Source organism: Anser anser (genome assembly GCF_964211835.1).
Source record: "Anser anser genome assembly, chromosome: Z".
In the NCBI taxonomy this organism is placed as follows: domain Eukaryota; kingdom Metazoa; phylum Chordata; class Aves; order Anseriformes; family Anatidae; genus Anser; species Anser anser.
In genome coordinates this window covers 17,634,332-17,706,420 of record NC_139723.1, presented here as the reverse complement: position 1 = coordinate 17,706,420, position 72,089 = coordinate 17,634,332, and the positions used below count along the sequence as shown (strand labels likewise).

The 72,089-nt window shown below is 40.3% G+C and overlaps 1 protein-coding gene and 1 long non-coding RNA gene across 2 annotated transcripts in view; both read left to right on the top strand.

The window, feature by feature from the left end:
- The window catches only part of LOC310889151, a 10,229-nt gene extending 3,139 nt beyond the window's left edge, over positions 1–7,090 (top strand). Inside the window, exons 1-2 of the long non-coding RNA XR_014576404.1 lie at positions 1–961; positions 2,406–7,090. The exon at positions 1–961 is cut by the window's left edge and continues 3,139 nt beyond it. This is a non-coding gene — a long non-coding RNA (uncharacterized lncRNA). The remainder of the gene's footprint in view (positions 962–2,405) is intronic.
- Positions 7,091–19,749: 12,659 nt separating this feature from the next.
- On the top strand, positions 19,750–68,869 carry LOC310888990 (uncharacterized protein; the record flags this gene model as incomplete). The annotated part of the gene is made up of 5 exons (XM_083815943.1): positions 19,750–19,827; positions 46,815–57,868; positions 62,703–62,773; positions 67,485–67,522; positions 68,125–68,869. 2 exons carry the CDS (start codon positions 19,750–19,752, stop codon positions 47,838–47,840), a joined length of 1,104 nt encoding a protein of 367 aa, XP_083672069.1. The 3' UTR covers positions 47,841–57,868; positions 62,703–62,773; positions 67,485–67,522; positions 68,125–68,869.
- Between the last annotated feature and the right edge of the window lie 3,220 nt (positions 68,870–72,089).

Genomic DNA, 72,089 nt, shown 5'->3' with positions numbered 1-72,089 from the left:
TTCAATGAGGCCCTGAGCAACCTGATCTACTGGGTGGCATCCCTGCCTACGGCAGTGGCATTGGAACTAGATAATCTTTGAGGTTACTTCCAACCCAAGCCATTCTACGATTCTATGATTCAACGTGAGGCTCAAAGTTTTGAGATAACAACAGATCTCACCACAGCATGCTAAAACAATATCCTTACAAGATTTGGATCAGTTTAATAGTTGCTAATCACAATGTTGATTCTTTGATCTCAGGTCTGCTCTCCGTTTTCCAAATTGTATTATATAGCACATTACTTATTTTATGTCTTCCCTGTTGTGCTGTTTATCCTTTCCACGGGCTGGTTTAAGGTTATTAATTTGATGTACAGTGTAAGACTGGCTTATGACACAATAAAATTATTAGTCATGAGACTAATTTGGTGTTTGTACTCAGCATTGACATCACCTTCATACTTCAGAAACTATATATCGGAAACTATTAATAATTCCACTTTTTAACTTTTCTCCTCAGGGAGCCAACTTATGGGAGGGACAAGTGGAAATACTTTTCCCCACTTCTTCACTCTCCCTATCTCCTTCACCTCCCCCTTCTCTTCAAGGCTAGGTATGATAGTTCTTCTAAATTAGAATATCCTTGGGATGTTCAAACCAGCATGTTCCTATTGCTATGTCTCCTGAATGAGTTTCAGGATTTGTTTGAGGTTAAATTACTACTTAGGAATGCCATCCAGAGGTCTCTCCTGAGGCAGGATGGTTAGGAATTAGCAGGGAGTGTGGGAGGGTATGGGCAAGCACCTCCAGCAGGGGGCACCTCTGGAGCCGGCAAAACTGGCCCTTATCTAACAAGGGCAACCGATTTATTTGGGCAAGTTCTGGAAAAAAATTTGGAGTAATTCCAACCTCCAGAGAAGGAGGTTGGAACAACCTCAAGAAGGAGGAGAGATTGCTGTTATAAATTCAGAATAGGGGAGTCTGGCAAGAATTAGAACAATGTAGAAGAGATATTGAGTTATTGATAAGATACTGCCCTCATTCTCCAAGACCTGTCAAAGATGATAGAGAGTAGTTTGGTGATCACCTCTGCTAACTCCCTCAGCACATGTAGATGCATCCCATCAAGGCCCATGGATTTCTGTGCATTGATCCCACTCAGACACTCCCGAACCATGCCCTCCTCAACCAGAGCAGAGTTCTCCATTTCCCAGACTCTTTCTCCTCCCTTCAGGGTCCAGGAGTCCCAGGCGGGAATTTTTGAAGCAAAGATCGAAGCAAAGAAGGCATTCAGTATCTCCACCTTCTCAGCATCCCCTGTGACCAGGACAACCGCCTCTTTCAGCAGGGGACCCACATTATCCCTAGTCTTCCTTTTATTGTTTACATACTTTAAAAAACCTTTCTTATTATCCTTTATAGCAGAGGAGACAGGGACTGCAATTGACGCTGTCTCTGGAGAAGGAGCACACTCGAGGCTCTGGAAAGAATTAGAACAATGTAGAAGAGATATTGAGAATTTCGCCTTCCCTTGATACTAACAGTACTAACACTACCTGTGTATCCTCTTAGGGAGGTTCCAGTGGGACAAGGACAAATAAGTTATGTGAAATCCCCCCCATTACCAGCAGAGAGGTTAGGAGTTTTAAGAAGTGTTTTTTTTCTCTTTTTTTTTTTTTTTTTAAGAAACAAAGTCTTTAACTGAGGACCCTATAGGACTAGCAGAACAGTCAAATCCATTTCTAAGGCCTAATTTGTATTCCTAGGGGGGAAATGTTAATCTTGAGGATGTTATTCACTGGAGAATGTTTAGGAGGAGAATGATCTGGCAGGCAGCTATACAAAAATGGGAAAGAACTAACTCCCTCCCGGACTGAGAGTAATTCCGATAGAACAGAAATATCTGCTTATCCTACTGGGATAGTAACAACCCACAACACAGAAATAATATGAGAGACTCGGGGTCAGAATTAGAAGGTACTCAGGGATGAATCCTGAGGACCCGGTAGCCCAAAGGTTCTTGAAAGTTCATTTTGTGATTAAAGCCTGTCAAGATACACAGAAAAAGCTCCAGAACGTGGGAGGATGGACTGAACAGTGTAGGTAGTATGAAGGTGTATGTCAGGAGGGGATATGAGAAGGAAAAGCAGAGAGCGAAACTAACGGTGTTCACAGCATACTGGGTAGTGAGGCAGAGGGTTGGAGATAGAGCGACTTTTGGGAGGCATCGGGCCCAGGAAGGAAAGGAGAGGAAGAGAGATGAAGGAATGGCAGGAGAGGAAAGCTACCTGTGTTGCAGCCTAAATCCTAGCAGGGACAAGCTTTGAGAAGATGTTTTAAGTGTGGCCAGGCCAGCCACTTCAAATAGAAGTATCTGGAGGGTACAAGAAGGAGGAGAGATTGCTGTTATAAATTCAGAATAGGGGAGTCGGGGCTTCTCAGAAAGCTAGTTCCCTGATAAATGAAAAAGTGTACCTCAAGGGCTCCTCAAGTGTACCTCAATGGGGATCACCCTACAATTACTGTTGTGGGCAAAACAGACTTAGCATAGGAAGATTAATAAAATGTATTACCTGTTGCTGACGGGCTGGAGTGGTGAGAAGCACAGAAAAAAGCTGGGGGCACCTTCTCCCATCCACTCTCTTCCACCTCTTCCCTGCCCTGAGTGGCACGGAGGGGGCAGGAGTGGGGTTGCGGTCAGTCCGTGGTGCTTCGTTTCCACTGCTCCTTCAAGGTCACTCCCTCCCCTGCCCTGGTGCGGGGTCCCTCCCGCGGGGTGCCGTCCTTCCTGGGCTGGTTCTGTGTGGGTTTTTCCATGGGCAGTGGCTCTTTGGGAGGTTCTTCAGGTGTGGGTCTGTGCTGTGAGGTCTATTCGTCAGGAGCAGGTTGGTCTGGCTTGGGACCCCCTGGGGACACACACACACACACTCCACCTCTGTCCCCCATCACCTGTTCCTGCATGGGCTCCTCTCACCGGCTGCAGTGCGGAGATGTGCTCCGCTGTGGTACACCATGGGCTGCGGCGGGGAGGGAGGGTCAGCCTGCTCCACCATGGGCCTCTCTGTGGGCCGTGGGGGGCGCTTTGGCTCCGGCACCTGGAGCGCCTCCTCCCCCATCCTCTGCAACGACCTTGGTGTCTGCAGGGAGGTTTCTCACTCCCCACTCTCCCAGCTGCTGTTGTGCAGCAGTTTTTTTTTCCTTTTCTTGGATGTGCTTTCACAGAGGCACAAACTGCATTGCTCATGGCTTGTCTCTGGGCAGCAGTAGGCCCCTTTGGAGCCGGTTGACACTGGCTCTTATTCTCACAGGGGCTACCACTGCAGCCCCCCTGCTACCAGAACCTTGCCACATAAACTCAATACACTGAGGCAGCTAGGCCATTACTGGCCTGTAGAGTATCAGGGCTTAAATTAACTAATTAAACCCTAAATGTGATGGGGGTAGAAGGGGCTGGGATAACAGTACTACCCAAGCTGAGACTAGGGATAGAATGGTCACTGGGCAATTATTGTATGTACCCGAGGCACGGACTAACTTGGTGGGAAAGGATTTGATAATGAAATTGGGCATTCAAATAATAACTTGTTAGACTGGAAATATGGTGTTATTAATGAGGTGCTCTCAGACCCTGGGAGCAAAGATATATTTGTCTTTGAGTGGAAAGACCCTGAAATGGGGCGGAAGCAACAATGCAGACGGACAATTTTACCTTAAGGGTTTACAGGGCCACCGATTTATTTGGGCAAGTTCTAGAAAAAAATTTGGAGTAATTCCAACCTCCAGAGGAGGTGTTACTGTTACAATATGTGGATGATCTTTTATTGTCAGGACAGGAGAAAACAGCTGTGAAGGAAGCCACTAACAAGCGATTCGACTTTCTGGGAAAACAGGGCTTGAAAGTATTGGAAAACAAATTACAATACGTAGAATGAGAAGTCAAGTACTTAGGGCATCTAGTGTCTGAGGGAGAACAGAGAATAAATCCAGAGAGGATTCTGGAATTGTTGAGCTACCCCTACCCAAAACTAAAAAGAACTAAAAAGTTTTAAGAGAAAGAGGTTTTTAAGGAATTAGGAGTCACAAAGTCCAACGGAAAACGGATACTCCCTGGTGGGAGAGAAATGCTGAATAAAGTACTAATGAGGCAAATATTAACTGTTTTACATCAAGAGGGTCATTGGGGAATTCAAGCAATGTGTGACGCTGTGCTATGGAAATATGCATGTGTAGGAATACATATACTCTGGCTGAACAAGTATGCAGGAGTTGTGTAGTATGACAAAAGGTAAATAGGAAAATTATCCCCAGTCAGCCCAAAGGGGGGCGAGAACCAGGATTTCAATGCTTCCAAAATGTATAGGTAGATTTTACAGAACTCCTAAGAGTAGGCAGATTTAAATACTTATTAGTCTTGGTCGATCATTTGTCAGGGTGGGTGGAAGCTTTCCCTTCAGTATCTGCTACTGTGAACATAGTAACTAAAGTAATTCTAGAATAAATAATTCCCAGGTATGGAATTGTTGAAAATATTGACTCTGACTAAGGAAATCACTTTATGTCAGAAATATTGCAAGGGCTAATGTGGACTCTAGGAATTAAGTGGAAATTTCACACTCCTTGGCATCCTTCCTCATCTGGAAGGGTGGAGCGGATCAGACAGTAAAGAAGCAATTGACTAAGTTCTGGAAACTGGGCTTCCCCAAACCTAGTGCTTACCTTTGGCACTTCTCTGAATTCAAACTGCACCAAGAAAAGATGTGGGAGTTTCACCACATGAAATATTATTTGGATTGCTGTACCTGGACAAGGGGAATGAATTACCTCAATTTGAGACAAAAGATGCTTTTCTTAAGAAATATATAGTCGGGCTGTCGTTCTCCGTCATCTCTCAGGACCTGTGGATCATTAGCTCAAACCCCACCCTTGGAAGTCCTGATCCATCCATTCCGAGCAGGAGATTGTGTTTTGATGTGAATATGGAGAGAATCAAAGCTGCAACCTGAGTGGGATGGACTGTTCCAAGTGCTCCCAACTACTGAGACAGCAGGAAGAACGGCTGAGAAAGGGAGCACTCATACCTGGGTAAAAGCATCAGTTAACCCTGATACCTGAGAGACTGCATTAAGAAAGACTGTTAAGGTTAAAACTGTTGAAACTATCTATTGTAAACCTTTAACTTCTCTTTAGAAGAATTCTTAATGAATTAATGAGTAAAAGGGATTGGATTGCACAGAATTAGAGTGTTTGCAGGGAACACTCCCTGGAAGTGGGAGAAAGGGGGGTATTTAATCCCCACCAGAAGAATCCTTATTAGTTTGTGATTTTTATTGTCTTTCTTAATTATTACAGGGGTGTATATATACATAGACATGATGTATTTTAAGTTTATCTTAGTAATACCTATTCTTAATGGATTAGTGATAGGATGGAGGGAAAAATCAGCATTTCCAATTAATCCAGAACACCTCTCGAATTCTATCTCAAAATAATTGTTGGATTTGCACCCAGATGCCTAGAAAGACTGAAGGGACCTTGTCCCTGATTGCTGTTTCCAGCAGCAACTGTGTCTGGATTCTCTAGATTTCTAAAAATGACAGATCATACTCAGTCCTGGGAAGGAATAGATTTTGAAGTTGAGCTCCCTACACACAGTCCTGGCTACAACATAGCGTGTTATCAAAGATGCCTTTTAAACAACATTGATAGAAACTCAAGGGGCAATAGTACTGACCTGGGTGTGGAAATATCCATGAAGTAGAGAATAATCCATACTGTACCGAATATGGTAGCCACAGGAATGCAATATACATAATGCACACCAGATACAACATGAGAATCCTGTAACCAGATGGCCTGTCCCGAATGGCAAGGGCTGGTACTGGCTATGTGGCCATAAAGCCAGGAAGGTGTTGCCCCTAGGATGGAAGGGAGCTTGCACCCTTGGGCAATGATTCCAAAAGTAACTATTACTGAAGACCCACAAAGCTGAAGCCCCCTTGAGACCACACGTAAAATTAAGTGGACTCCAGATAATTCTCTAGTTCATGCCCTCTCTAGAGCATTTCACAGTTTTGGAAGGTGGGTTTTACTTTAGTTAGGGGTGAGTGAATTAAAAAAAAAAAAAACCACCTATTGTAAATATATCAGCTATCTTTGAAAAACTAGAAAATAACACTCTGGATGCAGTCCAGGAACTACAAAAGGAGTTAAGAAGTTTGCAAAAATAGTACTCCAGAATCGAATAGTATTAGATTCATTACTAAGCTCACAAGGAGGAGCATGCACCATAATTAATGCTACTTGCTGTATGTATGTAGATCATATGGGACGAATTTGACTGATCTCAAAAATATTTGGGAAAAAAACAAGATCCTACATAGAGCGGCTCAAGATGAAAATTCCTGGGGATTTAGAAACATTTGGGAGAAACTAACTTTGTGGTTACCTGAATGGAATTGGCTCAAACAACTATTTGTTGGTATTATAATAATAATGGCATTGTGTATCTGTCATCCCCTGTGACATCCGAAACAGAAGATTGCACCTTAATATTGGAAAAACTCAAGAGTGCAGTATGTGAAGAAGTGCAAAAACAACAATAGGAATAAGAAAAGAAGATGGGGTAATTGTGAGGAAACAAGATGTGTTTTTGCAATAGAAGGTGTTTTTGCAGTGGAAAATTCCACTAACCTTCCATATTCAAAAGTGATTGTGCGGCATAGCAGTGGGGAATATGTTAAACAGATAAGGGGAAGTTACCACTATCCCAAAATAAGCAGGATAGTTAAGAAAAACAAGGTGAGCAGTACAATATCAGTAAAAACAAAAATCACAGGCCTTCTAGTCATGAGAGAAGAAGGAAAAAAAAAAAAAAAAACCACAAAAAAAAAGGAAAATGAGAAATCAACGTTTGGTCAAATTAAATTGTACATATATGTTATAAAAGTGTGTCGAGTAGGTTGTGAACCTGTAGTACTCAGCCAATGAGGAAAAAAGGGAGAAATCAGGTGTCAGGTAATAGGGAGTATAGGGTTATGATAAACTTTTACTGTGCACTCCTGCTTGTGGGATGCCTGCCATTGCAATCTCAAATAAAACAGTTTCACAGAAGATCCTGTCTGAAGAAAATTATTGAGATTTTTCTCACACGATGACAATTAAACATTGAAAACATATTTCTCTGTCCTGAATCTAAGACTAGTGGGTTGTTTAAAGGACCCCCTTGCCCAGGATGGAGTAATGTATGATGGACAGCCACTTCTAAAGGGTGGATGTGTACACGCAGTCCAAGTAATATCTTAAAGGGTTTAAAGAGCCAAATTAGCATATTTAAAGGAACTGTTCAGTCCAACCGTCATCTTCTACAATGTAGTCTCAACTATAACAATTAATAAGGCTGATGACCTTATTAACTGTACTTTTGGTTTCAGAGCAAATGTGACTGGGAAAGGCCCAGCAGCCAGATTTAGGATAGCTGTATGGGAACCAACCTCTAATGTCACCAAAAACAGGGATAGACTCAAGAAGGAAGCAGGAGGCCCTCTTCAAAATCTAGCAGTTGTCACAGTTAAAGAAATAAAATATCTCAGGCAAACATTTGAGATTGAAACAGGTTATGGGGATGTGAATGCCTGGATAGAATGGGTCAAATACACAGTCCAAAGTCTCAACCATAACAATTGCTATGCTTGTGCCTCAGGGCGACTGATTGCCCAGACAATGCCCTTCCAATTGGGGTGAAGCAAGGATTCCCAGGGGATGCAATGTATGATTGCATTGTACCAAGAAAAGACTGCCTGGGGAAATGAGGCCTGTAAGTCTCTCTCTTTGTTATTCCCTTCCTTGTGCGGCAGGGATATCAGGGTTCCCCCCGTATTCTCCACAGCTGTAGGTAACCATACAGCTTGCCTCTCATGACATGGCATGAATGTTACCCGGCATCTGGGAGAATTTGCCTTGTGCACTGGGACCCTGAATGCACTGGGACCCTGAATGTTACCAAGGACTTGATGGGAAACTACTCAAGACTTGAGATCCCCAGGGCAGATCTCTGGTGGTACTGTGGAGGGAAGATCTTACGGTCCACCCTACCATCTAACTGGGGAGGCATCTGTGCACTTATTCAATTAGCTATACCCTTCACCCTGGCATTTGAAAGAGAAACATCACGTGAATCCAGAAGAAGTAGAAGAAGCTTAGGAATATCATTTGATGAAGGAGTATACATAGATTCTATTGGTGCCTAGAGGAGTTCCCAATGAACACAAAGCTAGAAATCAAACTGCTGCAGGTTTGAGTCATCACTGTTCTGGTGGGTAATAATCAACATGAATGTGGATTGGATTAATTACATTTATTAAAATCAAGAGATTCATAAGTTATACAAGGGATGCAATAAGAGGAATTGCTGAACAACTAGATGCCACCAGTGGAGTGGCTTGGGAAAACAGAATAGCATTAGATATGATGCTTGCAGAGAAGGCAGGTGTGTGTGTAACACTGGGCAACCGTTGTTGCACTTCTATCCCCAACACTGCCCCAGATGGCATAGTAACTAGAGCATTGCAAGGGCTTACCATCTTTGCCGATGAATTTTCGGAAAGCTCGTGGACACTTCCATCACAGGATGGTTGGAATCTTGATTTGGTATATGGAAAGTGATGGTAGTGTCCATATTTACATCCTTGATCATAGTAGTAGGAGTTCTGACAGCCATCGGTTGTTACATTATCCCCTGCGTGAGATGACTGGTCCAGCGGTTAATTGAAACAGCACTATTGAAACAAACGACCACCACCCTACTCAGATAAGATAATATTAGAGGAGATGGAAATTGAAGGAAGTGAAGAAGAGGAAGATATCTACCAAATTACACCTTAGAGAGAGTTTTGCAAAAATCAACAAATTATAAAAGAAGGAAAGGGGGGAACTGTGAGAACAAAAAGGTTGTTTTTCACAGAATCACAGAATCATTAAGGTTGGAAGAGACCTGCAAGATCATCCAGTCCAACCATCCCCCTTCTACCAATATCACCCATTAAACCACGTCCCTAAGCACCATGCCCAACCTTTCCTTGAACACCCCCAGGGACAGTGACTCCAACACTTCCCTGGGCAACCCTTCAATGTCAAAGCAGTCAATGCCTGACTGCTCTTTCTGAGAAGAAATGTCTCCTAATTTCCAGCCTGAACCTCTCCTGGCGCAACTTGAGGACATTCCCCCTAGTCCTATCACTAGTTACCTGTGAGAAGAGGCTGACTCCCAGCTTCCCACACCTTCCTTTCAGGTAGTTGTAGAGCAATAAGGTCTCCCCTGAGCCTCCTCTTCTCCAGACTAAAATTAAAACCTCATTCATCATGTGTAGGAAACTGAAGTACACAAGCTCCATAGATAGCCCTAAAATTGGCATTTTCCAGCTTTTCACTACAGTACACAGGGAACATGGCAGCAGTTGTGCCAATCAGAGCTGCCCACAGAACACCCCAGCAGAGGGGCATGAGAAGTACATGTAGGAAGCTAATGAGAAACACAACAGGGCATGCAACAGAGCACTTATGGCAAGACTTGAGAAAAGAAGAAAGCCTTCAGTTGCAGAAGTTGCAGGGGAAAAAAAATAAAAAATGTAAAGCAAATATATACACTTACTTTAAAAGTGTGATACGCTTGAGTTAGTGAGAACTCAGAGAGTTCATGATGGCAGCTAAGATGGCAGGATTTCTGAAAGGGAACATCAGGAGTCAGTTTTTTGAGAAGAGCAAGTGAGTTGTCAAGTGGAGAGGTTCCAACATGATGTTTCAATGTATTTTTCAATGCATTTGTTGAAATTCGTGCTAAGCCTATTTTGCACCAGAATTGGCAACATAAGCACAGGAAGTACCAGGCATACTAGGTGTGCTGCTTCATGGGAATGAACAATGTAAAGACAAGCTGCTTCCTGGATTTGCATAATGAAATGGGGGGTGAGGGTGTGGGGGGGGTGTGTGGGGAGACAGAAGTCAAGTACTAGATTGATATTCAACAGAAAAGCATTGATTAGGATGTATGTGACCAGATGTGAGAAAGAGTGTTTTTGCAAAGAGATGTTACCTTGTTTAGGAGGAAGGAATGTGGAGTTGAGATATGCTTGCAGTGATAAGGAAGCTTACCAGACAACCTTGTAAAATGCAGACAATAACCAAACACCTTAGTGCAATTAGGTGAAAATCAAGGTGTCAAGTCAAGTCAAGTCAGATAAGGGAAGAAATATTACCACCTCACAGAGTAAAAAAACAGTTACAAGAAACTTGAGAAATAACAGGATGGCAACTGAAAGCCATGTATTATTTGTGAAGCGTTGGATAGGTTGTGAACCTGGACTATCCAGTCAATGGGGAAACAAGGGAGGGTCACGGTTGTCGAGAGATAAAGTGTATAAACTCTGCTATGTAACTAGTAGGTGCGCTCCTGCTTGTGGGATGCCCACCATTGCAATCGCAAATAAAATAGCTTCACAGAAAATCCTGTCTGAAGAAAATTATTGAGATTTTTCTCACAGACCCACAGAAGTATAAGGTTTTAGTAGACACCAGTGCACATTGTATTGTAATGCCATCAAGCTACGAAGGCCATCTGTATTTCTGGAGTGACAACTGGAATCCCGACGGCTAACTGTATTGGAGGCCAAAGTGAGTCTTGTGATAAATTAGCGGGTGTTTGTTCATTGTCTTTAAAAGGAATTCAGAGAATCTGCTGAGAAGATAAGGTTTTGCAATTTACGACCTTGTTAAGGGGGAAGACTAAGCAAGTAGATAGTGGGGAGGGGGTGTTGGATAAACATCCTTGGTAAAACAAAGACTCTGTGAAATACTGTTTGCCGCTTCACTACCCTCCCCCTTGAACACGAGCACAATGCATGATCATTGAAAGAGAAACAACGACCCCCAACAACAAACTGCGCAGCTTCAGAAGGTTCAACAAGTCCTGACAAGCCGAAACTTGGATGCTATAAAATGGCGACACTGAAAAGGGAAAGTTGCGTGCTGTGGTGGAGCGGAGACTCCCCAGCCGCCCAGCGCTGTTTTGCTTGTACCTGCTTACTTAATTAATAAATTATGTTCGACCAGAAAATTGTGTGGTCTCGCTTATAACAAATTTGGTGCCGTGACTCAGATGAAGGCGGATTGACTGGGAATCCCTCTAGGGGAGACGCCCCGCCGATTTCGGCGGCCCCGGGAACAGGAAATCCCGCTCGAGCCCTTCATCGAAGAACCCAAAATTAGGCACAAGCAAATAAAACCGGTAACCCCAAGCAATCTTTGTACACGAAGACCGAACGAAGACCCACGGGGTGGGTAAGTATAGGCCAGTGATCCGTTCGGTTGGGGTTGGTGATCCGGGAGTGCATCTGTGTGAGACGTCCAATTGCGGACGAAGTGAGTGCGGACCCCTCAGTAGTGCGGTTCCCACATCCCGCGAGGGGCTGGGCCACGACCAGGGGGAAGCGGCTGTGTGTGTGTGTGAAGGCACTCCGGAAGATGGGACAGAAGAAGAGTAAGCCTTCTGGTCCCATGGGTGGGGTAATGCCTAGTGCTAGGTTGCCCCCTATTACCCCAGATAGTCCACTGGGGTTAATGATTAAGAATTGGAGTGATTCCCCTTCTAGGCGGGGAAAGGATAAAGTAAAAATGATTCATTATTGTGTTGAAGTTTGGGGAGGTAGGCAAATTATTGGCCAATATTTGGGTCGTTTGAAGACTGGGTTTGCCAAGCCTTAAACATTTATGTAAATGCAAAGGAACCTTTTTGTTTAGAGGAGAGCGAATATGTGAGCCTTTGGATTGGCTCAGAGAATCGAGTAAATCTGTACCCTCTGTACCCTTTAAAAGAAAAAGGAGGGGCAAAATTACAAATTGTGGAGCAAGAGATAAAGTACCTGGGTCACCAGTTAAGTAAGGGGACTAAGAAGTAAGACCCGGGCAGAATCAGTGGAATATTGGCTTTAGCGTCCCCGCGAACTAAAAGGCAGGTACGGCAACTGTTAGGGTTGACCAGATACTGTAGACAATGGATAGAAGATTACAGTAGAAAGGTTAAATTTTTATATAACAAGCTGAATAAGGATGGATTACTCAAATGGACAAAAGAAGATGAGGAACGACTGAACAAGTTAAAGGAGGAACTAGTACGTCCCCCAGTGTTAAGCTTACCAGATTTAAGGAGGCCGTTTTGTTTTTTTTTATGAACAGCGCAGAAGGCACGGCATACGGAGTGCTGGCCCAAGAATAGGCAGGGAGTAAAAAACCTGTGGCCTATTTGTCTAAATTATTGAATCCGGTTAGCTGGGGGTTGGCCATACTGTTTGCAGGTAGTGGTAGCTGCTGCCTTGTTAGTGGAAGAAGCACAGAAGATCACTTTTGGGGGGGAAATCAAAGTAATATCTCTACACAATATATGCGGGGTACTGCAACAGAAGGCAGAGAAATGGATCACTGACACCAGATTATTAAAATATGAAGGAATTTTGATTTCCTCTCCAAAATTAACATTAGGAACAACCTCCCTACAGAACCCTGCTCAATTTCTTTATGGGGAACCAAATGAGTCCTTAGGACATGATTGCCTCCGAAATATAGAAGAGCAAACGAAATTGAGACCTGATCTAGAGGAGGTGGAATTACCCATCGGTGAACAGATATATGTGGATGGTTCCTCGAGAGTAGTCGAGGGAAAGCAAAAATCAGGATACGCGTTAGTAAACGGGAAAACATTTGAGATAGTGGAATCTGGACCTTTGAGCCCTAGCTGGTCCACCCAAGCTTGCGAGCTATATGCCATATTGCGGGCCCTAAAATTGTTGAAAAATAAAAGCGGTACAATATATACAGATTCAAAATATGCTTATGGGGTAGTACATACATTTGGTAAAATATGGGAAGAAAGGGGGCTCATCAATTCAGAAGGAAAGGGTTTAATACATCAGGAATTGATTACCCAGGTTTTACAAGCTATCAGAGAGCCCAAAGAAATTGCCGTAGTACATATAAAAGGGCATCAAAAAGGCCTCACCGCTCAGGTTAGGGGTAATAATCTAGCAGATCAGGAGGCAAAAAAGGCAGCATTAATGAGTATAAGAATTATAAGAACGAGGGAAGATTGCCCAGACTGTGGGAAATACTTAATACTTATACTTAATACTTATACTTAATACTTAATATATAATAATTAATATAATAATTAATAATATAATAATATATAAATAATATATAATAATGCTTAATATAATACTTAATACTTAATACTGTGGGAAAGACTTAAAGGAATTTCCATGTTATGATTGCTGGAGTGAATGGGGAGTTGATGGGATTGAATGCAATTGTTCTGAGGAAGAAAGCCCGCCTTATAAAAACTGCTACAAGTGCAGGCTGGCTAACTCCCTGTGGTCGAATGGACCCATTCCCCTCCCCTTACTCTGTTTCACTATTACAGAAGAAGACAAGATGACACAAATGGGGGTTCGAAAAAATGATAAAGGGAAATGGGTACTGCCTGATGGACGGGAAGTGTTACCAAAATCAGTAGCTATGAGGGTGCTACGGAGATTTCATGAACAGATTCACTGGGGTACTCAGGCATTGGTGGATCAATTTGCCACAAATTATATGTGTATAGGGATTTATAATATAGCAAAGAGGATCGTAAATGATTGTATAACTTGTCGGAGGGTAAATGCTCAACATATGAGAAAAAGGGTCCCGGGAGGACGAGAATTGGCACATCGACCTTTTGCAAAGATTCAATTAGATTTTACTGAACTTCCAAAAACGGGGCGATATAGATACTTGTTAGTTATTGTAGACCACCTCACAAACTTTGTTGAAGCATTCCCTACGGCAAGGGCCACAGCTCAAACCGTAGTAAAGATATTATTAGAAAGCATCATACCCAGATACAGGGTAATAGAAGCAATTGACTCTGATCGAGGCCCACACTTTGTGTCAAAGGTATCCCGAGACACGATGAAGGCTCTGGGAATTAAATGGGAATATCACGCTCCCTGGCATCCTCAGAGTTCGGGAAAGGTAGAACGAATGAATGGTGAAATTAAAAAGCAACTAACAAAGCTTATGATAGAGACAAAAACCTCCTGGGTGAAATGTTTACCGCTTGCACTATTGAATATCCCGACACAGCCCCGAGCCGATGTCGGAATCTCACCTTTTGAAAGGCTGTACAGTATGCCTTATGATTTAGAGATGCCATCTGATCACCCCCAGGTACAGGATATCCAATTAAAACCTTATTTAATACAGCTTATGAACCAACGGAGGGAGTTGCAAGCGAAAGGCTTGGTGGCTAGATATAGCAATCCATAGGATACAACCTGGAGATAGGGTTCTAATTAAGACATGGAAAGAAACGTCTTTAACACCACGGTGGGGAGGCCCCTATGTTGTTTTACTTATCACAGAGACGGCTATCCGGACGGCTGAGAAGGGGTGAACGCATGCCAGTCGCGTGAAAGGACCGATCCAGAAAAGCGAATGGGAAGCGGTCGCAGGCCCTGATGACTTAAAGCTCACGTTGAAACGAACTCGATAAGTATGGTCTAACTGTCTATGTATCGTAAAAAAAGGAGGAGAGGGGACCCTGTTTGATCAGAAAAAGGTCGCGGTTACCCGAGAAACTCCCCTGAAGAACACTGCTGCTGCCGAGAAGAACCTGCACCTTGTAGTTCGCTGCAACCAAACTGACAAGCGAGGCAGAGAGTGAAACGGTGGGGAATTACGTGGCCAGGTAAAGAACTCTGGAAAATGGGCCCTAGCCATTTTTTTTTTTGCGATACATAGTAATGGGTACGATTGTTTACACTGTTCCTGGGTCTGCACACCCTCACAAACCTTTTAAATGGAGCCTGATTAGATGGGAAGATCACCATGTTGTTCAGCAGATAACTACTGCTGGGGGACTGATAGGGGAGGCATCATCTATATAAAGAAGGAAGAGACTAAGAGTCCCCAATGGGTGGGACCAAATCAGAAACTGTTGGGCAGTGTTTTGAGGATTCAGCCTACACAAGCTTTTAGAATGCTAACTCCTAATAGCCCTAAACCACTGGAGGTTGCTAATAAATCAGTAAACCCGGAGTATGGGATTAGAAATGAAGGGGTGACCGGGAATAACATATGGAGAATCATGAATGCTAGTTATCAGTTGTTGAACCAAACAAATCCAGACGTGCCTAGACCTTGCTGGTTATGTCTTTATATAAGGCCCCCATATTACGACGCCATTGGGGATCTGGGAGAGACCACCCGTTCAAACGAAACCGATCCCCCACAATGCAATTGGGGAAGGGATGTAGGAATAACGTTAACGGAAGTAACTGGGAATGGCAGGTGCGTAGGCACAGTCCCTGGTGAGAAGTTCCATCTATGCAATATTACAGAAAATGTTACACAATTAGACAAAGAAAAATGGTTAATACCAGCAGATAACACCAGATGGGTATGTTCGTCTCTGGGGGTAACTCCATGCTTATCTTTGAAATTGTTCAACTCGTCTCATGATTTTTGTGTACAGGTAGTAATTATACCTAGGATTCTTTACCATTCTGAGGAGTATATGTACATCCAACATGCTATGGCAAAAAAACCACTTAAGGAAGAGAGAACCTATTACGGCTGTTACTTTAGCCACTCTGATGATTCTAGGGGCTGCAGGAGCCAGAACTGGAATTACCTCTCCGGTAAAACAAAGCCAAGAATTTACCTCTCTAAGCATTGCTGTAGATGAGGATTTGGCCCGTATCGAGCGATCTATATCAGCTTTAGAGAAATCTGTGCGATCCTTATCTGAAGTAGTACTACAAAATCGTAGGGGATTAGATCTGATTTTTCTACAACAAGGAGGATTGTGTGCAGCCCTACGAGAGGAGTGTTGTGTATATGCTGATCATACTGGAGTGGTAAGGGATACAATGACTAAATTGAGAGAAGGGCTAGAAAAATGAAAAAGGGAGAATGAAGCCCACCAAAACTGGTACGAATCCTGGTTTAATTACTCGCCTTGGCTCACTACCTTGCTATCAACCATAGCAGGACCTTTACTGTTATTTATATTAGCACTTTACTGTTATTTATATTAGCATTGGCTTTTGGACCATGTATATTCAATCGAGTAATCGCGATTGTAAAAAAACCGATTAGAGGCAGCTCACCTTATGCTTGTGCGTGCGAAATATGAATCTCTTGAACAGGAGGAGGATGACGCAGAAACTTTAATATTGAGCAAACAAGTGCTTCAAAAATTCATCAATGAACAAAATATGTTAGAAAAAGAAAAAGGAGGGATTGTGATAAATTAGCAGGTGTTTATTCATTGTCTTTAAAAGGAATTCAGAGAATCTGCTGAGAAGATAAGGTTTTGCAATTTACGACCTTGTTAAGGGGGAAGACTAAGCAAGTAGATAGTGGGGAGGGGGTGTTGGATAAACATCCTTGGTAAAACAAAGACTCTGTGAAATACTGTTTGCCGCTTCACTACCCTCCCCCTTGAACACGAGCACAATGCATGATCATTGAAAGAAAAACAACGACCCCCAACAACAAACAGAAGGTTCAACAAGTCCTGACAAGCCGAAACTTGGATGCTATAAAATGGCGACACTGAAAAGGGAAAGTTGCGTGCTGTGGTGGAGCGGAGACTCCCCAGCCGCCCAGCGCTGTTTTGCTTGTACCTGCTTACTTAATTAATAAATTATGTTCGACCAGAAAATTGTGTGGTCTCACTTATAACAAGTCTAACTGGGAATGAGTGTAAAAAGCACCTCATTGCTGCAGGCCTGGAGGCTTCATGCATCCCTGGCATAAACTACCTCAGGAGAGAATACTTCCTGGACCCAAATGGATACGTGTGGGCTTTTGCCATAGGTGCCTTGGAGACAGAGGACATTAAACATCTGCCTACCTTGCCGAGTCTCTGAGAGGACCCTTCTGTGGGACTGCTGAGGGTTGAAGAGCAGTTGGTGCCAATCGCTACCACAGCAGTGCACCAGCGGCAATATCACACCAACCAAGACTCCCTGATTCCCATATATGAGCTGATTCATTGACTGGAGAGCCAAGGAGTGATCAGCAAGATTCACTTACCCTTTAATACTCCCATATGGCCAATGTGAAAGTCTAATGGAGAGAGGAGACTAACAGTGGACTATCGTGAAGCTGCGAAAGTGTGGGTTAGAGGAGTGGACAGTAAGGTGAGTTGAGAATTGGCTGACTGGCTGAGCTCAGAGGGTGGTGATCGGTGGTGCAGAGTCCATCTGGAGATCTGTGACTAGCGGTGTTCCCCAGAGGTTGGTGCTGGGAACAGTCTTGTTCAACGTCTTCATCGACGACTTTGACAAGGGAATAATGTCCACCCTCAGCAAGTATCCCGATGATACAAAGCTGGGAGAAGTTGCCAACACACCAGAAGGCTGTGCTGCCATTCAGCGAGATCTGGACAGGCTGGAGAGATGGGAAGGAAGAAACCAAATGAGGTTTAACAAGAGCAAGGGTAGAGTCCTGCACCTGGGAAGGAACAACCACATGTATCAGTACAGGCTGGGGGATGACCTGCTGGAGAGGAGGTCTGTGGAGAAGGACCTGGGGGTCCTGGTGGACGACAGGTTGACCATGAGCCAGCAGTGTGCTCTGGTGGCCAAGAGGGCCAATGGGATCCTGGCGTGCACTAAATCGAGTGTGGCCAGCAGGTCAAGGGAGGTGATCCTCCCCCTCTACTCTGCCCTGGTCTGGCCTCCCCTGGAGTACTGTGTCCAGTTCTGGGCTCCCCAGTAGGGATCTCCTGGAAAGAGTCCAGTGGAGGGCCACAAAGATGATATGGGGCCTGGAGCATCTTCCCTGTGAGGAAAGGCTGAGAGACCTGGTTCAGCCTTGAGAAGACTGAGAGGGGATCTTATCAATGTTTATAAATACCTGAAGTGTGGGAGACGGAGGGATTTAGCCAACCTCTTTTTAGTTGTTTGTGGGGATAGGACAAGGGGTAATGGTCAAAAAATGGAGCACAGGAAGTTCCGCACTAACATGTGAAAGAACTTCACGGTGAGGGTGACGGGGCACCGAAACAGGCTGCCCAGGGAGGTTGTGGAGTCTCCTTCTCAGGAGATATTCAAGGCCCATCTGTATGCCTACCTGGGCAAGCTGCTCTAGGGAACCTGCTTTGGCAGGGGGGTTAGACCCAATGATCTCTTGAGGTCCCTTCCAACCCCTACAATTCTGTGATTCTGTGATTCTGTGGCCTGAATGAAGTCACACCACCACTGATGGCTGCAGTGCCAGACATGCTAGAACTCCAATATGAACTGGAGTCAAAGGCAGTCAAGTAAAATCCTCTTTTAAAAAAAGAGGATACCTTTTGGTGTACCTTTAAAAAAAGGATAAAGGATCTGCACAGGAGCCACATTTTTTTAGGAATTAAATGGCAAGGTTGACTTCATCACATCCCAGTGGATGTGATGAACAAAGTAACAGCTATGTGTCCACTAACTAGCAAAAAAGAAACACAAACTTTCTAATGTGTCTTGGGTTTTTGGAGAATGCACATTCCTAATTGCAGTCTCATTGTAACCTCACTCAGGTAACCTCTAAGAAGAATGATTTCAAATGGGGCTGCAGGCAATGACATACGTTTGAACAAATTAAATGGGAGATAGTTCATGCAGTAGCCCTTGGACCAGTGAAGCAGGACAAGATGTAAAAAATGTGCTGTACACCACCGCTGGGGAGAATGGCCCCACCTGCAACCTGGCAGAAAGAACCCAAAGATTCAGTGTCAACCCCTAGCAATTCTGGAGTCGGGGATCCGAGGCCTGCTACGTGCCAACCAAATAAGACATATTGGTATATGAAGGAGTTGGAGCTGCTTCAGAAGTGGTTGGTACTGACGCACAGCTCCTCCTGGCACCCTGACTGCTGGTGCTGGGCTGGATGTTCCATGGGAGGCTCCCCTATACACATCATGCAAGTGATGCTACAGGGAGTAAGTGGGTTTCACTGATCACACAGTGGGTGCCTGTAGGAAACCCCAGTTGCCCAGGAATCTTGGAAGTGGTCATAGACTTGCCAACTTGCCAGAATGCTAATATTTTGGTATATCACCGTAGGAGGAGGAGAAGCATGCTGAAGAAACCTCACTGTGTAACCAGCTACCTGAAAATGAGAAGCAATATGCCCTGTTCACTGATGGGTCCTGTTGTATTGTGGGAAAGCATTGGAGGTGGAAGGCTGCTGTACGGAGTTCTACAAAACAAGTTGCAGAAACTGCTGAAGAAGCTGAATCCAGCCAATTCGGAGAAGGCCATCCAGAGGGCTTTAGATATTGCTGAATGAGAACAGTAGACAGTGCTTTATCTCTATACTGACTCGTGGATGGTAGAAAGTGACCAGTGGGGGTGATTACAGCAATGGAAGCACAGCAACTGGCAGCACATGGGCAAATCCATCTGGACTGCTACATTTTGGCAAGATATTGCCACCCAGGTAGAGAACCTGATTGTAAAAGTACACCACACAGATGCTCATGTACCCACGAATCAGACCACTGTAGAGCACCAAGACAACCAGCAGGTGGATCAGGCTGCTAAGATTGAAGTGGCTGAGGTGGACTGGCAGGATCTGGACTGGCAACAGAAGGATGAATTATTTATAGATCCGTGGGTCCATGACACCTCACGCCATCAAGGAAGAGATGAAACATATAGGTGGGCTTGTGACTGAGCGGTGGTCCTGACCATGGACACTATTGCACAAGTTATTCATGATTTCGAAACGTGCTGCAGTCAAGCAAGCCAAATGGTTAAAGCCTCTCAGGTATGGAGGACGACAGCTGAAATATAAATATGGGGAGGTCTGGCAGATTGATTATATCACACTCCCTCAAATCCACAACGGCAAATGCCATGTACTTACAATGGTGAAGCAACCACCAGATGGCTGGAAACATATCCTGTGCCCAATGCCACTGCCCAGAACACTTGAAAAGCAAGTCCTATGGTGACATGGCACCCCGAGAAGAATTGAGTGGGACTCATTTCTAAATGGGAATCATTTCTGAATGGGAATCATTTCTGAAACAATGGGACTCATTTCTGAAACAACCTCATAGGCACCTGTGTCAAAGAGTGCAGAATTGAGTGGGTATATCACATCCCCTATCATGCACCAGCCTCCGGGAAAAGCGAGCTTATAATGGTCTGTTAAAGAGCGCACTGAACATAGAGGGAGCTGGGACATTCAAAAATTGGGATACACATGTGGCAAAGGCCACCTGGTTAGTCAACACAAGGGGTTCTGCCAACCAAGGCAGACCTGCCCAATCAAACATGTTACTTACTGTAGAAGGGAATAAAGTCCCTGTAGTGCACATAAAAAGCATTCAGGGTCAGACAGTCTGGGCTATTCCCGGCTCAGGCAAAGGCAAGCCCATCCATGGGACTGCTTTTGCTCAAGGACCTGGGTGCACTTGGTGGGTAGTGTGGAAGGATCGGGAAGTCAGATTATAAATCCCTAAAAGGGATTTAATGTTGGGTGAGAATAGCCCATGACTAGAATTGCATGATGTTAATTACTATATAATACCATGTGCCATCACTACTATAATTGCTATATGTCATGTTAATGGTATTACAATAACAGTCACCCAGATAATGATGAAAGAATTTTGATAAAACTGGACAAGCACAGCGGTGTGATGGAATTAGAACTGGATTCAGCGTGCAACAATCCAACACCACACACCATCTCTTCTGTGCTGGAAGACTGTTCTGAAAGATGGAGCCCAAAGACATTCATGGACTAAACAAATCAGTGGACATTTCATATACATATATGAAAAGCGGTGATTAATTGGAAAGTACTGGAAAGTGTGGGACCTGTTCATGACACAAACAGTATGGAACAAGGAGTGGATATTGTCCTAGTTTCAGCTAGGATAGAGTTAATTTTCCTCCTAGTAGCTGGTAGTGTGCTGTGTTTTGGATTTAGGATGAAAATTATGCTGATAACTTGCTAATGTTTTAATTGTTGTAGAGCAGTGCTTGCAGAAAGCCAAGGACTTTTCAGCTTCTCACACTGCCCTGCCAGCAGGCAGGCTAGGGTTGCATGAGGAACTGGGAGGGAACAGACCAAGACAGCTGACCCAGCCTGTCCAAAGGGATGTCCTGTACCATGTGGCATATGCTGAGCAATTATATGGGGTAGAATTGCTGCTCAGGGCTGGGCTTTTGTCATCGGGTGGCGAGCAATTGCATTGTGCATCACTTGTTTTTTACATATTTTTATTCTTGCTGTTATCATTATTAAGACTACTATTACTCTTTCTCTTTTTTTGTCCCATTAACTGTCTTTATCTTAACCCACAAGCTTTTACTTTTTTCTCCAATTCACTCCCCCATCCCACTGTGGGGGAAGGGTGAGTGAACAGCTGTGTGGTGCTGATCTGCTGGGTTAAACCACAACACTACCTCAGAAAAAGGTACTTGCAGGACCCAGACGGGTACGGGTGGGCTTTTGCCATAGACGCCTTGGAGACAGAGGACATTAAACAGCTGTCTACCTTGCCCAGTCTCTGGGAAGACCCTTCTGCTGTGGGACTGCTGAGGGTTGAAGAACTGCAGGTTCCAATCATTACCACAGCAGTGCACCAGCAGCAATAGCGCACCAACCAAGACTCCCTGATTCCCATCCATGAGCTGATTCCTCAACTGGAGAACCAAGAAGTGATCGCCAAGACTCACTCTTTAATACTCCCATACGTTCAGTGTGAAAGTCTAATGCAGAGTGGAGACTAACAGTGGACTGTTGTGGCCTGAACAAAATCATGACAGTGCTGAGTGCTGCAGTGCCAGACATGTTAGAAGCCCAATATGAACTGGAGTCAAAGGCAGCCAAGTGGTATACCACAATTGATATCACTAATGCATTTTTCACCGTCTCTTTAGCAGCAGAGTGCAGGCCAAATTTTGCTTTCTGTTGGAGGGAAGTCCAATTGTCCAGTGCACCTGGAATGGACTGCCCCAGGGGTGGAAATACAGCCCTACCATTTGCCACGGACTGATCCACACTGCACTGGAACAGGGGGAAGCTCCTGAACACCTGCAGTACATTGATGACATCCTCATGTGGCGTCATGACACAGCAGAAGTTGTTTTTGAGAAAGGGAACAAAACATTTCAAATCCTTCAGAAAGCTGGCTTTGCTGTAAAGCAAAATACCCACACAAGAGGTCCAGTTCTTGAGAGTAAATTAGCAGGATGGATGCTGCCACATCCCTATGGATGGGATCAATAAGATAAAATCCACGTCCCCCACCAACTAACAAGAAAGAAACACAAGTTTTCCTAGGCTTTGTGGGGTTCTGGAGAATGCATAATCCAGGCTATTGTCAGCTTCCTCTATATGGAGATACTCGTAAATGAGGACATGAGCAGTAACAAGCCTTTGAACAGATTAAACAGAAAATAGCTCATGTTGTATTTTGGTGGGTCCATGAAATATCAGAACTTCTGGGGAGAGATGTCACAACACCAAAGGATCAGATAACCAACCTGGTTCTGCTGAAGCACAGCACCTACACAGTGTGGGAGGAGCTAAAGTCCCTGCAGTGCAGGTAGGGAAGTGGTGGGGAAGGTAGAGGGGGTTGCACCTGCCTTGGGAAAAGGCAAACCCACTCGTGGGATTGTCTTTGCCCAAGGACCTGGGTGCACTTTGTGGGTGATGTGAAAGGATGGAGATATCAGGTATGTGGCTCAAGGAGGTTTAACCTTGGGAAGAAAATAGTCTGTAATCTAAATTATGTGTTGTAGGAAGACACTGCAGAACCAATGGCAGGTCATCTTTGCAAGGAACAAGGCAAGTGCAGCAATGACTCAATCTAAGCTGGTGTTGGCATCGAGAAATACTGCTTTGCCTGTTCTGAGTGACCACCTTGGCAGAATGAGGCCAAAGTCTTTACCGCTTCTTATAGATTTTTTGGGAGAGGCTTATAGAATGGGGAAAATATATCAGTTAAGGACAGGGAATAGTGGTGATGAGAATGTACACATCTGTATGTTGGATGGAATAATGATCAGATCATACAAATGTACTAAAGTGTGTGGAATTCAAATGTGACACCAATAGCATGGTGTAAAGGGTGGAGGTTATGCTGCATTTAGCTGGGATGGAGTTAACTTTCCCAACAGCAGCCCATACAGTGCTGTGCTCTGCACTTGTAGCTAGAACAGCACTGGTATCACACCAGTGTTGTGTCTATTGCTGAGCAGTGCTGGCACAGCATTGGGATTCTCCCCAGCTGGACAAAGCCAGCAGGCTGGAGGTGGGCAAGAAGTGGGGAGAAGATATCACCAGGGCAGCTGAGCTAAAATGACCAAAGGAATATTCTATACCACATGGTGTCACACTCAGCAATAAAATGTGGGAAAGGGGATGGAGAAGAAGGGGAAGGAGAGAGAGAAAAGGAAGGAGAAAGAGAAGGGAAAGGGGTAGGAGAAGGAGAAGAGAAAAATGAAGGAAAAGGAGAAGGGGAAAAGGAGGGAGAAGGAGAAGGAGAAGGAGAAGGAGAAGGAGAAGGAGAAGGAGAAGGAGAAGGAGAAGGAGAAGGAGAAGGAGAAGGAGAAGGAGAAGGAGAAGGAGAAGGAGAAGGAGAAGGAGAAGGAGAAGGAGAAGGAGAAGGAGAAGGAGAAGGAGAAGGAGAAGGACGAGGACGAGGACGAGGACGAGGACGAGGACAAGGACAAGGACAAGGACAAGGACAAGGACAAGGACAAGGACAAGGACAAGGACAAGGACAAGGAGTTGTCATCCCAAACAATTCTTACACATATTGAGGGCCTGCTTCCCAGGACATGGCTAAACATCACTCATTGATGGGAAGTAGAGAATAATTGCTTCTTCTATCACTTTGCATCTGCACAGTCTCTCTCTCTCTCTCTCTCTCTCTCTCTCTCTCTCTCTTTCTTTCCCCTTTAATTACATTATCTTTATTTTAACCTGTTAGCCTTTTCCTTTCTCATTGCACTTTCTTCCCTCCCCCTTTCCCTTCAGGAGCGGGAGTGAGAGAGTGGTTCTGGTAGAATTTAGCTGTCCAGAAGGGTGAAATTACCATAAGGATTCCGTACAAACTGTGGTTTTATTGTAACTTCATGTCCCATGTATAACGGTAAAAAAGGAGTCATTCTCAATAAGTCCAGCAGGGGGCAATATTTTTCTGCATACGAGCACAGACCCCCCCCCCCCCCCCCCCTTTTTTTTTAAAAACAAACAAATAAACAACAAAAAAATCTGCTCGTAAACTCACGTGAACAATGGACAAATTCAGTCTGGACGTTGTGTTATTCAAGCCATTTTTGTAAGTAAAGACTGTGATTCTAAGTCTTCTTAAACTACAAAATCAAAGATGGATTAACCCTTTTGTTTGTAGCAGCACTGATTGCACGAAAATAAAATAGGACTTTTTTCATCCTAACAACATATTATAAACACTAGCAGTAAAGCTGGCACTCCATCACGCAGCAGTGGAGGCTAGAAGATGTGAAGGCACTCCTACCTCCTCAGCAGGGTGCACTGTGGCCCACCTGCATTTCAAGAGTAGGCTGCCTGCTACTCATCCCTTCACATGCATACATTGCTGTATTCTTGATAAACACTAGATGGCAGAAATTTCGAGTAAGTCATGACCCCGGCTGAGCTGATTTAGCTATTTTCAGTATGTAACATTTCACCCTCATAATATGCACGAGGAATGCTGTGTTTCAGGTTACAAATCTGTTTTATCTATCTATCTATCTATGTATCTATCCATCTGTGTATCTGTCTATCTATTTAAATGCTCTAATTACTTTTGATGGTACTCATGAGACAATATCAGGCCCAGAAATTTCACTGAAGTCTTTTCTATGATGCTGAATGAATTATTGGGGTCAGAAGTAATTTGTTCTTCAAATATATCTGTAGCTCTTTATCAGTGCATTCAGCACTACTGTTAACTCTCATAAACTTCATAATGTTTTCTGTGTCACTCAGCTACTTCAGACTTTGATACTTTATATATATATATGCACACATATCACCTTGTGAATTTAAATTGGATTCAAAATTACCTTGTTTTGCTAACATCCTTCTTCTGTGGAAAGGTTATTCAAGATTCTGCTTGCAAAATTTACAAAGTCCACATAGATAAGCGTTAATAAAAAGTTGATAAATTATGGTTATATTCATGTACAGTATACACAGATGGACTTCATTCATAGAGAAGCCCATAAAATTAAACACAAAATGGTGACCTTACTGAAGGATTCCTGCAGAATTGCTGCAGTGCAATAAGAACAGTATATGCTACATAATTCTGTACGTTTTTTGAAAAGCTGCAAAAAAATGCAGTTCTCTATTAAACACTGCAGTTGTTGGGTAGTTTCTACAGACAACTCTTTGCAAACTATATGGAATTCTATTTTTCTCCATAAGGTAGCCAGAACAGAGAAAAATCTCAATTTATGGGGAGTTTTGGGGCTGGCAATCTCCCTAATATTTGAAGTAAGGGAACTGTTCCTATGGTAAAACATAAATAAAGCATTAATTATGTTTTATTCAGGTAGTAGTGCTGTACTCTTGCCACAGTGGATATTTATTCTGCTTTGAATGCACTTACGCTGTTTCACTGCTATTGCACCATTTCCTGTGCAACTTACATGGCATAAATCCTTGACGGAATAAAACATGAGAAATTTCAAGAACTCATTGAAGACTTTCTGCCCTCTGTTGAACATGGGATGAAAACTCTGTTTTTTGAGATACTTCTTTGCATCCTGGAAAGTTAACAGTAGTGCCACAGAAATACTGGGGCAAAAGTTCATTTCATCTTTGCTCAGCTCAAAGATTCTGATGGTGTTTGTGATTACAATATGAGGTGTGTATAGCTGTGATAATCATTTTTTTCCCATCTGGGCGATAGCCACCTAATGGAGGAACAGGTGTGAGCCTTCAGCTCCCTGCTATCATGTCAGTATTGTGGTAAGGGAAGGTGCATTAAGCAGTGAATTATGTTCTGGTGTTATGAAGGATTCGCCTCTGTGCAATAACAACACAAGGGGGCGCCGGTTACCTTGTGGAGACATTTGTTTTCAGAAACAACTGTCTCGGTTTGGGGTTGGAAAAGCTAGAGGTAAACATACTGCCCTGAAGTGCTGTAGGCTGGAAACTGAAGTGATACGACCAAAGTAAACAGTATACACGAAAGCACTGAGAGACAGAACTGAAGTTACAGATAGGTATTATGTCTTTATTGTTTGCATTCTCCTTCATGCTTTCTTCGCTATTTGAAGTCAAAGACAGTAGCATAAAAAAGGATCCAATCGGGTAGCACCATTACAGTAGATTCTAGACATTTAGATAAAGCAGCTGTGGTAGCTCTTCTGGATGAGGCTCTTGCAAAGTCACCACTGTTCAGAAATAACACTGGAAACCTTTCTTGCTCCCAAATTCTGGATGTACTTTTCTACTCCCGTTTGTCCTGGTTTCCAACCTCTCATTAATGAGAATACACTTATCCAGGTGAAGTTAAATATGTATACAAATTAATTCTTGTATCCTATTCTGCAGCAGAAGCTGGATGTGGTAGAGTGTGCATTGTGTTTGTGGGGATATTTTTGGAGAATAAATTAGCAGCTGATACAGAAATGATCGCATCAATTTGCTGCATTACGTGTATCATGCCTGAAAATAGGGGATCTGCACAGGTGATTAGCCAGGATCCCAAATCACCTTCCAGTTACTTTAGAAAACCCAGTACATTGCTTGAAGAGATACTGCCTATAAATTAAAAGTTATCCAGATACACACTTTGAGAAAAGGAGAAGGCATTTAAACATAGACATGAGCAATTATTTGTGCTCTTAGTGTTAATTTCTTGCGAATCATACATATATATTAGCAAGCTTTTTGACTGTAAAACAAGGGTGTAAGAAATGTTGGATTTACTTACAGAAATCATAGCTACTCATTGTGCTCTGGAGAGGAACAGAAGAGACATTTGTGTTTCTGCCTTTTTATTTATTGTGGTTAAAGAAAGATACATTATGAAGTGGGAAAGATAATGAAAGAATGATTTGATACTATATTAATTTTAAAATACATTAAATAGATCCTTAACAAGATATTTCAGAATTACTAATGTGCACACACATATAGCTATCTACCTATGAATCAACCAATAAACCTTTTTGTATACACACATGCACACAGGTCTGCAGCAGATATAAGCAAGTTTTATCATGTGATGGAAAAGGATGGAGTAACTCTGAAATAGTTTTCCTTCTGTATGTGCAGACTTTCTTCCAATTCCTTCTTGTTCTTCAGCAATCAGAAGTACTTTGTTTAGTACCATTATTAACCTTACCTTGTCTTTCTTGAGTACTTTTTTCCTCCTTGAACGGCAACAAGTAGTCAGTCTCATTCCACTTCTTATCCAATTACATCCATCTTGCTTCTCCTTACTCTCCAGTTTGGTATGTATTTCAGCACTAGAAAATCCTGCAGCTCTAAACACAGATGTAGCAGTGAACATAAAAAGTAAACCCCCATAACTTAAAAAAGAAATTAATCTTAATCACTTAATAGTGTGGAAATAATCAATCAGAAATAATGCAATTTATTCCTCAATGATTAAAGATCAACATGCAGAATTAATAGAAATCATGAATAAAACTGCTCCTAATTACGACAAAAGTACTTGGTATTAGGGAGCACAGTCATATCATGACTATCAAAAACTGAGTATTTTTCAAGTACTAGCATGAGTACAACATCAGAAACAATCTAAGAAATGACTTGGTTATGAAAGATAGTATTTTAAGAAACTAACCAACAGCAAACCCAATGTTCAAATTGACATAATTTAATCAAGGTATAATTTTGTAGTATTCTGTACTTAAATTTATACTCAGTATGACAAGCCAGCAAAACCTCTGTGATTTACTGAAAAAAAAAAAGAAAAAAAAAAAAGACAAGGTGAAAAGCAATCAGTGGTTGAAAGCTTTGAATATTGTGCTTTGTTTGAGGAGCATTTCTTGTTTTGATTTATGTGGTAGGTCTGTGTGTGCTATGAGAAGAGTTCTAATACTTTGCCAATAAAGAAGATTTGCAGTTGATCTGGATGAGGATAGGCTTTTGTATTCCAGAGCAATTTTGACAGCTACTCTTAAGACAAATCAATAGACTGAAACAGTTTTTCATTTGTGCCATAATTACAAAAGTATGAAACCTTTCATACTTTGAAAAGTACCAATCTTTGCTCTGTGCCTTTTCTCACCTCCCTGCATCTCTCAATTGTGATAACAATTATCAAGTAGCCATCACAGAAGAGCAAAACCAATGCTATACACAACATGTAGTCAGTTGAAAACAGACATTTTAAGTTTCAAATCCAGTCCAGAGGGCAACAGGGATCACTAGAGATACAAAGTTTCTGCTTCCTCTTCCACATTTTTCTGAAGGTACTCCATGTTACTAATTTTCAATTACTTTTTCCTTTCTTTTTTTTTTTTTTCCTCCTTTTTTTTTTTTCCCTCCAATTATATTTTCCTTTTTGGACAACCTTTGTGCTATATTGACAATATGTTTCCATCATCAGAGAAGCCCAGCTTGCCAAATGCTGTTTAATCTTGCTAATTAATGAAGGTTCACCCACTGGTCTGCCTTGTGGAGCACTTCTCTGTTGAATTCCCAAGCTCCCTCCTGGGCGAAGTCTCTCCTCTGGCAACACACTGAGGCCTCCACGTTCCCTCTACTGCTGTGTCAAAGGGAGAGCAGTGAGTATATGCACTAGGAAAATGGAGTATTTGTTAGAATGATCAGTGAAGCACAATACCTGTGCATTTTGAATGATTATAGTTCATAAAATAAAAGTTATAAACAGACCTTGTTAAGAGGAAATTTAATTCCACAGCAGTATCTTCATCCTAAACAGAGACAGAACAGTAGTTATGCTGACACCCAGCAAGGTCAGAGTCTTACGCCAGGACTTTGCCTTCCTCTTATTTGTAATTCTGCCCAATCTAGTTTTTGGCAAGAAAGACAAGAATAATTTTCTTTGTTCTTGTTCAGCTCTTTTCTGCTGTTAATCACCCTTCTGAACATATCAGGCCACCTTTAACATAAATTTTAAACGTATACACCCACAAAAAAAGCAAACCAGTTAACCTTACTTGAAATGCAGTTATTGAGAATGTTTCTCACGATACAGTATTTGTAATTTGTAGTGTCTGTGTATAGTAGCACTACTGTTTCTACAGTGCAGCTGCTTCCTACAGAAGTAATGAGATTTTGCCATAATTCATCTATCTTCACAGAATAAACTGATTTCTGTGTAGTTTGTTGAGGATAAGGCTCATTACTGTTTAGGCTCTATAGGTGTATTACTAAAGCATTGTTGAAGTTGGAGCTGCATCAAAAAGATTCATTGTTGCTAAAATGTACTTTTTCAGAAGTGCCAAGTCAAAACTTTTCAGAATGTTTAAAAGTTTCAACTTCTTGGTCTAGTCCAGCAAACCTAAAAAAAATTGGAATGTTGCACAGAAAAGGAGGTTTGGTTTCCAACCCATTCTTACTTGAATTAAATCCAGTTTAAACTAGGTGACAAAATGGAATGCCTAGCTCACTAAAATAAATACCTAAAGAGTTGCCTCTTCTGATAAACTCTGGGAGTTGATAGTACTGTTTAATGTCTGATTACTATCAAAAGCATCCTGTGACATGCTCTCTTTTGCAATGAATGGTGCTGTATTTCATTTAGTTAACTGGTTACAGCTTTAGTCAGTTCTGTTAATACCAGCACTGAAACTTCTTCATGATCCACTGTTGAAATGCATTGTTTTCAGAGTGAAGGATATTAGAAAACTAGCTTGCATGTCAGTACAGACCCACGTATTTCTTTCTTGGGTTGTTTTATCAGGAATAACCTTTTTTACCACTTTGAAGTTACAAGGCAGGAGTAGTCTATGTTTGCATTATGACAGTAATATTTGTTTGCGAAGAGGGTCAGACAAAGCATATTTGATTCATGCAGTGCTTTTTGAAATATGCAACTGCTATCTGAAAAAGAGAAAGTTCACCTGTCTCTGACCTGTTACTAAAAACTTGATTCTCAAATGGAATTCTGTGAAATATTTTCCTTTTAAATTTGGAGTTGTCATTTTTTGTTTTTAATTTTTGAGACCTATTCTAATTTAGCTGGTTCATGAACCAACATGGAAGAGTTAGGCTTCTGAAGCAATTTTGGAAATAAAGAAGGCTGCCTGTCCACAACTGCTAGGCTGTTCTGAGAGTCACTGGTCTGTCACAATACAGACTACACAATTCAGCAACATAATCAAAACTTAGCTCAAAATGAAAGAGCTGTCACAAAACACCTATGAAATATTAGTATGCAAGTGTAAAAGAATTTATTTATTTTTTCTTAACAAATTCAAAGGGAAAAAAAAAATACTTTCTTATATGGTATTAAGAGTTTTAATGAATTTAACCTGTACCCAGTCTGAGACAAGAAATACACAACCCATTCCATTATCATGTGCTTAATGAATATAAGTCGGGGGGAAAAAAAAAAAGGAAAAAAAAAAAGAAAAAAAAAGACAAATAGTCTTTGAAGAACTAGAGTTTAGAGAGGAGAGAAAAACATTATAAGTATACACCACACTTAGAAGTCCTGACCAAAACAGTCTTAGGACAAGCAAACTATCCTTTAGACACAAACTTTTATTTTGTAAGACCCAGGGCCACTATTTAGAAGAATACTCAAAATCTGTGCTTTCCTTGTACTTGTATTGCATTCTATATCCACCACTTACCAGGAACAAAAACTAAAATGTATTGTCTAGGAACTGATAATGAAGAAAACACATTCTCTGAAAATCTGCAATCACCAGATAGTCATACCCTGGCTTAAGACAGGAGTAAAGTGCACTGTGATACTCTTCCTAAGCCATAGTTGTAGGAGGTACAGAAAAAGTGTCTTCTAAACAGAACAGCATTTGTTGGTGAACACTGAAAAAAAAAAAAAATTTGTTTCAGCTTTAAAAATCTTGAGGTTTTAAATGTTAGCAAAACTACCAGAAAGATAAGAATTTTTCTTTTGATGATAAAGATTTTTCTCTGGATGATTTTCTTTTGATACCAAGCCTAAATTTTGATCTTGACATATGGAGAAAACACAGATTATTGAAAGCAGCAGATGTTTTATTTTATGAAGTTCAGAGAGTACACTGGATATTTAATAAACTCTTTTACATTTAGGATAACATGATCTTCAAATGGGTCTATTCTACCTGGAATTGAAAGAATTTCTGTGGAAAGCAAGACAACATACAGTTATTGTGATACTGGATGAGCAAAGAAAATGTGCATCAGACAGTGCAAAGTATGATCCATTCCGTTTTTTTCGAAGCTGAGGTGATTTTGAGGCAATGAGACAGAAATGTGGAGCCAGTTCCATTGGCAGTGTTCAGATATCACACTAGTGGTACAATTCCCTTTGGACTTTAATTTTGTGTACAAGATTTAAACTTGTTCCCTTTAAAGTAATGAAAAATGGTACTCTAGCAAGTTCACTAAGCTCATCCAAAACAATATATAAATGTCAGGAAATATAGAGGCCTAAGTTCTCTTTTAATATTTGAGAAATAGTTTTTAACTTTGCATGAACAAGCATTTTGTCATCTCTGGTTGTGAGGTTCTAGAAGGAACACTGGTTTTACAGCAAATACAGGTTCAAACTCAGTACTTAAGAAAATGATCCTAAAGCGTTAGACATATGAAACATGAAGAGTTGTCAGTGCAAATGGACTGCTGCGAATGTATAAAACCTGCAGTCAATTTTTGCTCTGTTCCACCTTATTTATTTTTTAATAGCACTGCTGCTCCTGATCACGACTTTCATTTTAGATTTTTTCAAAGCAAAACTATTTTTGTTAAGTAACATCATATGTAGAATGAGGACATGAATTTCATCATTCCAGAAATATGATTAAATCATTTCATCATTCATATCATTTAATCAAGAAAATTTTCCCTTCTTCTGTGGCTCCCTTTACAACAGTCATGACACCTTTTTGTAGTTTTAACCCTGATGGGCAGCTAGGCAACAGACAACCTCTCTCTCACTCCCCTTCCTGAAAAGGACAGGGGAAGAAAATAAAATAAAACTTCTTCTGGCTTGAGATAAGGACTGTGAGATCACTCACCGATTACTGCCGTGGGCAAAACAGACTCAGCATAGGGAGATTAATGTAATTTATTGCCTATCACTAGCAGACTAGAGCAGTGAGAACTAAAAGCGAACTAAAAACACCTTCCCCCTCATCCACCCTCTTATACTTCCTCCCCCTGAGCAGCACAGGGGAACAGGCAATGGGGGCTGCAGTCAGTCTGCAAGACTTCATCTCTGCCTCTCCTTCATGGTCACTGCCCCTGTTCCACCGGGGGCTCCTCCACGGGCTGCAGCATGGAGATCTGCTCCATGTGGGACCCACGGGCTGCATGGGGACGGCCTGCTCCACCAGGGGCCTCTCCAGAGACTGCAGGGGACTTCTGCTACGTGCCTGGAGCACCTCCTGCCCTCCTGCTGCACTGCCCTTGGGGGCTGCAGGGCTGGCTCTCACCCCTCTCTCCCAGCTGCTGTTGCCCAGCACTTCTTTCCCTTCCTTAACTCTGCTCTCCCAGAGGCCCATCCAGCATCACTCATGGCTCAGCTCTGGCCAGCGGCTGGTCTCCTTTGGAGCAGCTGGAGCTGGCTGTGCTCTGACATGGGGCAGCTGCTGGGCTCTGCTCACAGAGGCTACCCCTGCAGCCCCCTGCTACCAAAACCTCACCATGTAAGCTCAACACAACCTTCTTCAAGACTGTTTTACTGATTTTTTTTTTGATTTTTTTTTTCTTAAGGATTGGAAAAGTATCAGTGAAATTTAGCTACAACATTTCTTTAGTGGGTACTCATTCATTGTTTGACTATGATGGTATTCTCATTGCTCAAAATCCTTTACCTGATGGTTCTTAGCAAAAAGTACAAACATTAAAAATGCATACGTGTGTGTAGAGGGGAGAGAGTATATAATCAGAGTATGGGCAAAAAATTGTAAATGGAATTATTGCTCATGAAAGGTGCCAACTGACAACTCAATTTCTCTGCAAGCATGTACAGGTAAGGCAGTGAAATGCTCAATGCTTGTCCTGTCCTCTGACAGCCTCCTCACACCTCCCCAGCCCTTTTCTTCCTGCATCTCTACACTAACTTTTTCAGAGCATGTTAAACTGTTTGTCATTTGAGTAACAAAATATATTCTGAAGGAGTCCATCCTTCAGCTGTTACACAATGAATAACCACTTGCCACATTAATTCAAAGGTGGGGCCAGAGAAATAGCATTTCAAGATGTTTATAAAGACTTAAGCTGTTCCAAATGCCCATTACAATGTAGAATTTGCCTCTGCTGCAAACAGACAAGAAAGATGACAATATGTTGGCATAGCAGGTTTTTAGGTCAACAGCTATGCCAACATCTTGCCTCCCCTCCAGCTCTGCATAAAGGAACTTCTTGGAAAGGCACCTGTGGGAATTGAATAATTTCCTACTTCAATTAGTTTGATCTGAAATAGAAAATCAAAATTCAGGTAGAAGCTTCATATTTATGTAAAACACATGAATATCAATCTCACTGTGCGGTGTACAGTAACTTGCGTGTGAGATGGTTTTTACCCGTCAACCTATGTGATCTAAAAAAAGCCCTGACAAAGGGCCTTGTTTTGACTTCTGTGCCTAGGACAGTTGCAGAGCAGAGTCAGTGTTTGCTTAACTATTTTTCATTAAGCAACAATATATTGAGGACTTTTCTTACCTATGCATGAACAAAATCCAAAGTGGAGGATGGTAGATGTAGGAAAATATCCTCTATACAGAAGCAGAAGCATATTCTGAGGTCCCTTTATTTTAAAAAACAATTTATTTATTTTTTTAATTTGGTCAGTCTCTTCATCCTAGATTCACCTAAAAGAAAGTGATGCCAAAGCAAGAGATTTAGAACACAAACATTTACAGTTATATATCAGCAGCCTATTCCATACTTAGAAATTATACTTCCACCGTCCTGTAATCTATTTCCATTTGCGTGTATATGTGTAGAGGGTTTTTGGGGAGCAGCACTTGCCAGGGAGAAGGATTTTCAGCAGGAAAGTGGTAGGCATTAAGGAAACAAAGACAATTTATTTTGCCCATTGCACCACACTTACACTTTTTGTTGTTGTTGTTGTTATTCTTGCTGGTTTTGTTTTTAATTTTACATAAAAGAGGGGAAAAAATAGATATTTGAATATATTTCTGTTATCATGTACCTTGTGCTGTACAAAATGATTGAAATGTAGGAGGCTAATAAGCTTGGCATTTGACAACTAGAACACATCAACTACATTGGTCATTTGAAACACTAAATATACAAACGTTTACTGATCAGACGATGATGTCAACTTGTACCTTTAATGTTCATTTTCAAGCTCTGTATTCAAACTTGATGCTTAATGTTGTAGGAGCATTTATTTTGTTTTGTTTTCCTTTTTTTTTTTTTGGTGGTGGTGGTGGTTTGGTTTTGTTTTTTTAGATTACTACTGGATTTGGGGGAATGAAGAGGAAAGGAAAGGAAACGTGATTTATTTACATTGGCTGCACCACCTGTAATAAAAAGGAGTGCATTCAAGGTCACAAGATAACCTGAGAGCCTAACGTTTTTTAAGTAACCTGAAGAAACTGTGTTACAGAGAGCCCTTTTAGAGCTTTGATTGTTACACAATGTAGCCTTCTCCAGGTATTACTGTACTATCAACAGTAAAGTCAAGGAGCAATTTGCCATTACCATATACAACCCAGAACTCTCCAAAGAGAGGATTTTAGACAGGAAGGCATGTTTTTCCATATTTCATAAATAGAACAGAAACCACTATAGAATGAAGCACTTTACCATATTTTAAAATTCTGGAAGAAGGATTGTTGTTTTTATTAACACTTGTGTCTTTAATTAGCATTACAATTAGCATGCTAGTTGACATTGTCTTACACAGTTGGAGGTCTGATTCACCACTGATTATTCTCTTGTAGCAAAACTAGTGCAGAGTTTAGGATGTGAATGGCACTACATTCTAGACTCCCTTCAGAATTGCTTTTAAATCCAGTTTAAGGATTAATCCAGCTTTTAAATCTCCCTACTGGAAATAAGTGAATTTCATTATAATTTTCCATTTGGGTTGCTCTGTCTCAGGATGGGAAAGAGGTTTAGTTGTTCAAAATGCAAAGCAATTTTTAAGTTCAAAATGCTTATTTTATAAAAAGTTATGGATATGCGGAAAAAACATGCTTCCTTGCTTTCATTTGCCTAGTTTGTCTTTGCTAAACCTTTCTGCCCTTAGAATTTTGGTTTTAAACATCTTCAAAGCAGGTATGCTTACATACAACTTTTCTTAACCATAACCTTATAGATATCTTATAAATTAGTATGGTTATGACAAACTTCTGCAAGATCTCTGCATTTTCTTAAACTCATGACTTTTCAAAAACTTTCTTGACTTGAAAACTGCCTATGTTTGGGACCTGATTCTGCAGAATATTTGCATGTAAGTGTACTCACATCAGCAGAGGGTTTTTATACATGACATGACATACAATAAACAAGAATTAAACTAAACGGCAGTGTCAGCAGACAAGATCAGGGTGTGTTAACACTGATGTTCTCTGACCTGCCACTCTGATGTCTCATACAATCAGTTCTGTCCTAATGAAGCCTGTTGTTTTGGAGGGCAGTGTATAAACTGAAGCTTAGTCTGGATGTAAGCCAAGGGAGGTATTATTTCAAAGCTGCACATCCTAGCTGTACCACTAACCCAGAGGCTGGATTTGGCATGCTGTGATGATCCAAAATCTACTAATCAGGTCAAACCACTGGCAAGGTTATGCTTTGCAGCAGTAACAGGCTGCTTCTGGAAGTTAACATCCCATTTCAAAATCTGCTCATGAAACTGAAAGCAGGGCTCTATGGCTTGCAGAACTATAATTAGCATCTTGCAGGACAGGGCAATTCCGGCAGTCTACTGATAAAACACGAAGTCTCTTGTGAAAGAATAATAGAAGATGTAAAAAATCTATGCTAACCTATGGGGAAAAAAAAATTTTATTTTGTAGATTGTGTTGCTTCTCCAGAGACCCTATGAAATAACAAGACAAAAAGGTAAACTCCCCAGCAATACGTTAAACACTACCAAAAGCACAAAGCAAATCAGCTGTTGAAAGACCCATTTTCTGATAAAATAGAGAATTTAATTTTGACTGATAAAAAAGAGGTGGGACGTGTGAATGTAGTCAGTAGATTTTTCTTAATGACTTGCCAATTTCACCTATTTGCTCTTTTAAGAAGTTCATTAGCAGTATGCAGCTTCTCCTCATTATGGTCAGACAAGAATAAGACGGGAAAGCAAACACGCTACAGGCTGACTACATTAATGCATTAAAACCTTTCCCTCTCAGACTGCTGACGCACAGAAGCAAGGCTGTATACGTAAAAGGATCTTGAAACAAAGGCAAAACTCCACATAAACATTGCAGGCTAAGCTTTTTGGAAGGGAGAAGGGAAGGGAGAACCAACCATGGTTAATCAGATTCCCTGGGACCTTGCAGCAGAGAACACAAAGATGCCTTCCAACCCCCTGCATCCCCTGCATGCTGTGTATAGACCTGCTCTGAGCAGGTTTAGACAACTGATATTTGAAGTGCTGGCGGCCGCCTGGAGCTTCTTCTGTGATACAGCTCCCACCATCAGAACCAGCACCTGAACTGGAATTAGCAGTGTATGTGAGGGGAAGCACCAGCAGAAAACAGGCAGCCTTACAGGCACAGTTTAATCCCTGTAATTATGCAGGTCTGGTAATGTAAAGGTCTGCAAACAAATTCTGAAGCTCCATAAAACTGGGAGTTAGGGACATTCCCTGAAGGATCTTTGTTTTAAAAACAAGTATTTTGGCAGCCTCTGACATGCGTTATCCATTTCAGTGTATTTTCTCACTAATTATGGAGAGACTATGCCTAATTTCCTCAGAATAATAGCCTGAAATTTCTATAGATAAGAGTCTGTCATAAAACGACTTAATTGCATTTTAATTAATTTTAATTTATTGCACTGGCTAAAGAATTTTTCTGCATTAAATGCAGAATAAGCATATTTTTTGAAGAAAATAAATACTTTACTTCAAAGAGACTAACACAACTTATGCATACACAACATTGCTGAGGTGTCACACTCTTAACCCTATGGAACTGGTGAAAAATCAGGAGGTGTTCCAAATTGCAGGAAGACCAAGAACATGGTGATGTGGATTGGTTTGGTAAAAGATTTCTGAAAATCTGAAAATGTTTTTCACCAGAAAGAAGATGAAGGGAAGAGGCAGGTAACCACTTCCAAGCAGATTCTGCAATCAGACCTTGTATGTGAAGTTTTCAGGTAGGCATGCACCAATAAAAGAAAAACACTTGGAAACAGAAAAAATACAGAGCTGATCAAAACATTCATTTAGGGAAAACTTGAGGGTTTTGTTTGTTTGTTTGTTTGTTTTAAGATTTGTACATATTCCTCCCTCATACCAAATTACTTGGCCATGGAGAATTTTGTAAATTATTTACCCAGCAGTATTTGTTCACTTATTCCAGGATAAAACATCATTAGTTCTAATTGGACTTGACTGAGTAGAACTGTCCTCCTTCTGCAATTGCAGGATTCTTCCATAGTAAGTTCTCCTTGTGTATTCTTCAAGCAAAATTTAAACGTTTCCCATTTTCTTTCCACTATTCCCAACACTTATGAAATTCCTCAAGAGCCTAATCTACATTATTTTTCTGCACGGTCTCAAAACTGGACCAGATTCAAAAGCATGCTGAACAGATGAACTAGTATCTTTAGGTTTGAACTGAGCCCTATAAGTCTCTGTGCTCTTTTTTTTTTTTTTAACTTTATTTTTCATTTTCTAAGTCCTAGATTTGACTCCATGAAATTAAAAAACACACACAAATGTAACTCATGCGAATTTTTGTGGACTTATATCTCCACATTGAAGTCGACTGAGGAATGACTGAGGAATGACTGATTCTCAACTTCCCCCACAAATCAGGATATCCATCTCTTTGACAATTCTTAGCATACTTTGAGCTCCTTTCTTCTTTGCAATGGACATTGTTATAAGAGCTGAACTACTCTTTTTCTACACTGTTTTTTTTGTCCTTCAAAATATCTAACTTTTTGCTGGTGGCTGTGGTAATAACAAAGATGCATAGTATAGACTACGTCTTTTGAGAAGTGTTGTGGTATCTGTCTTCCTCTGGATAATGAAAGATGTGTATTTTCAAAATGAGAGATTATCTGGAGGATCCCGGTTCACTGAGGCTTCTCGTGGCAGCCATTTTTTTTCAGATTTTGCTGAATTCTAACCCTCTGGAAGAGTCGGCAATTTTAAAGGTGGCCCAAAAAACAAGAAACCGAGGTGCTTTGAATTAGATGGGTTTGTCCAAGCACTTAACTATGCAGCACTGAACTTTGTCAGGCTAGTCCCTGACTTCACCTGACACTGAGTAATCTGACCCTTACTCAGATGTCTGATTCCCACTACTCACTTAAAAAAAACACTGACCTGTTTCTTTGTTTAAGTACAGTGTAGTTTCAGTTTAACGTCATTCACTTATGTTCATATTTATGCAGATATAAATAAAATACACATTTTATCAATATGTGAACTAAGCAATAAGCTACGCATGTGTTCCAATGGTAAAGCCTGCAACATGAAGAACAACTTTGAACTACACTGCATGTTAGACAAATAATAATAATTTAAATGGTATCAACTAGAACTGGATGGTATCATAAAAAAATAAGCAAAATAACTGATGATACAGACCCACAAATATACCTGTCAATCTTATTTAAAACAGAAATCCCTGCAATTTTAATGTCAGTCCTCATTAAAAATTGCTTGCGGGACAAAAGGCATTGTTTTTAAACTTTGCTGCACGTAGTGCAGCTCCTCAAGTAACTTTTCAACTTCTTCAGTAAAGTCCATTTATATCTACTTTTAACACCTAGAAGTGATATTTTCAGAAATGTAATGTTGTATAGCTAGAAAGTCATCGCACCTGTTACCCAAATTTGAATCTGTATAGGGATATATCCGTAAAGTGACTAGCAAGGAAACTAGGCATAAAAAATATTTTTCAAAAAATTAAATCTTTTTTTTAAGGTCAAACACAACTGCCACCAGTTAATCCAGTAAAGACATTTCTTACAATTGTGTTAAAACTTCTTATGTACCATTTAGATTAAAAGATTGATCCAGTAGAAATAATTTTGGATTACACGTCCTCAGTCTTCCATTTGAATTATGGGTCAGTATTATGAACCGTATATGAACCTCTCCACCTTACTAGAGGTGCAAATCCCAAACATCCAAATCATTTAGTGGTTGACAACATCGCCTTCTGCGTAAGCAGGATTTTGCTACTGATTAGGTGAACACAGAAAGAGATGACTGGATGTTTGGAAATCAGATTGTGAATTAAACTAGAATCAGGCAATGGTGCTTCATTACCCTCTATGAATTATCTTTCCAGTGCACTTTGTGAGGCATTGGTAATACATGGGGAATAATACATTCACTAAACAAAAATAACCACACAAACAACAAAAGGAATTTAGATTCTCTGAGTATTTCTCTTTCTCCAGTGAGAACTTACTAAGTCCGTTTTTTAGCTGACATATACAGAGCCAGATGCAACAGTGTGTAAAATTGCTAGAATATGATGTCAGTGACATCGTATTTCCCACAATCTTCAGATAGAAACAGGGCATTCTATGAGCTCATATTAAATTTAGCTTTGTTGCTAGAATTAACAACAGTATTTTGATCATGAAAATTATGGATACGATTTTGTTTAATCAGTATCTTGTAAACTTCAAGGATATACTTCCACAGAGAGAGATCTACAGGATAGCTTGTCTACCTGTTGCTTGACAAGATAAGCATCTTTACTTTCAGCTCACAAAGAATTTTGAAATGAATGACAGATAACACTCCTTGGAGGAGCCACAATGCTCCTCCAAGTGTAAATTTACCTCAAAGGGTAAATGCTGTTTTGCAAAAATGTAAGCCCATTACATATTTGTATATTCTTTTTTGGCAAAGCAACAGCTTTGGTTACTTCCCTTATTTGTTCACAATAGACTAAAATGAAGCAGTTCCCAAAGTACAGTGGGAAAATTCAAATGTGCTGTGACAACAGGGTAGTGTTATCCACATTGTCCTGTTCATCAAACACCTTTGTTACTACTGCTGTCCTAAAAAGGGAATCCCCACATGACATGTGATGGTGTAGGATGCATACGCTGAATGGCAATGGGATGTAGCAAGATATCTGGCAACAGCTTTGGTGCGTAAAATTAAATTCAAATGCACCATGATGCATCACTGCTGCACTAAAGGTACAGCTAGGTGTGAACAATGAACCAAAACATGTAACAGCAATACTCTGTCATCAGTAGGTTATGACAACTAAGTCTTACAGAACCAAGGAGCAAGATGCAGCTCTTGTTTTGCCAAGCTGCACAACGCAGAACTGTTTGGGAATTTGTTAGCTATGTCCAAGCCTTTTGCGATTTCTGCCTTGTCGGTTTCACTAGGACTGCACTGTAAGGCATTTATAAAAGACATGCATGCGGATAGTGCCATTAGTTATTGATCTCCTGCTCCTCCACAGTCTAACAATCAAACCACTAAATCTGGAAATATAAATCAGGTACACCAACATGAGGTATAAATTCTTCTGCAGCTTGCAAGCTGTCTGTTGTCCAAGTCATTCAGCCTGTTTTTTCCACCTGGCATAGAAACCAGAAACTGATTCCTACACATAGGAAAGCACAGAGGTTGTCAGTAAAGTTACTGCAGTGTAGTCCCTAGGCAGGTACCCAGTATGGGTCAGGCTGCCTTTGTGTTATGATTGCTTCATTTTAACCATAGCATGTGTGGAACATGCTCATGATGCCCACCATAAAAATGACTGTTGTCACATTTTTTAGTTCACAAACCAGGAGAACTGCAGCCTATTACAAACAAATGCAAAGACAGTGCATCTGTCTATCAGTCTTATAAGAGGCTGGAGATTCAAGAACTTGTAGTGATTCATTAGCAACTTTGCAAACAAAATTTTTTGAAAATATTGTAGTTATACAATAAATTATGCTGTGATCTTCACTGCCTTATTTTACTGTTCCTGACCCCCTCTATCCCAAATTCTCTGTTACACATTAACGAAAGGTGTAATTTACTACTTCTGGATAACTTTTTACAGGGGCAGGTGTCTTGCAAATGTTTTCTTGTGATTTAAAATATTCTTTAAACAGCTTGCTGTGGGCAGCATGTTCCTAAGTAGGTCTAAGAAACAGTGATTAAATAAGGATCTCTACTGTGTCAAGAATATATTCATTGGAAAGAAACTGCAAATTAACTGGGGTTCTGATTTTTAAATATGGTTTAATCCTGCTCCAGGCCTATCCATGGAAGTTTCACATTTCTGTTTTGGACGCAGACCTTTTCAGTTCACTGTGTATAAAGCTGGCCACTGTCTACTGCAGTACTGTTTTTCTACCCACTCATTCCAAGATCCACATTTAGGACATTGCTGGTAAAGACAGGAATGGGTTTTGGAAGTGTAGGTGAATCAGTGACAATATGCTAGGAACACAGACTCTGGTGCAGGAAATGTGCATTTTCTTACATTTTCTTGTTCATTAATATGAAGTTTTGAAAGGAATCACTTTAACAACTTTATAATTCTGAAACAGAATTGTAGGGAAGTAGAAAGGGTTACTGTTATGAGAAAAACAAAAACTGTGTGGGTAGCACATAGGAATGAGTCTCCTTCATGCAGCATACCTTAAAGAACTGATTCTTCTCTAAAACTGGTTATATACAGCACCCCTACAGAAATAGGTTTTTGGGGACTAACAGAATTATGGCTGGGGGATATACAACTAATCTTATCTACAGTGCAGCGGGCATCACTACAGAAGACTTTCCAAAGAGAACGACCCTTTGCTGGAGCACTCCCTGGGCAGCCACCGCTGGAGGAGACCCACAGATCGGGCGTCTGAGAGGTGGCATACAGCAAGACCAACACAGGAACGGAAGCTAAACCATTTTTTTTTCTTTATCTTGTTCAGAAGCATGACAAGATCTTCATGCTCAATAGCTGTTTTGCAGATATCTAAGCATGACTAATTTTGCCAGGAAAAACTCTGAAATCCCAGTGTTTTAGTGCAAAGTCTTTGTAGTTAATGAATTCCCTTTTTGTGCGTCTCTGTGTGTATGCGTGCATACCCACTAACAAAAAGATTAACCTAAAACAGTACCTCATTGGAGAAAGTATATATAAGAACTGCCAAGGAATGTTAACCTTAAAGTGGATTTTGAAAATAATGCCATAGGGTTTTATTGCTTATATGGAGCTCCTTCCTCTTGTTAGGTCTACTTAACTAAATCTACAGAAACAGACTGAGTTAATCTTTGTCTGTTCTTTGGAAATGAAGGCAGCTACCATTATCTGAGTTTCTAAATTGTAAGATAAAAGGAAGAATCATAGAGTCATTTTAGGCAGATATTTTAAATTTAAAAAGCAGCATCATATTGAAATTTTCTTGGGAATTCTTTCATGTTACTAAAGTGGGTCATAAACACGCACATGGACACAGTAAGGATAGCTTTTTTTTTCCATAAATCATACCAGTCAATTAAAACAGGTTTTGACGGTCCTAGCATCTTCATTAACACATTCAAGAAAAAAAGTCATCCTACTGGCAACTCCCAATCCTGCGTTTATTAAAAATAGTATAAATACAGACATTCGGCTCTGGTCTTACAGGTCGCTTTTAAGGTATTATTACATTTTTTACTACTTTTAAGTGTTAATGTGTGTTTGTTGGCTTATGCAAAGAAGCTTTAAAATGTATTCAGAGTAATAGTTCACTACTAATTTGCTTTATTTTTAAACTCTGACCTCACATATTCTACTCTCTGTAATTTTCACCTTGAAAATTTGCAAATACTATTTGTATGAACAATTGTTTCTTGTATTTTAATACATGAATTATTAGCTCAATTTTTCTGAATATCATGAGACCTCATTTGGATAACCAAATTTGTGAAAATGATGGGTGCATAGTACTTTACCAGATCAGATCTCAAGAGATACTTATTTACTGTGAAATATGTACTTTGTTTCTTAATTCACTAAACTTCAGAAAGAAATTGGCATTTGTGTTAACAATAGTTTCTAGAGTCCATTCAATTGTCTGTGTTCTGGGAAATCAGTAAGCGCAGTACACGAAAGGACAGAACTTCAGCTCGCTTTGTTGCAGAAGTTACAGGGTATATAGTAAATTAAATATAGAGGGGAGAAGCAAGGAGGAGAGTGATCTTGTTGTACAGACACTGAAGGCCCTCTTACCAAAGTGAACTCCTTTCCAACCCTACAATTCCTACACAAATCTAAGACTTGACTCCTCTCAAAGTTCTCGCAAATGCCTACTAATTGTTATCACTTTGTTTTCTGAGTAGCTGGGAAGAAACACAGAGCCAGACAAATAGATGTGAGGAGAAGCTCTATGTTTTGCTGTAAAAACAGTCACTTAAAGGACTTCAGATCCAGCTGCGATACCCGGAACTGATTGTATTTGCTTTAGTATCTACCATAAGTAAAATAGGAGTAACTGGGTTTCTATGACTTGCAGGTCTTGTGAAACTTCCTCAGTTTGTTATGAGACACTCTAAAATTACAATTATAATAACTGTACTAAATGCACATTTAGAAAGAGAGAAAATATTTCCTCTTTGGTGCAGAATGGCTAAAATTAAATCTAGAACCTAATCAAATAAATCAGGTGCAACATATAAAAAAAAGGAGAACAATTATTTCACCAAATGAAGGTGGAACTCTTATTAGGAGAAAGAAAAAAAAAATACAATTTGTGGCAATGTAAAGATTACCAACACATACACAGCCTTTAAATATACATACATGGACACATGCACAGGAAGAAATTAAGTCTGCCTGTGCTACCAATGCTGGTATTTCTTAACAGGAGTTCTTGCCTTTGCAAGTCTTCTTTTTTTTTTTTTTTTTTTTGTTACAACAGAGAGGTAGTTTCTTCCAAAAAAGAACAGTATCTGACTTACAATATTTAAAGCGCTTGTATCTACATATCTATAACACTGAAAACAACAAAAATGAAATCCAGAGAAGGAAGGTTTACTAACTGTACAGTCGGACAGCACCATCTTATCATTTAGCATTGTGTCTCTCTTAATAACCAAATGGCAAACTTCAATAACTTATTCATCTACCCCATTCTCAAACTTTTCATAGCTCCTTCCTATAACAACATTCCTCCTGCCACTAACCTTTCTTACAAGGGAAAGTTCTCATGGCATCTGTTCATCTGCCAGCTGTGCAGCATCACTAACAGATGAGGGAACAGCAAGACTTGGGAGAAGAAATAGCTAAAGCTATTCTGAACTGAGCCCCACGTTAAATTCACCTATACTGTAAAGGCACACTCCTTTGTCTCTTTCCAGGAACCCCCCTATAGAGCAACAGTATTACTTTCCACTGACTTGTATGTTTATCGTGGGTTTTGAGTTGCCAAGAATAAAATTTTGGTTTGATTCATCAGTTCTGCCCATCCTGTAACTCCCCCAACTCTCAGAGTTACTTCTTACATAAAGGGAGGGAATGCAGTGCCTTGCTCTGACCAGAATGTGACAGACCTCCCTATCGATCTTTAAGGAGAAGCTTAACTTGTGGTTTGCTGAGGAGACACAATGAGAGCCACACAGACTGCAGAGACAGATGGAAATAACATAGGAAAAGGAATCCCTACGACAACAATTGGGATTTATGCACAAATTTCTTTTATTCACTTGATGCATAAACATAATTACTTTCATTTTTTTTAGCCCTGCGCCTCGTCCTTTCTCAGTTCCTTCACACAATACATTTCCACCATGAAATTAGAATTACACACACAAACCAAACCTCATTTCCATACATGAGATTTTAGAGTTGTAAGAAATCTCCAAAAATGGGACAGCTTGCTTTATGTTTTGGGATAATTTCGGTCAAACACAAAGAAAGAGAAACTTCAGCGCAAGGGACTGCCAAAACTGAGCAGTGACAGGGCTGCTTCCTGTAGCTGAGGGTAACACTGGCTCATTCCTTGCTTTGTGGCCCAGCATCCCAAAACACCGACACTCACCACCTTAAAGCAAAAAACTCTTCTTCTGTTCTCAGGCTAGAAACTTTTCTGTAGCTGCAGCTTGTCCTATGCAACCTGCTTGTTTTACAAAGCTTAAGAAAGAAAAAAAAAAGCAAAAAAAAAAAAAGCACAACCCCCCTGCTGTAGTTAATTGCCCAAAGTCCAAAATCTGAGGTCAATCATTGTGCTAACGCACTTCCTTTTAACTTTAAGGTTGTATCCAACCTCTGCAGCTATGCAGAGACCAGAAAATTTCTCAGTTCGTACGCACTGTTATGGTATCATCTAGAAGGAGTGGACTACTGCTTTGAAGCCAACACTTGCCTTGATCCCCTTGATAGCGAAAATCCACTTGACTTTAGAGGTTTCAAACTTTTTCCCCATGACGGAAAGTTTTATTTAAATAGGAGTCAACCTTAAACTGGTCTAATTATAATTGCCTATCTAAATTTTCTTTACTCCTCCCCATGCACGATGCATGAAGCACTGAAAAAAAAATGGCTACACACAACCGTGGTACATGGCTAAGTATCAAGACACCAAATACTGAAGAATTAAAGACTATACTTCCTCAGAAAGCACTTTGGATGGTCATATTGTGTAGAAATATGATTTTTTTTCTCCTATTTGCACCCAATCCTACTGACTGTCACCTGGACAGTACATGGGCTTAGATACTCTTCAGCGTTAACAGAGAAAACTTTTATTTTAGAAATGTACTGAAAACTATCTTATTCATCATTAGCATGAGTTCTGTCTTGAAAGAAACTGTAAATAAAACTCCTCCTAAAAATGTGTCCCTGCGTGCACATGCAGTGCAAACACCTGATTCTGCTTTAGTGTTATTGTTTTACAATTGTTGTATTTCAGTAAGTTTTCTGAAAAACAAAGCTAAGTGGATTTAAAGTGATGCACCGCAGGGAAGTTGGATGATAAGGTGACATAGCAATAGCTGTCAGTGACTCCTTCTTAACAGGAGAAATGAAAATGAAGGATTTCAGCACACCACAGGCTGCAGGTCTGCAGCCTCCTCCACTGTTTGCCAAATTAGAGATCTCACCTGATGAAGATGTCAGTGGCAATCTGTACAAGAAACATTTCAGACACACTGGTACAGGGCAATTCTGGGCTTGCAAAAAAAGGCACGTTGAAAAGAATATTATTAAAGTAGCTCACAGACGAAAAAGAAAAAGAAAAAGCATATATAGACAGAACAGCATGGAAGTGCAAAGTTTTGAAGTGTTTATAAGTTATAGGACTTTTTGCTTAGTAAAAGCATACCCTTCAGAAGTTTATTGTGCTATGGTCTCAGATACCTAGAACGAGAGGATCTAGTTAAAAATGCTAAAGGAGCCCTCGCGTGAATAAAAAGCAGCATGTTCGGCAGCACCTGTAGAAAGAAGTATTTCAAAGATCTGCACGGAGTTTAGTACCAGACAAAACAGCGTACCTGGGGTTGGCTGCTTTCAGCCCGGGGAAGCACCTACCTCCACCTGAGAGCCGCAGCGGGTTTGTCCCGTTCCCCGTTACTCGGGCAGGAGAAATTCACTGCTCCAGCGATCCTCGACGCTCGCCGCAGCCCCAGAGAGCGCAGGCGCTTCCCTCGCTCCGACGGCCGGCCAAAAAGATTAAAAAAATTAAACAAAAACACTTTCGACAGCCGCCTGGCCGGGCAGGGCACCCCTTCAGTAAGCCTTTCGGCGGCTGCCGCGCCGGGTTTGACAGCGGGAGTCCCGCGTTGGGGCCGTCGGGGGTTGCGCTCCCGCCGCCCCGCGAACCAAAATGGTTCTGGCAGGGCCCCAGCGCCGCCCGGGGAGCCGCCGGCACGGCCCCGCCCCGGCCCGCCCCGCCGCCCCCGGCCTCCCTTCCCTCAGCCGGGCGGCCCGGGGGCGCCTCCTCGGCCCCCATGGCAGCGGTGGGAGCCCCCCACCCGGCCGCCCTTACCTGTCGCGGCGGGGAGCGGGGCTGAAGGGCTGGGGGGGTGCTGCCGCCGCCGTGCGCCTACACCTGCCGCCGGGCCACCACGGCCACTGGCCCCGCGCCTCGCCTCGCCTTGCCCTGCCGGGAAGGGGAGGGAAAGAAAGGAAGGGGAGGGGGCGACGAGCGGCGGGGCCGGGTCGGGGGACGCTCCCCTCAGGGCCGGGGATCGCGCCGGCCTCCCCCCGGCCCCCCTTCTCGGCGGTGTCCCTGTGCCCAGCCGCGCTGCTCCCAGGTTTTCCCTCTCGCGCCGTGCCTTGCCAGGCCTCCCCCAGCGACAAAACGGTGGGGTGGGTGAGGTTGTTCGCCCACAGCGCGGCTGTCCCGGCCCGGGTCCCCCTCCAAAACCTCCTGGGGGATCCCCCCGGTCAGGGGGAAGCCTGTGGCGGCCACAAAAGCCGGAGGAGCTGGGATCGCCGGTTTCTGTCAGTGCTGGTGGAGGTGGTGTGCAGGGGCACCAGAGTTGCGCCTTCAAGTGAGGGCACAACTTCAGACCCGCACACCTCGGATATGATCCTTCCGGCCTTTACCCTTCACCAGCTTTAGCCGTTTTCAGTTTAATTTAGGTTCAAGCAGAAAGTTTTTGGGGATTACCTAGAAAATCAACAGCACTGCGCCTTTCTGCAGTTAAGGTAGTAAAGGCAAGTGTGTAGTAATCTCTCTTTAACTGCCTTTTTTTTTCTTTTTAAACACAAATGTCTTCATTTTTGTCAGTGCAGAAAGAACGCTGTTCATCAGGCCTGCCAATACAGTTAGGAAAAGCAAACACATCTTTTGACCTATTTCCTTGCTGCGGCTGAAAAGAAGCAACAAAATGCAAGATTCAAAGAAAGAAAAAAAAAAAAAAAGACAAAACAATTTAGATAGAGTTGTTTAAGTAATCAGTTGGACTGCCTGAAAATAAAGGTGGTGAACACCTGCAGAGCAGAGCAGGGAGGTAGGTGGGTTTTGTATCTCATTACTCATGAAAAGGGAAACCTTGTAATTTCTCTCTGGTGTTTTAGTTACAGTTTGAGTTGTCAAGTTCCCCGTGGAAGTTGCAATACAGAAAAGCTTAAAAAATACAAAAGGGAAAAGCCTGACTTTCAAGCTAACACTTCCACATGAGATAGTCAGCTCTGAGCTTCCATTCCAAGAAGTACACAGGCACGCACCTTAGAGAAGCATGCTGCTCATTAAAAGTCATGCCAATTTCAGAATTTAGCTACACTTACTTCCATTATATTCAGTAATAGATCAGTGATTAGGCAAATGTGTTTTCCTTTATTCTAGTTCTCTTTTGTACTCTTACCAAAGCTTTGTATACAGTCATTTTCAATATTTCCTTCTATGCTCAGTTAATTGTGTAGTTCCTTGCTCTTTTGTGCAATGTTCTCACAGCTTTTTGAAATAAAAAGAAAGTAATTGTAAACCCACAAAACTGATGGAGTAGCTAAATTTTTTAAACTCCAACTCCAATTTGGACTTTGAGTTGACAGCTGTACTTTAAGATACCTCACTTGGATGTGTTTTATTTATTTCCTTGATATAATTTATTTCATTTCCCTAACACAGTTGGTACAGTGAAGAAAAGCATATGGTTTCAGGTTGAGCGATCATAGCCTGGAACTCTGCCTCACGTCTACTTTTCTCTGCCAGCATAAAGCATGTTAGAGCACTCTTTTTTTCAAAAATTTTTGCAGTATTTTGCCTCACATTTTTCAGACTACAGTGTATAGAATAGAGGAAAAAAATAACATTTTCAAGATCCTTAGTAAGAAAATTATCAGTTATGCCTCATGTGGACTGTTATGAGCTTTTCCTTAATGCCCCCTCAAAGAAAGAGGCAGCTCAGCCTTACTCTTCAGAAGATAGTTTCCTGACTCAGGTAAATGCACTCCCTGTGTTTGCCTTTCAAAACAACTGGCTGTAGACTTTTTACCAACTGTAAGGTTATGCCACTTTCAATCACCATCCGCTTGGTGAGGGAGGGAAACAACATATGTGACACGTGTCATCCCTTACTGATTCACTCCACGGCCAAGCAAGGCTTGGACAGACCACCCAGTAAGTAGCTCGGGTGCAAAATCCCTTTGTATCTGTGTCAGAGCATTAGAGCTTGGTGCCATCTGGTTTGAGACTACTACTGTCATTTCTGACTGTGGGAGCTGTTGCTCAGGTGTTTTCCATAGTGTGGGCAATACTCACATGTGCTGAGCAGGCTTCCTCTGCTTCCAATCGTGACTAATACAGCGTAACTTCATGAGAAACACAGAAATTGCTTGCTTGAAAAACTAACATTAGAGGAGTATTCTATAAATATCCTGATCATAGCTGTAGGGCTACAACTGTGGTGTCCTTTGGCAAAATTATATTGTCTTTTTTCTTTTTTTTTTTCTTTTTTCCTTTTTCTTTTTTTTTTTAATTAAGAGTGGGAACAACCAAGGAGAACAGAGAAAGAGTCCACCAAACCGCATGTCTCCTTGACAGCTCTCTGCAGACTACCAACCACTGTCCTGCGGCATTTGTTGGTGCCAAACAGCCCTCTAAGCTTAAGAGCAGTTAGTCTCTGCAAAGACATCTGAGTATACTCAGCTTATTGCAGAGATAGGCCCCTAACAGGAGTGGAATTATAGTTATTTTAATGATTAAATAGTAGCGATACCTTTTAGATATCAACAGGATTATTTGGAGGAGAAAAGCAATGACAACTGCATTGGGACTGAAAAATGGGGTGTATCAGGTTGATCTTATCTTTCATCGTGTTTTTATTTATGCTTAGTGAATTGGGATATATCAGGAGTTGAGACCAGTGACTACAGATTCCGTGGATTTACAAAGCAGCATGTGCATTTATTTCACTGTTATTTGTTAAAATACTTTAGATTGTCCATGCATACTGTGATAGTAATATCTAGTCCAGTCAAATCTACTCCTTACCTTGTAAGTAAAATCAGAGCTATACATATACATGCCTGCATGTTCTCAGGATATGCTGATTTGTTAGGCATTATAAGCTAATTTTGAGACATGAGCTGAATAGTTTAAAAATAGTTATTCTGATTTTTCTATTGAGTAGTAGCACTATTTTGTTGTTGCTCTGGATTTGTTTCAGAAGCTCTTTACAAGGGCAGCTCTCTCACCTTTCAAATTGTTTTTAAGAAGAATCTTGGAGGGAACCCCAAACTAAAACTACTTCCTGTTCTCTTGTAGATCTTCTCATAAGGCAAAACCTGAAAGCTTTCAGACAGCTAAAACTGTGGATGAAATGGGAAAGAACAAAAGAGATATACTAAAAGGATAACTGTATTTTGTCAATAAAATGAATGTCATAAACATCCAAGTAATGTTTAAAACTGTAATTGTCCAAAGCATTATATTTTTAGAAACCTACAAATCCACTGGCAGAAATTTATCTTGATTTGCATTGCTTGGCTTTACACACTGCACTTATCTCCTCCTGTCTGTTTTTGGTGAATGTTAACGCTCCGGAATGTAAAGTTTAATCTCAGCTTTGGTAAGCATATATTAAAGCAATTTTTTACACTCCCATTTCTTCTTTTTTTTTTTTCTTCTTTTTTTTTTTCTTCTTTTTTTTTTTTTTCTTTTATTGTTGTTTTTAAACTCAAGGACATAACCATTGAAGGAAACAGCTATTTGAAATGTCTCCTGTTAATCTGTGTTTTGCAGATCAGAAACAGGGCTGAGTGAACTGGCTGAAGTCCTGTAACAAGTCAGGAGTGCAGCTGGGCAAGGAGTTCCAGAAAGAAGACTGTCCTCACTTGTCAGAAATGTAGGGTTTAGTGGAGGATTTGTTAGTGCTAGGTCAGAGGTTGGACTAGGTGATCTTGGAGGTCGCTTCCAACCTAGATGATTCTGTGATTCTGTGAAGCAGAGCTATTGCAGTCTAGGGTAGGGGGGCAGTTCAGATCAGATAACTTGTATCCTCCAACGCTGACCTCCTTCAAAGACAGAGAAGTTCCCTGTTAGAAACATCTGAGAGTTGAGCACAGAGAAGGGGAAGGTATCTTAAATGACAGCTGTACCCCTGGGTTGCCTGGAGTCTCGGCAGCATGCCGTCTCCTCTGCATCAAGATCTGAGGTGGTCTGGGGGAAGCAGGAAGTCAATCGCACGGTCAGCTGTATCTGTTCTGTCTCATCAGGTAAAAGTGTGAACTTTATGCTATTCTGGCCCTTTCCCAACAGCATTACAATGTGGTAGTGCAGGTAAGGATCTCACTCAGAACTTGTAAATTCTAGTTATTGTCCTGTATCCTAGGCAACAACAGAGGAGGTGGAAAAAATATGTAGTTGATTTCTGATGGTTTGAAAATAGTTATTTTACCAACACATTACACAAAGTGAATTTCCCTCTGACTTTATGGAGTTCCTGGAGAGAAAGAAAGTACAGAAAGCTTATAAAGCATTTCACAGATCCATGGCAATGCTGTCTCTCCCATTTTCATCCTCTTTGGTTAGGACTGACTTCTCCTTAAAATTTGCTTTGATAGAAAATTCAAGATGTGATTAATGATATTTTTCATGAAAATTGTCTGTTCGACTGGAACATTTGATTGGTTTTATCGGAGGACCAAAAGCTCATGCAGACATAGAGTTCTAACTCTTTTCCTTTTTTAAGAGCATCTTTCTTCTTCTTATGACCTGAAAATTTCTACTATTTTCCTACCCAACTCTGCTCCTATGTTAAAATTATTTTAAAGCACTAATGGCTAGGATCTAAAAATTACCAAAAATCTTTCTTCAGAATAAAATGAGTGTTTCTTTAATTATGTGTGAGTTCTTTTAGCTTAAGCCCATGACTAGGAGAGGGAAAGGAAATCTGGTTTAGGATTTTTGAAAGCCTTGGGTTAGCAAAAAGGTGTAGGAAATTATATGTTTAGAATTCTTAGTTTATGGAAATTAATTTTTTCTTAGATCTCACCTTTTCCTTTCTGCTTATTGGGAATAGTATTAAGGGATAAAAAGTGTAGAAAAGACAAGACATTAATAATATGCAGAGTCTCAAATCTGTAACCTGAGGTCTGCGTAAATGCTAGTCCAATCTGAGGCAATAACAGGTCTTCTTGAGTGACAAGCAACATAAGGCATTGTGTCTGGGAGCTTATGTGCCCTATTCCTTTGGTGCAACCTATCTTCATTCACTTCTCCATTCCTTTAGATAAACCGTTGGGACTGCAGGCAAGCCATAAGGGATAAATAAATTCAAGAGGAAGTGAGTAACTTTCAAACTCCAGTGCTACATCGTATACTCTAAAAGATACACATAGAGACACAGAGGTGATGAAAGACCTCTCAACCCCACATGCTAGGTAATAGTAAAATGTTTGTTTGGCTGTGGCTCTTTGATATACTTTTGTCCTTCTTTCTGGGTAAAAAGGACATCCTTTGTGAATTTAATTCATTTATCTGTAAAATAAAGATAAGAAGAACACATACCTGTTACCTCACAATGACCAATGCGCCTGTTGGTTGCCTATCACAGTAAATATTTTAAAACAATGAAAACTTCAAATGAAGCCACTGCCAGCCCACAAAGCAGCATGTGATTTCTAAAAGGTTACTTGTCAATAAAACTAGAGAGACTCTTCTCAGAGGAGCAGCAAATTGAACCAGTTTTGTGAGTGTGTCTTTAATATTCAGGCAGTTTATTATGTTGCACATACAATTCACATAGGTTTAGGGTAGAATAGTATTTGCACTGTTCTCTTCAAGTTCAAAGTAAATTCTCTTTATTCCTTTTAAACACAAAACACAGGTAAAAAACTTCACGTTGAACTTCCTAAACATAGAGCAGATCGATGCTGCTTCCCGCCACCCCATGTCTAAATGTGTCCAAGGCAGTTCTCTTGTCAACAGCTAATCACCATTAACTGACTTCAAATTTATATGGCAGAAGAAGCCAATAAAGCTTTACCTTTCTTTTTCAGTGGATACCTGAAATAGAGAAAATTTCTAGTGATCTAAAATATCGCAAGACCCAGAAAACCGAGTGGATAAAAGATCAGAAGCAGCTAGAATGAAAATAAATCTTTCACGTAGGAAATAATACCTCAAAAAAGCACATTCCTGGGAGGGACATGCTGCAAGCTTTCAGGCAGCATGCTGACAAGCACTGCTTCCAGCTGTGGCTCTTCAGGGATGGTCCAAGAAGGATGATCATGTGTTTATTTGGTCAGTAGCCACTCTCTCTCTCTAGCGTGGCAGATAGGCACTGCTGACCAACCCAGAGGATGAGAGAACAGCCTGTTTCAGCAAGCACGTTCTTTTGGCCCACCGCAAGGTCAGAGAATAAGGGTTTTCTGGTTGGGCTTTGTGGGAGGAATGACAGCATTTTTTATTTGGGTGAACAGGACGTAAGGCCAGTAGGTGCACCTTCTGACTCTCTCCACTTTCCTCCTGTGGTTCTGTGTTCAGAGGAGAGTTAGAGCCTGCCTGTGCTTTCTGTGTTAAAGCAAAATCCTATAGATATTACTCCGGTAAAATGCATATTGATTAATACCCTCAGTTCAGTGTTTTGCTCTTTCTTAATATTGCAGCATTTAACATTCATTGGTTATACCCTTCTAAAAGGTGAAGGACTTCACTGAGGTCAAAGCTAGCTGTGCTATTGTTCATACAAATAATGTCAGATGTTTTTCCTTTACAGCTACCAGTTAGTTCGTCATTGAGTTTAAAACCCTCATAAATATATATTTCATTGTAGCACTGTGGAAGCATTATGAGTTACTGCAAATGTGTCAAATATAATAAGAGCATGTATGAGGCTGACCGCTAAAAAGGAAATTCTCTCACAAAGCAGAGTAGAATATTTATTATCTTCCTCACACACTTCAGTGATGAACTTGTGAGTTGCCTATTTCCAGAGGCTTACTTCATTAGAACGGCCTCAGCTCTGTGCTTACTCACTTTTATTTTATTTTATATTTTTTTTCTGACCACAATATGATAAATCATTGGTACATTGCATATAGGATAGATATATAAGTTAAAGCACAGTATGTCATGAAAGAAAGATCATGTATGTATCTAAGTTTGTAAATATCTGTTCATACGTGCCTGACATGACTAGTTATTGAAGTGAAGCATTGAAATGAAAAGCAAACAGCTCCATCTATGTACATTTTTGTTATCCAGGTCTTTGTAAGATTCTGATATCATCCTTCTGCAGTTTTGGAAAACTAAGTTGCTCTATGTTTCAGTGCCCAAAGCATGAAGGTAGACATCAGAAGCAGTGGCTTTCATTCTCACTTGTGTCACTGGGTGGCCTTAGTACTTCGCACTCACCAGGTACTTGATAAGTGTCATTAAGTTGGTAAGTATTATGGCCTCATGTCACAAATGAGGAAACTGAGTCTCAGAGAATGCAATTAATTCAGATGAGGACATACAGTGTCATAAAAGTTTTTTTTTTTCTTTTTTTTTTTTTTTCTATTTTCTGTGTTTAAACAGAGGTCCCAGTCTTGTTCCCTTTGGGGACAGAAATTTTGGCATGGAGTGTGCTGTGGTAGACAGCGAACAGTGTTATTGTCAGAGTTTCTGTGGATTGGCATCTGCACTCATTCACTTATGTCACTTATTCAGTGACAACTGAATAAGACCTGCAGTGGAATAAGACTGACAACTGGAATGAGACTGATAGGTCAGTGATTTTTCATATTGTATAGAAGTGAAATTGAGGTTTAGAAAAAATACCCTCTGCTTGAGTGACATTGTTGTGTGCAATACATGCACAGATAGTTTTAGGGGGCCCCTACTGGTGTCAGGCAAAGCATGTAATATAGAAGATGTCTCTGGAATTTCACTGAAATTAGCAAAAAAGAAAGTGGTAGATTTTGAGCCAAATCATTCAGCATGAATTTCATGGATTTCATCAGCCTGTCAGCACCACTGATTTGGGAAGTCTTGTTAGTATTTAAACAGAAGAAGACTCATAGAAGTATATCATACAAGAGGAGGACTGTTGTACATGCTATACTGTTTTGGGAAGCTTTGCTATACTGAGACATAAAAGGCAGATGAAACCTAGAATACACAGTGCTCTCTCAAATGTCAACACTGGGGGAAGAAAATCCAAGACTTATAGTGTTGCATCCTGAGCATTTCACTCTCCTATTTATTCAACCAAATTGACTACAAAACAAAATTACCATCCCTGTATAGCTTTTATTAGATTTGGAAGGTCTGAGCTTGGTAACCATTATTTATCGGTCTTTATTTTCCCTCCTGACCTAGGCAGTGAATATCTGACAGGCTAGAATCTGTTCATCTTTCTGGCTGACTCTCTTTGGGGGCTTCATGCAGATGGTGTTACAGGAAGCAGCAAGGTCAGAGAGGGATGAAGAGAACCAGGCTTTACTCCACAGCTGCTACTGACCTACTGGGATTGAGCTATGCAATTGCAACTTGTCTTATATGGGATCCATATGCTGTAGAAAGAAGGGAGCAGAATGATGGTGTGGAACTGGTTCCAGCAACTGCAAATGGTTGTCCACTGGTACATGGCTGCCTTCCTTCTCCTGAGCATCCCTCAGGCTTTTTACAGCTGGGAATTTTTACCTCTTTCCTCTCAACTCAGACCTTGAAGAAGCAATGGGAGGGGACATCCATGAGAAGTAACACACAGGGTTCTGTATACCTCTTTGTACTCTGGGTTGTATAGAAGCAGGGGAGATATTTCTCAGCATTAGAAGGGAATATTTGTTGCCTTTCTGCCATGTTTTAATAACTATTGTGTGCTTCTAGAGCCATTCTTTTTCAGTCTGAGGTGAAAAGTAAGAGTGATTTAAACTAAAAGCATGAGAGCTAATTAAGCTTAAGTTAATTTTCTTTCTCTAGTCATCTCTGATAGTATGGAGTGATAACTTTTGCAACTCTGAACCTTCAGATTGAATATCTTGTGTATTTCTACCTTATTTTTATGCTTAGAACTGCTTCCTTGAGACACATACTCTAAAATGAATTAACTCTAATCTTTTAAAGAGCTTTTCCTCTTGCCTTGTCAGGTATTGGCCATTCCTAGTGAAGCAGAGGTGTTTTTTGTTTGTTTGTTTGTTTGTTTGTTTTTACCAAAAGGTCATGAAAGCCACAACATTAAATGAAAATACTTTCAGAAATGACTACTTATTTACAAAGACTGAATTAAATTAATGCAGAGAGGGGCATCTGAAGACAAGCTACTACAATATGCAAAATCCTCATTTGGTATGCAATTGGAATGTACTAAATTTGTTATCATAGAATCATAGAGACATAGAATGGTTTGGGTTGGAAGTTACCTTAAAGATCATCCAGTTCCAACCCACCTGCCATGGGCAGGGACACCTCACACTAAACCAGGTTGCTCAAAGCCTAGTTCAGCCTGGCCTTGTATACCTCCTGATGGGGCATCCACAACTTCTCTGGGCAACCTGTTCCAGTGCCTTACCACCCTTTGAGTGAAGAATTTCCTCCTAGTCTCTAATCTAAATTTTCCCTCTTTTAGTTTAAAACCATTCCCCCTTGTCCTGTCATTATCTGCCAAAGTAAAAATTTTCTCTTCATCTTTTTTATAAGCCCCTTGTAAGTACTGAAAGGCTGCAATGAGGTCTACCCAGAGCCTTCTTTTTTTGTAGGCTGAACAGCCCCAGCTCTCTCAGCCTTTCTTCATAAGAGAGGTTCACAAACCTGCTCTAACAGGTCCACATCTTTCTTGTGCTGGGAGCCCCAGACCTGGACGTAGTACTCCGAGTAGAGCCTCACAAGGGCAGAGTAGAGGGAGACCTGCTGGCCACTCCTCTGTTGATACAGCCCAAGACACAGTTGGCCTTCTGGGCTGCATGCGTGCACTGCTGTCTCATGTTGAGCTTTTTGTCCACCAGAACCCTCTAGTCCTTCTCTTCAGGGCTGGTCTCAATGAGCTCTTCTCCCACCCTGTACTCATGTCTGGGAATGAACACATTAAACTTCCATTTGTTGAACTTCATGTGGTTCACATAGGTACACTTCTCATGTTTGTCCAGGTCCCTTTGAATGGCATCCCTTCCTTCTGTTGTATCAACTGCACCACTCAGTTTAGTGTGCTGCAAACTTGCTAAGGGTGCACTTGATCCTACTGTCTATGTCATTGATGAAGATATTAAAGAGCACTGGTCCCATGACAGACCCCAGAGGGACACCAGTCGTCACTGGCCTCTGCCTGGACTTATAGCTGTTGACCAAAATTCTCTGTCTGTGGCCATCCAGCCAATTACTTATACACCAAATAGTACACCCTTCAAATCTGTATCTGCCCAAGTTAAAGATGTCATGTGGGACCATCTCAAAAATGTTACAGAAGTCCATGTAGATGATGTTGGTTTGTCTTTCTTTGTCTGATGCAGTCACTCAGTCGTAGAAAGCCACCAGACTTGTCAGGCTGGATTTGCCCATGGTGAAGCCGTGCTGGCTGTCTCAGATCACCTCCTCGCCCTGCATATGCCTTGACGTTTCTTGCAGGAGCATTTGTTCCATGATCTTCCCAGGCACAAAGGTAAGGCTCACCAGTCTGTAATTTCTTGGGTTCTCCTTTCTACTCTTTTTAAAAATGGGAGTGATGTTTCACTTTTACCAGTCACCAAGGACTTCACTTGACTGCCAGGACTTATCAAATCTGATGGAGAGAGGCTTGGCAACTACATAAACCAGTTTCCCCAGGGACCCTGGGATGCATGGCATTGGGCCCCATAGACTTGTAGCTGCTCTGTTCCATCGGGTGGTCTCATACCTGCTCTTCACCTACAGTGGGAGGGACTTTGCTCCCCCAGCCCTCATCTATGTGTTCAGGGACTCAGGAGACATGGGAAGTCTGACTGGCAGTGAAGGCTGAGGCAAAGTTTTTGAGTGCACCTCCATGTCTGTTTTTACCAGTTCAACCTTCTCATCCATTAGAGGGGGTAAAACCTCCTTGGCCTTTCTTTTCTGAGCAATGTACCTATAGAATCCCTTCCCGTTATTCTTTGCATCCTTTGCCAAGCTCAGTTTCATCTGTGCCTTGGCTTTCCTTATCCCTTCCCTGCAAGTCTGGACTGCATCCCTGTACTCTTCCCAGGCCATGTCCCTGCTTCCACTGCTGTGGATTTCCTTCTTGCATCTCAGTTTGACCAACAGGTCCTTGTTCAGCCATCCAGGGTTCCTACCTTTCCCTGCTTGATTTCTTACAGATGGGGATGGAGTGCTCTAACACTCTAAGAAAACTGTCCTTAAAGAGTTGCCAGTTCTGATCAGATCCTCAGTCCCTAAGGACAGTGTCCCAGGGGATCTCTTCCACTAATTGTATAAACAGATGGATAAGTTCATCTACCTTATAAATGTATTTAATATTTGTACATTCATTTTATAAGGCTGTTTTTTGAACATTCAGTCTAGATGGTATCTGTTTAATACAGGTATTGCATTTGATAATACATGATGAGGTAAATAAAATTGATAATGAGATGTATCTGAGGAACAGCTAAAACACTTTTAGAGAACAATACCTGATAAGAGTTGAATCGGTTTAAAAAAAAAAAAAGCCTCAACGCAGAATACCTCTAGGCACAGAGAAGAGGCGTAAGAGAGTGGTATTTCTCCTGTATTCTATTGTTATAATGTGAAGCCTGTAGAAAGGCTTCATTTAAATTTAATTTAATATGGATTAGATTTTCTGGAAGCAATTCATGACCGTTTACTTGTCAATTAAGCATTTCAATTAATGTTACCTCCCCTTTCCCCCAAGGTTTTTTATTTTTGATAGGACTGATTCATTTCCAAATAGCTGAGGCATTTGCTCTTGACTCCAGATGAAAAAACAACAGCAGCTCAATGAGGTCCCAGACCTATTTTTAGCAATGAAGTATTCGGTCCCTAGACATCAGTTCTTGGGCAGGCTGTACAGAGGAAAAATGTCTATATGTCTATCCCAGATTTTCCTGAATAGTTTTCTAAAACAGAAACAATGTTTTTTTATTTTGGAAAACAAACAAACAAAACCACTATCTTGCATATTCTGAACATTAAATAAAGAAATATGCAAAGGATGAAAGCTTATTAGTTTGAGAAAATGGTAATCACTTCAAACTATTGAGAGATTTCTGTGCAGGAATGACTACAAGAAAAATATACAGCCAAGCACTGTGACATTTGAAGCAGATCCTTTCTGTCATTGTCAAAATTTCCTGTTCAGGAAAGAACAGGATTATTCTCAGCAGTGTCTCCATATAAATAAAAATTATAAGACCACACATAAAGTACATATAAAATATGTATAAAGTGTGTATATATACAGAGAGAGATTTTTTTGTTGTTTGATTTGATGGAGTTGCAAAGGATGATGAAAACAAAACTGCTACGATTAATATAATGCTAACACTTTAAAATATGTCAGAATGTGTTCTTTCAAGCAGGTAGTTTAATGTCAGATCACTTTACCTCATTTGCAGTACTTTAGAGTGATCTTTGTACTTTCTCTCCAGGGAGCTGGTGTTGTTTGAGAGCTCAGGTTGTCCTATCTCACTTAGAGCAATCTTGGACAGTTTTATTAGTATAGTAGCCAACAAATAGCAAAAGAAAAGACACAGCAGTTAGGATTGCATGTTTGAGCTAGGATTTCCGCGTCTTTTCTTTGCCACCTTTAAATTTTCTCCTTATAACTCTCTATTTGTAAGTAAGTGATTGATTCCTACCGTATCTTATGTATTTTTGATAAGGACACTGAATTAAGTTGAAGAGCTGAATACGATGTTGGGAGTGCTGCTGACTGAAATGAGATTTTAGGTCACATAGGTAGAGTTTTAATTTGGACAATTGGCACTTCAGATTTAAATTTTACTGTTGGTGCCAGGGAGTTCCTCAGGTTTATTCGTGCTGCTTGTATGTGAACAGCCAGATCTCAGGTGGCACTTTGGGTGGGGTGCTGTGGCAGATGTTTCCAGGCATCCCTGCCAATTTGAATTACTCTGTGAATCTGTATTTGTACAAAAAGGGGAGAAGGCCATGTCTGGAAACAGCTTAAGGTCTATGCAAGTAGGTATGAGACTTCTTGAAGAGGCTGAGGAACTTCTCTCAGCAATTTGCTGTGGAGACATCGCAGTACAAACTACCAAAATCAGCTGTACGAGTGTGCTTACTCCTGCAGTAACCTGTCTTGCGCCATGGTGACAATGGACCTGCAACTAAACATCAGTTGTTTATGTTAATTTATTGGCTTCCTCATGGTGTATTATTTAAAATTTGTTGTGTGTAGCATTAAAATAAATAAATAAATAAAACATTGGATAAAACCTTGTTGTTGCTTCAAGAATTGGAGAACTGGCATCAGAATGAGGAGGTGCCTTGTGTAAGCCCTACAAAGGCATGGTATTGGGTGTGATTTAATCTTGTTTTCACTCTAATTTTTCATAACTTCAATAAGAGTACAGTATCAGAATAGCATATCCTTATAAAAGCAAGAAGTTAGAAAACAAGTTCATCTTGTTTTTCATTCATTTTCCTGAAATAAGTAAACCAACTGTCTCCTTCTTTCTTTTTTGTTTATATGCATGTCTTCTTCTTGCCCTAAAATCTGTTTGGCATCTGAGTCAGCAGACCTTTGCTAGTTCTGATAGATTATTTCTATGCATGTATTATGCCTCTTCAGAGATTTAAGACTTTGCCAAAGACTGTGGAGTTTATTACTCTGCAGTGGTTCAGTTACACATTTGAACTCTAATATGAGATTTCTAAATGAGAGACCTAAAAGCACAAAAGCACACAATATCAGAAAAAGACCTTTCCATAACTTTACACTGCATGAAATAGAAATGTCTGGTGCACAAAAAAATGTTTTGTTTGGGTTTGTTTGTTTTCTTTAATTTGATTCCTTAATAGTATCCTCCATCTGAATGGTCAGGAAGAACAGAACAAGTCCTGCTGTGTCTATTCATATTATTCTAAAATTCTGTTTATGGATACTGTATTTCAATTTTACTATTGCATACATTTAATTTAATTGGATATAGCATACTATACACATACCTATAGCTAGCCATATGCATATATATTTTCTGGATCAGAAAGATCAAAAAAGAATCCATACTTTAAGAAAAACATAAAATGGCTTAATGAGAATGAGCAGAATAATATTTTATTTTTATTATTATTATTAAATTCTAGTGGGAGAGTTTTTACAGTTATATCTGAAGGTAATTTTTTAATACTTTTTTTTCAATGATACAACCTCCATGGGGAAGAAGGACTCCATTTATAAGACAATTTGTGTTAACGTTGTGACTTTTCTTTTCAATGTAGAGTCTTAAAGAAAGCAGATGTTTGGAAAACTCTTAAGCAGTTTTTACAATATCTCCTTAACAAACTGCCACTGTTTCAAAAGTTTAGAAGAAAAGGCAGGGCCTGAATGTTATGTGCATATGCTTGCAGAAAGCAGTTGCAACAAGCATCTGTAAGAGAACTGCAGAGCTTATCATAAACACAGTTATCCAGATGCGTCAGTGTGCAATTCAGTTTGTTTCAAATTAAACTTGTCAATTACTGCAGTGAAAGTGGAGTTTTTAGACAGGCTAGTGGGTGTGTTTACACTGTGGTTGCTGCAGCTCCGGTGGACACACCTGAGTTAAGCTTCCTAACTGGATGCTGCGGGCAAAGTCAGTGCTGCAGCACAGAGCCCAGTGCAGGCCACTGCATGAATATTTGCGCAGCTGTTGGAGAGAAGGGTTTGCAGTCTGCTGAGTTTCATTCTGTTACTGACGCTGGTATGCAAATGTTTTAAGGGATGTGGATGCACAAACCCTGTCCAATGCAACTGATCTTGGTCTCCTTTGAGAACTGTGGACACACTTAAACAGTGCATTAAAATTGTATTTTATGCAAAGATCCTCCACATGGCAGTGAATGAGCGTGTTTCAGAACCCACCAGCCACAGAGCTACCTCCGTGGGGCACAGCACTGTTGGCAATTAATTACTCTGAGAGATGGAATCAATTAGCTGGGCATATCAACACTAAATTGAAAAATACAGCTTCAGAGACCTGAGTTAGTGCCTAATCTCAAGGACTAGCTGTACACTGGAGCTGACTGGTTCTCTAGGTTTTCATGACAGGCTTCTGTATAACAACATAGAGTAGCTGCATACTGCCTGAACTCTCCTGAAAATGCTGCTACCTTTATAACTTTTTGGAGAAGGTTCCTTTTCCATAATAGTAACATCTGTTAAGCAGAATTTTCAATCATATTGAAACCTACCAGATTTAAATTTTACAGATAAATGAAATTAATCAAAATTCTAACCACTTTCCCATAGTCTCCAACATGGCTTTAAAAGACAGACAATAGCATTTTGCAATATCTTTTAGCAGGCATCTATGGATCTCATGATGTCCACACCCATTGTGTGAGTTTTTCACTGTCAATGCAGCTTCCACAGGTAAGTGCCAAAATAAACATTCAGAGAGCTTGTATCGCTGAATGGAGTGATTGCATCTGTAGGATTGTAACCGCTCCCAAGTATGGTGGTAGAAATAATTGTTAGCGTGCCGCATGTGCACCTCTTGCTTTTTTATTGGTTTTGTTTTTGTTTTTAAAACAAAAGCTGTAAGGAAAGCAAAACTGCTTGTCGTGTTTGGAGTGCCCCAGCATCACTTGTACCTGGATAAAGTGTATCCAGTTTCTTAAGCAATTTTCCTTGTGAAATCTAGAGACTGTTTCAACTGATTGAGTTATCAGGTCATTCTGAAATACTCTTTGTTGACATCCTTTTGTCCCTATTCTTTGTTGTCCATTCTTTGTCTTACACAGCTATGGATTCTCAACTGTAGTACTGAAGAAATAATAAATAAATAAATAAGTAAAAACATATTTACTGTGGAGTCCTTTTACAAAGTTACATACTGGATGAAAATCAGATGCACAAACATCAGCCAGCCTGATTTTGGGAAGTGTTTCAACTGGTGGCAGAGGTGTGATACAAAAGTGGATGTCAGTTAGGAATACAACAAAGAATCTGATTCAGTAATAGTCAAGATGTATCTCATTTATGAGTATATTGTAGATATTTAGATAGATACATTTTGTAAAGTAGAAAATATTTTGTTTTACTTTCATTTCATGGTAGTTATAACTGTGCAGCAGGACTTCACAAATCATTTGGAGAAAACATTGGAATATGCTATATATATGAATGCAAAATGGTTGTACTGAACCTTTACTTTATGAATAATTTTTGTTTGTAAATCTTGGAAGGTGGCCCACAGCATTTCTGGTGGCCTGATCTTTCCATGTTTTGTCATACCTGTAGGAACTGAAGGAGTCTTGCTTAAGATGTTCACAGTTTTTTCTAGTTAATTAAATGTGTGGACCTTTGAGAAAACTCTGGAGTCTGACTGTATCCTGTATATTTGTTGCCACAGACCTGCTAAAGCTTAATTAATTTAAATGCATATGAAAGGAGTCCACATAAAGTCTCAGATTTCTCTTAAAGAAGCAGAACTGAAGTAGTGAGGTTTTCTTTTCAGAGAAGTACTGTAGTTTTTATTTGCTGTTCTTGCTTTAGTAGGTGTCCAAGGACAATTACACTGATCCATCATGAGCACTGTTTAATCTTAACATAGTTCTGCTGAGAAATCAGAGTCAGGGTTTGTTTTGTATTAATAAATAGAAAAAAGTCTGTGTAAAACAGCAGATTAATTTGTTTAATAACAAAGCCTGTACAATCTAGGTGAAATGATTTCAAAGGAAAGTAGCCAAAAGTATTATCCGAAAGCTGATATTAAGAAAATATGAAAGCCAATATTAATATACAAACACGTTCTTAACATTATCCTAACAATTTCTTGTGGTTCCTGTGACACATTCTCTGTTAAAGTCTCCAAGTAACCTGACTTTTCTGTCTTACTTCATCTTCCTACCTCTTTTACCAATCATTAACTCTGATACTAATTGTTCATAGTTCTTCTTCATGACCCCTATTATATTGTTTTGGTTGGAGTTCACTAAATACTCAAGTATGCCTTCTTCCACCTGATTTTTTCGTCTTATTTTAAAGCACTGCTGGAAATGTCTAATGTTGATTTGCTCACAGTTTTGTCTTCAAAATGTTCCATATCTCCCTTTATTAGAGATCAGAATGAAAAGTAAACACAATTTTGTATTACCACTAGCATTTAAAGTGTAATGAGTTGCAGATTAGAAAGAATAAATTAAAAGAAGGAATTCATTTGCAATTTTCTATTATATTTTGTTTTAACAGCTTGGTTTGATAAGCAGTTGCTGAATGATTTTTGAATAAGATCAAGGTTTGCAATAAATTCCCTATGTCTGTGATTGAATTTTGATTATTTATTTTTTAATCTGATCTAGTGGGAGGTGTCCCTGCCCATGGCAGGGGGGGTGGAATTAGATGGTCTCTAAGGTCCTTTTCAACCCAAACCATTCTACGATCCTATGACATTAACGTATTTCTAGGCTTGCAACTTACAACAAGATGCAGAATGTAATAAGAAAATGAGATTTTTTGTAGTTTTGGAGATGCAGACCTGAGCAATGTTACCCTGGGTCCTCCCCCTGTATTTTCCAGTCTTTTCTGCAATCCGAAGACAGTCAGTGACAGAAGTGGAGAATAAGTGATGAAATTGATCCATTTTCTGTAACAATTCTCATTTAAAGAGATCTTGAAAAACCACTGTGTGCATTCCAGTAGTTTCTCTTGCTCTTGTTTTTCTGTGCTTTGCCTGTTGTCAGCTTATAAGGCTCAGTGAGCAGATGGACAAAGATCAGATATGAGTTCCTTCAAAACCAGGGAGAAAAAGCCTTCAAGCCTTTCTCCTTATGCAATCGTAAGTGTGTATTAAGAAGTTCAAACAAGTTTTGAAGTGCAAAGCCAAGAAGAAAGAGAAAGGATTGAAACAGGGCAGCCTGGGCTTGAACAGGACTCCTGCATTTAGCAGCAGGTGTGCTGCATACAAGGGAGCTCGGTTCTTCAGTGCTCTCCTTGGTGATGGCTCTAGAGTGTTAGTGGAATCTGTCTACTGGTGTAAGCCCACTTGAAGAGTGGGCTGAGAGAATCCTTTCTGAGACCTGCTCTAGAGTACGAGGGCCTGGGTGGCAAACTGTTAGGGAATCAACAATTCAGTACGTGCAGAGTGTGCCCTACTTTATTTTGCAATAGGTTCGCCATGTAGGCAAGCTCTTACTCGTGCTTCCAAAACAGCACACACAGCCAAGCCCTCTGGGGTGGCTTCTGGTGGTGGCAGTGCACATGGCTCTGTGTTCACATTTCTCTGTGGGGGGAATGTAGTCTCCTCACTCAGGATTTTTAGCTCTTTCTGGTTAGCCCTTTCTGATGGTTACGAATAAATAATTTCACTTACATTTTCTTCTAGTGAAGTAGCAAGCATAATTAATGGTAATGAACAAAGTCTTTTACAGGGGAACAAGTTTTCCGGAGGGATATCTTTAAAACATATTTACAGCTTGTTTACGTACCAGTCATGCTTACAACCAATTTGGTTCTCTTTTTCTATAAAACATTCAATCAGTAGGAAGACTGGTTTCTCCCTTTTACCTTATTTTTGTATTAAATAAATTATATAAAGTGATATATATATTTATCTTGGTTTTGTATTATAAAAGGGTCACAGCACACTCTTTCTTATTACAGAAAGCACAGTACCCTAACTTTAACTTGCTGCCATGTTTTGCTTTTATAGTCCAGATTTGGTTGCTTTTTAGGGTAGTGAGTATGATTCCAAGTTGTTTAAATTCTGTTTAAAGACGTTATCACTCTTTCATTTATGGTAGCCATGAAAAAAGGCTTGCTTAGACATGATTAGTTTAATATATCAGGTTTATGCTTAGAATCTTCCAGAAAAGATTTATCTGCATATCTGCGGGTGTATTTGCCCTTCATAAGAATAAACATTGCATATGTGATAATTCATTATCAGAGGGATTTTCAGTTTGAGGTTTTCTGCTTCTGTGCTGCTTTCTTTAGAGGCAAGCTTATCAGAGATCTAAGCTTATTGTTGATGTCCTATACCATAGGAAATATTCTTATGGGTGTTATTAGTAGTGTCTGAAAGATTCCAACATTGGAGAAATAGATCAAGTTCTGCATACCTTTTCCGTGTAGCCACTTATTCATGGACTGCGTAGAACAGCCAATGCACGATAAGGAATATTCTCACAAAGACTACATAATTCGTCTCTGTTTTAAGAGTGTTGCAGATACCACTTTTAGGGGATGCAAATTACTTAGAGAATGTGGATGGTTTTGTTCCCACTGACGCAACAGTAATACATTTTCTTACTAATACAAATGACTCGAGAATGAACTTATTCTTGATGTTGTTTTAGTCCCCAGATTTGTTTCTTTCTCTGAAAGACCTGGTTCAGCTCAGACAGTTTGTTGTGGGGCAGTGGATTCAGCTGGATGTGTGTTATCCAACTGAAAATTTTGTCTTGGGACACTTTGAGAGAGCAGCCTTATTTGCAGCTACTTTGTTTTCAAGTACAAAGAAATCCACAGATTTCAAAATCAGGATCAGACCCACAATTTAATAAAGGTGTCATCTTGTTTCCCAATATTGTTCTTATGAGCTTGGCACTTGTGTTTCTCTGTGGAAATGAATAAAATTTAAGCACCACTTGAAATGAAAATACACTCCACAGAGACACAACCGTCATGACCTTCTTTCAGTTATTAATAGCATTTCATGGACAACTGGGAAAAGCTTTCATCACACAATCTGTGAAGTTATATCCAGTGCTGAAAGATAATAGCTGCATTTCAGCTGGATGTTGTACACCTTCAATCCTTGACGACTTCAGAAGGACAAAGAAAGGCTTAGGGCCAACAGAAGAGGCTTAATGTTTTTAATGTCAGGCTAAATTAGTTTAAAATAAATCACTTACATAAAACCACCTATACATACAGTATTTTTTTGGCACGTTTTCTCTCCTGTTATTTAACAAACCCAATGATGACAAACAAGTCAACATTATGCCAATATGTTAGTGGTTTCTGCTCTTGTATGTTTCTGTTACTTGTGGCTGCATTTACCCTGCATGTCAGTAAGTGTTTTCTCTTTTTGATTAATAGTAATACTCAGTCAGTGACATATCTTTTGTTTGTCTTTTAGAAAGCACTGTATCGGAAATGGACGTTAACAGATCCATAGTAAGGCTGCCTTTGCTGTTCCATTAAGTTTTTACTCTCTATTATAATTTGAAGCAGTAAATTTCTTTATGCAGCACATATCAAAGTGGCTCAGTTCTGACTTCCGGATTACACCAAATAGTGATTTTTCAAAGCTATCTAGATGCATTTTTTTCACTAGAAATAATGAAGTTATTCAGTGAATTTTTTAGTTAAAGATAGTGTGTCTATATCACCTATGTTGCTCTGAAAACCACATAAATTTGATGAAATTTTTGGCACCAGATTGTTCTAATTTAGTCCTTAATTTGAGTTAGATGTGATTTGTTTCTGTTTACTGTAAAATTATTTTACTTCTTTACTTATAAAATAACAGTAAATTACTGTTGTGAAAACCTCCTTTAACTGTTAAGCATAATCATAATAACAGTATGAATTGGAATTGTAATTAGAGAGCTCTTTGTGATGCTAACTGAGAGGTTTTGTGTACAAAAACCTTTCCCAAATCTTTTGGTCATGTTTTGTGCTTTTGCTGTCAAATAAATAGTTGGTCAAATCTGTCATTAGTAATGTTAGTTTTGTAACTGAATTTAATGGCCTCAACTTGTTATATTTCTACACAGCACTTCCTGGGACTTGGAGGATACAAACAAAGAAATTCTCTGCTTAGAAAGCTAAGTAAGGTCACGGATAACTGAACTCTGGGATCTCCAAGAAAACTTTGTAGTCAAATGAGAGACTTAGCGCTTCAGAGAAATAAAACATAGGGAACAAAAGGCTGTGAGTGCTTTTACAGTCCTTCTGAAGAGAAATGCTTGCTCCAAGACATTAACTAATCATTGGTCACTACTCAGGTATTTCTCACCATTTTGAGCAGGGAAACACAGCTGGCCAAAAAATTCAGATTTTTCTTTGGAATACCTACACCAGATGTTTGAACTGTCCTTGCTTCTGAAGGGAGGTTTCTTCTGAGAAATACTTGCTTTTCATTTGAGTACAAAGTCTAGTGGTTTTCTCATAATCAGTCTCCTAAATGGATCTTATCAACTTGGAATAAAACCATGAGAATTCACCACATGGAAGCCTTGTCTGAGGTTGAAAGCAGGTTTGTGCCTTCAGAAGTGCACTTTTCTGCGCAGAGCTAGCAATGAAATAGCTTAATTTTATGAACCTCTGAATGGAAATGTATTTAAAAGACAAACTATATGATTTACCAACGTTTGTCATTCACCCTGTCAACGTTATTTTGTTCCACAGTGCTAAGGAAACAAAAGTTATATTTTACCATATAAATATATTCCAGAACGTGACTTGAGTGGTCAGGTATTTTAAAAAACATTACTTGCCCTATCACCAGTCTGACAAATAGTGTCAGAGCAGCTGTGGAGCTGTGGAGACCGATCATCAAGTGATACAGCTGTATAAAAACCCAATAGTCAAGACAATGATGACTAGGAAGACTCTTCACTGCAAATGTGCACTAAGATGCTCCTCTCCACTGGTTTCTCCTGATGTTTCCAGTCTGAGCACAGGCTGGGCCTGAGCTTGCTTGGTGGAACAGAGTTAAAATTCACGAACAAACTGCTGTTTGCATTGCCTGATGTGCAAATGTGATAATAACTTTCTTGCTTTTGAAATATGTAGCTATTGCTGCTTTTATATGAGATTCTGCTTTGTTTCTTCTCATTCCTAACAGCAAACCCTAACCAAGCTACCTATTGCCTGCCAGTGCTCTGATGAACATTTTCTTACTTGAGCAGTTGAGGACACAAGGTTCCTGGTGCAGTCTGCTCTTTCCGCGTTTACCAGTGCACTGTCTCAATATTTCAGATGAAAGTCCCATCTGGCTTTAACACTGTTGCTGCAAGGCAGATGTCAACTCTTCCTGCTTTTCTTTTTTTGTATCTTTTTCATTTCTCTTTGATAAGTCCCTCTGTGCTAGATAGGCAATAATCTTTGTGGTATGGATGCTTCTCCTTTCACCCTGCAGCGCAGAAAAATACTTGAGAGGCAGTGGTGACCTCAAGGTAGATTTTTCTTACTATTAATGATTTAAGATTCTGCCTTTGGAGGAAGTCTGGAAAGTACCATGTTCTTGATGGGGCTGTAGCAGATGAGGGGGGGTTTCTCCCAGCTTCAGCTGCAGAATGATTGACACATGTGCTGGAGTAGCAATTACTAGTGAGTTACCCTAGGGTTGAGCACCTGGACTGCTAAAAAAAAATGTCCTAAAAAATCTTGTGCTGATAGATGCAGACTAGATTGGCCTATTTGTTTATTTTTAAAATCTGAATGTTGTAGTTACCAAACATTGCTCATTTCATTTTAAGTGTGCATTAAACAGCTACTCATTATGTTGTTCCATTGCAGATATCAGCTGTGATTTCTGCATCTTCCTTGAAATCGATTGTAATCAATTCAATAGGCTGCCACCTACTTCCAATATCTGCCCTTTCTGTAATACTAAATTTATTATCGTCCAAGCAAGACATCTAAAGGGTGTTTTTAAAGGCATGAACAGAAATGAGATTTCCTTGACCCAGCTGACATTGACTTGCTGTGATTATATACGTATTTGTCATAAGAAAAGTTCCCTTAACACTGGAGGTGATTGCAGAGGCATATAGTCACTCAAATATATATTTTATTACATCTCCAGAGGTTTCCTGATTATTGCCATCAGGAGCATGATGACAGTGACATAATTACCCAGCCTGTTTCACTGGTACATCTGCACAGAAGAGATCAGGTGGCACTTTTGTGCACCTGTGCCAAAAGTAAAGAAAACTTTGTATTATGCTCCAAGGCTATTGTTTAGACACTGTATGAGCAATTGTCTGAGCTCTGGCTTAAGAGAGAAATGTGATAGCATCCTGAAATTCAAAGGTAAAGCATAGGTCTGTGGTAGTACTAATACCACTACTGTAAAATGTTGAATGAGAATATTTTGTCACAAGTTGCTGGGAGTATTTTGATAAATACAACTGGCTAAATGGATAAATCAGGGTGTAACTTAAATCCAGAAAAGACATGGTACTAGGACAGAAAATAAGTAAAATAGCAACATTTCTAAAGTTTCTAAACACTTTGCAACTTTATTTTTTCCATTCTTTTGTGATTTTGTTTCATAGAAAAAATGCCATCTTAACATTTTTTTAGAATGTTAGGAGATTTTCTAATGTCTACTGTAAAGTTACACTTTTCAGAACAGGTGGATTACTGCAACATTACTTCCTTTATGTGTACTAAAGAGTTTCCAAATTTAAACATAAGAATTTATAAAAATGCAACACATAAAGCTTTGTACAGTTTTTCTTTTTGTATTTGTATTCTTTTTGTTGTCCAGAAAAGGAATTAATGCCAGATTGAAAACTTTTGCACTGCATTTGTTTTTCATTGCAGAAAAAAACAGTGCCTTTGTGAAAAGTTTAACATTCATCAGGTGTTGCAGGTAATTTTTTCTGGACTCTTAATATTAGTTTATTTTGAAGTTTCCTTTAAAAACTTTTTTTTTTTTTTTCCCCTTTTATTAAGCAAGTACAAATGCAGGCTCTGACCATGGAAGGAATTTTGCAAATGCTAACTTCATGCATGTGAATATTCCAGCTGCAGTAGAACAATTCTCATGCTTAATGTAAATAGTATAATTCTTTTTAGAAAAAAAAATCATAGTGAATTAAAATGTAACAATTAGTCTTATTCCAAAGGCAAATGCTGAAGTAACTTCCAACACAGCAGGGAAATAGTAAAATGTAATTTATATATTGATAGTGCATATATAAAGTCACCATTGTTGTTGTGAAGGCAAAGAAGATGGGGGTGAGCAAGCAATGAACTACAGGTCACAACACACACAAGCATTTGTTTGCACAAGTGAGTCGTTTGTATTGTACTGTTTAGATCGGTGGGATTTATCCTGGGTGGCAAACAGCAGTAAACAGTGTCTTAAAAGCACCTGTCTTAGTCTGTAGCCAGGAACACATTGTATCCAAATAGAAAGAATATTCCTGAAGATAAAATTATAAATCTGAAAAGCTTTGTGTTACAAGTGGGATTACAAACTAGCCATGTGATTGGATTATATCACCAAAGCTAATGTCCTACCTAATAAGGAAATATTTCTGGTCTGTGTATTAAACTAAAGGGGATGTTTGTGAAACAATGGATGAAACAGTAAGATCTAGTTATTCTGAATGTGTTTATAAATCTGATGTTTTTCTGGATTGTATCCTGGCCTCTGGGTGTAAACCTGGATTAAGAAATACAGGAGAAGGAGTAAACATCCAATGTCACCTTGTAGTTGGCCAAGGTGCGTATGTGTGTGTGCGTGTGGCACAGTTGCTCTCACCCTTCAGTACCAAGAGCATCTGCTGTCTGCTCCAATAATATCAGTTTTCACTTTAACCTGTTGTTTTGCATTTCTGCTCTTTAGCTGACTTACTGAAAGTCTGTAAGCAAGTAAGGAGTTTATAAGGCCAATAACCTAGCATATTACATAAGAAGAAAGTGAATGTGGACTGGCCTGTAGTATGGCATTTTAGAGAAAAAAAAATCACAAAAGGATTGGAAGGGTGTAATTTAAGATTTT